Below are 72,089 nucleotides of genomic sequence, written 5' to 3' on the forward strand. Positions count from 1 at the left end.
GCCACGCGGGAGAATTCGTTTTTCTTTTACATAAGGAATTAGAAATAGTTTTCTAATTTAATTTGAGTTGATCTTTGGTAAATCATATAAAATCATGTAGGTGTCCAAAAATTGTCAAACAAATTTTGTTAGGTTCCTAAAATTATGGTCTATTTGTTAGTGTATTTAGCTCATATATGTACATGTTGATACCAGGAGCTATTAAATCATTTAAAATGATTAATATTATTAGGAGAATTATTGTAGGAATTTTTGTGGTAAATTGGCGATAGCTTTAGTCCTAAAATTTTTATAGTAGCTTCATTGTATTATTATGTGCTCACTGTAATTTTTGTAGCTTTAGAATAGACTAAATATTAGGGTAGTTAAATGGTCTTTGTTTTAATATACATTAAATCATTAGTACAAACAAAGATATATCCTTTATTTGTAAAGCTAGGTGTTTGCTAGTTGAACCCAACACTTTGCTTGGTAAAGATGATAGTTAGCTTAGTATCTTAGTCAGTAGAGCTAGCTTAGTAGCTTAGTATGCGTATTCTTATTTAAGAGTTGTTGTTGCATAAATGCTAAGTGTTGTGTCATCATCGCATGCTTGTAGCGAACGAGTTGGCAGAGATCGTGACCACCGGTGATCACGAGTTTGAGGAGATCGTTGAGGAGTACGAGGAGGAGATTTTCATGCAAGAGGAGGTCCTAGAGCCAGCACTGACTAACTCAGCTAACACCGCGCCTGCCCAAGGAAAGGCCCGGTGCATAACCCTTATTTTTTATAATCACTGAATATATATTTGTGTCGTGCATTTATGTTATAGAAATTTTATAAAAACCACATGCATAGATATAACTGTCATATGAGTCTTACTAGTACAGGTTCGAGTAGCTGCTATGCTTAGGTTTTTGGTAGCGTGAGTAACCTATCGTTACTCACAATCGGTGATTATTATAATTACTCTCATGATAAAAAGAGCGAAAGGAAAAATGAAGATAGGGCAGGGATATGGTATGGGTATTGGTGGGTGTAATAGGTTGTGTCCCATGGCTAATGGGGCTTAGCTTGGTTACAATGTTTTCCATGTTTGTGTCGATTAAGGACCGTCCATTGTTGTGGATGGTAGTTAGGTCACCGACTAATTATCCTGAGCACATACTTGCTTATGGGAGCGGGAAAGCTCGTTACACTCGTGTCGTGGGTTTTGGCTCTTTCTAGACCGACTGATTGGAGGTGGGGAAAGGTGGAGGTTTGCACCCATACTTTGCCAAGTATCCAAATTCCCTAAAGTCCATCGAACTTCTCACTTTCCTTTCGGGATCCAAACCTTCTTGGTGCTCTTCATGTTGGAAATGATCTCCTTTGGCACCCAAATGTGTTTGGCCCCATTGTTGGCTTGCTTGTTCACCTTGATGTCCACCACCTTGTTATTTTTCTTCTTCTTCAAGAGATAAGGTGTGGATGCCTTTTTGTCCACCTTGTTGGTGTAGGTGTTGGAGAGCTTGCTTGTTTCTTTTTTGTTTTTCTTTTTCTTCTTAGCTCCACCCCCATTCTTCACCCTACACTCATAGGACTTGTGGCCTTCCTTGTGGCTCACGTAGCAAACCATGGTTTGTCCTTCATCAAGCTTTTTCACCCCTTAATGGTGTTATCTTGATGAAGTTGGGCTTGCTCTATTTTGCCTTTTACTTGAGTCAAGTCCTCAGTAAGGCGAGCTACTTCTTGCTTGAGTTGCTCATTCTCTATTGCGACCTCTTGTGTGCATCTATCTACAATAACTTTCTCAACATAAACTTGGTTGCACAAGGGTGAGTCTAAACATAAATCATTGCAAGAAGTAGAAGCATCCTTTTTAGGCATGTCAAAGATAGAACTTTTCTTTTTAGGTGCCTTGGTGAGGGTTGTACTGACGGCTTCAAGATTAGCAACAGTTAGCTCATCACAATGTTTGCACGTGGTTTCTATTTTAGCAAGCAAACTTTTATAAGCATCTTGTGAGCTAGCAAACTTTTCTTTTAATTTTTTATTTTTCTTTACAAGTTGCCCATCATTGATTGCGCATGTATTTGTTGTTGCACTAGCCTCAAGTTGCTCAATTTTAGTAGACAGTTCAATATTGAGATTAGCAAATGTCTCATATTGTTCAAGCAAGGCTTTATATGCTTTTTGTGAACTATCTAGCTTTTTTGCAACATTTTTAGCTTTTTTTGTTGGCTAGAGCAAGCATTAGCATATTTAAGATTTTCTTGCACAAGTTCATTAAGAGAAGGCATTTCATCATCACTAACACTCTCACTAGAGGATGAGCTTTCGTTACCTCATGCTATATGGCACACACGAGAAGAGCTTGATGATGAGTGCTTGTGGTCTCGCCTCTTGTGATGGTCTTCTTCTTCACTTGAAGAATCATCCCATGACCTTATTGATGTGAGGGCTTTGTCCTTGCACGCCTTCTTTGTCTTGGGTGTGGACTTGTTTGGACAAACTTCCACAAAGTGCCCCAACTCGTTGTATCCATAGCATCCTTTCTTTCTTTGATCATCTCTTTGATTGGTGAAGATGAAATCTTGAATTTGGATGAGCACACACTTGACATTGAGCCTTTGGATCATTTTCTCCATCTTGTTGATAAGTTTGATTGATTCTTCATCAACGTCGGAGGTGGAGGAGGAAGATTGATCATCATCACTTGAATCTTCATCATCATCCTCATCTTCTTCTTCATCTTCACTTGAGGAGCTTGAGCTTGAGCTTATCTCAACTTGCTTGCCCTTTATCTTCTTTTTCTCACTACATGCGAGAGCTTTGCCTTTGCTTGATGACGAGGCTTCTTCTTAACCCATCTTCTATGACATTTCAAATGCCACTATCTTGCCAATGACTATGGCTGGGGTCATGGTGCTCAAGTCCTCCATGTTGTGAAGGATGGTGATGATGCTTGCATATTTCTTTTGTGGTAGCATAGAGATGATCTTCTTCATGATGTCCGCATCATCTAGCTTTGTTAATCCTATTGAATGGAGCTTATTGATAATTAGATTTAAACGAGAATACATATCACGAACAAGCTCATCATCATTTATTTTAAAGGAATCATAATTTTGTTTAGCTAGACAATGTTTTTGCTCATAGACATTAGTTGTGCCATCATGGAGCTCTTGGAGTTTTAACCAAATTTCATGTGCCGTATTTAAAGTGAACACTTGGTTAAACACATCCATGCTAAAAGATTCAATCAAGCAATTTTTAGCTCTAGCATTGAAATGAATTTCTTTTTCTTCACTCTTTGTGGGTTTATCAGGATTCTTAATGGGTTTCATCCCGTCACGAGTGACTCTCCAAACACCCAAATCTATCGCCTCAAGATGACAAGCCATTCTAGCTTTATAGTAGGGAAAGTTAGTGCCGTCAAAGTGTGGAGGCCTAGAGGTATCCATCCCAACCACTCTAAATAGCGTCGGCTCAATGGCGGTGAAGCCAAAGGTCCAAATTGAGCCAACCTGCTTTGATACCACTTGTAAAGGACCATGACGCCTAAGAGGGAGGGTGAATTAGGCAACTTAAAACTCTAACTCTAAACTATGGCCTCTTTTTCTATCCTTAGCAAAAAACTATGCAAAAGATAAACTATCTAAATTTGCAAATACGGTTTTGCTAGTGTGTCGCTATCTCTACCGCAAAAAGGAGTTATGCAACCTAGGTTCCAATCAACTAGCCTATCACTAAGCTAGGAAAGTAAAGCACAAATTAAGATTGAAATGTAAATACAGAAGCTGAAGAGTAAGGTAGAGATATGCAAACTCCCGCCGACGACTCAGGTATTTTTACTGAAGTATCAAGAAGTGCGCAAGCTTCCCCCTAGTCCTCGTTGGAGCCCCTCGCAAGGAATCCCTTGAAAGGGCTAAGCACCCGGTCGGGTAACTCTGTGGATAGCTACGGGCCTTCCCCATGCGCAAGTGGGTCTCCGGTGTACCTTTCGGCAAGCCTCTCCCGGACCGCTCCCCGTTGTCTTCACTATCAAGCTTTCGGCCAAAACGTCGTGGGCCTTATTCCCTCCGATACACGATGGCGGCCACACCATAAATGCGGTTGGTATGATCTCACAAGACTACAAGCTCCTTCGATGTACAACAATGGTGCACGCAAGCACCGAGTGATAAGATGTATGCAAACCTCAATAAACACTAGGCCTAAACCTAGAGCAAGCACTTAAGCAGTGGTTTAATCAACCTAAGCACTTCGCAAAAGCACCTATACTAATCACCTAATGAATCACTAAGCACTATTCAACTGGAGATCACTAAAATGATGTATCAACACCCTTGGTATATTTCCTCAACTCTCAACATCTCAAATGGCCAGTTGGAGGGTCTATTTATAAGCCCCATGGAGAAAGTAGCCGTTGGGGATGAAACCCAACTTTTGCTACTGACCAAACGCTGCTGTCGTCCTGACTGTTGAGCGCGCGCATAGTGATCAGACGCACTGTTGAGTCCAGTCACTATCGACCGGACATGTCCGGTCACAATTCTGCCGCTCTAGAACCTCTCTAGACAAGATCAAACGCTGCGCTTTATGCGTCCGGTCATCTAGCGCCGCTGCGTCCAATCATGCTAAAAACATTTCTGTGATGAAGAACAGTGTCATCGGTGTGTCTGGTCACTACTTTGCTCAGCGTCTGGTCATAGCTGTTGATACCTGTTGTTGTCGAGCAACTGATTGGACGTGTCCGGTCCTCAAAGGGTCACGTCCGGTCACATCTGCCGAGGTCATTTCTTTGTGGTCCTGCATCTGGCTTGGTTCCAATCTTTGTGCTTGGACTTTGCTTGATATCTTGAGTCTGCTCTTGTGCTTCTAGGGTCTTGCTTATGGTGTTGATCATGGGATCATCATGTCGTCTTTGTCCAAGTAACGTCTTGCACCCTATTGAACTACAAAATAATTACTTGCAAATTCATTAGTCCAATTTAGTTGTGTTGGTCATCAAACACCAAAATTCAAAGTAAATGGGCCTAGGGTCCATTTTCCTTACAGCCTTGGTTGGGGCGGGACGACGCTCGCCTCTGACCCAACCTTCACTGGCTGGACGACATCTTCTCAGCACACATCTGCAGCCATGATCGAACAACGAGCCTCCATCACCCACTGCGTGGTGACCTGCTCTGTCTCGCCTGACCCCTTGGGTTTGTGCTCCATCTCGCCCGACCCCTTGGATTTGTGGCCTGGCTGACGGGACGCGGCCTGCCCGATGAAACATCACCTGACTAACAGAATGTGGTCTAGGTAGGGCCCACCACTACCACAACCCAAGTATGGGAAACGAGGCGTAACCACATGCAAATGACCCTGCACCTTTCTAGGTAGGGTTTGGAGGGGCCCACTGACGGAATCTCCATCGAGGAGAGGCCAACTGGTCACCCGAGTCGATCGGACGGCTCGGGCGGCTGTCGAGAGACAAGTTAGGAGTAGTGGGATGCCCCATGCGTGTTATGCCAACTCTGTCACAAAACGATGAACCCAAATTCTACTCGGACATATCCGATAGGAGCTCCCTGAACCCGTCACTCAAGCCATCGATGTAACTTTACTAACCCCTGTTCTACTTTTCCAGTGTATGATCATTCATTCATCCATTCTAATGCATGCATTCATACATTCATCCATACATTCATCCCAAACATCTAAGTATTGCATATGCAATTGTTGCATCACAACACTTCATGTCGCGTCACGAAGTGGTAGTCGTCTCATTTGATATGAGCAGCGATCGATCGGGGTTCAAAGGCTAACCCACGAAGGGCTCTAGGCCACCTTGCATCAAACAGAGACAGGGGAGAAAACATAGATGAGCCCCAGCCGCCTTCACCCCGATCCGCTCAGAAGCGGACAAGGTCATCTCGACCTTCTCATTCGATCCTAATCTTGAGCCATGCTCACAGAATCTCCATCGAGGGAAGGCCAGTGGGCCACCTGAGTCGGTCTCTAGAACGGCTCGAGCATCTGCCAAGAGGCAGGTTGAGGAGCAGTGAAATACCACATGAGGGCTATGCTAACCCCGTTATGAACGATGGACCCGGATTCCACTCGAACATGCCCATTAGTGAGCTCACTGAGCGCGTCACTTGAGCCATCAAGGCAAGCGACGTTAGCTCAACCCCTCCGGATACGGAAACTACGGACAGGGTGACGCATGAAACTTGACCAACCCCTACCAAGCCCAACGGGGCTCGAGGGCTCAGGCCACCTGACCCTGACTCGGTAGTCCAGCCGACCGCACAGGTTGCGGTCGGAACAAACACGGGTGAACACCTTGACCAGAAGAGACACAAGAGTTCATAGCCCCAAAAAAGAGTACCAAGGTGCTCAGCCTTCGACTGACTCCCCAGTCAGCGGTAGGCTCAGGCGCGCACCCGGTGGAAAACGGATTACCATCGAGTCTCCTCCTCAGGGCCTAGGCGCCTATGTCTGCACGGCGTGCTTCCGTGGCCTTCGCCGATCCCTTCCTCAGGGGCTGGTGCCAATATCCCTCTAGCGCACCTTTACAGCCTTCGCTAGTCCTCCCCACGGAGGCTGGGCACCCATAGTCACTTTGCTAGTCCTCCACATGGAGGCTGGATGCCTAATCCTACTCAGTTACCCTACGCGGTACAACAAACCAAGGGGGAAAACACCGAAGTTCCAATAACAGACCCTTCACGACTTCATAGAAGTCCAAAGGTGCTCGGGGGCTCCTGTCGGGTTTATAAACCCAGGGTCCCCAATGGACCCACTTCCCTACAAAACTCGGCCCAGCAGGCAACGCAACGACAACACACGCCTAGGCTGGCCCCGATACACAATAACAGGCCAAGGCCATGATCTAGTCCTCGACCGACACCTTCGACCAGGGCCTCCCCAAATGGGCTATGACCTGTCATAGGTAAGAGGGATACGGAGCTAAAAACACTCATACGGCCCGTCTAGGCCTAGGAGTTTGAAGGTTGGCCCACAAACGAGTTCGACAACTGCCCCAGGCACCTTTCAAGTGAGGGGTGGAAAGGCCCGACCTCTAGGGTGGGCTCCGCACTCACTCGACCTCAGGGTTGGGGGCCCGCACTCGCCCGACCTCAGGGGGCGGGCTTCGCCTCACCCGACCTCTGAGGGCGGGCTTCGCCTCGCCTGGCCTCTGGGTGAGCCCCGATCGGAAGGCCTAGCTGTGGTGGAACCGCAGTCCGACTCTGGCCCATTTTCTCCGCTCGAGGATATGCCAGACCTCTGCTCGCTGCTCTTTCCCTACCGACACGGTCGGAGCGAACTGGGAGCAATCGACTAGGGACGCCCACTCGGTGTGGGCCCAGGGAGCTGGCGGAGCAGATAAGATAAGGTGCTCAAATCAATCGCAATACCGAGGACCGTACCATGCCATGCCTTGTGCACCTACGGGACGGTGCTGTCAGGGCATGATAGACGAACATGGTAGAGCTTGCCAGATGCGTCAGAGCATAAACAATGTCGTGGGCGCTGTCGTTTGCCGTACTAGGCGAACACGGTAGAGCCTGTCAGACGCGTTTGAGCATAAATAATATTGTGGGCGCTAGCAGCCATCCCGTACTCGATGGCATGAGCAACTAAACTAGGCAGCACACATATACACTTTTCTCTTTTCTCTCTGACTTGTAAGGCCATCCCTTTCAACTATAAAAGGGGGTGCGCTCTCTCCTAAAAAGGGGCGCTAGACGACTCGAGGACTCGATGACCTAAGGACTTGAACAGCTCAATAGCTCTAAAACTCGACAGCTACACAGAGCATACGCTCCAATAATTAGCGTACGTTAGAGCACTCGTCACTCTCTTCCATTCGGTTCAAAGTCCGACCGGGCATTTAACACCCCACTTCTTATTCCTTACTTGTTTGTAACCCCACAGCAAACTTCGAGCACCTGGGTTCAGGAATAAAGTCATCGACCGACTGAAACTGGACGTAGGGCACGTTGGCTGAACCAATATAAATCCTGTGTCATTGAGTGTTAGGCCACATCCGATCACAACGTACGACAAAACTACAAATATTTACTTATTGGTCACTTTTCGCACCGACAAGAGCAAATGTTGAAAAAAAAATGGTGCTATTATGAGCTATTTAGAACCCGACTTATAAATAAATATAAATAGGACACTGAACTAAAGAAATAGACTAACGTGTCCGACAGCACTAATCAATAATCATGTGAAAGCTTATATAAAAATAAATGGTGCATGAGTTGAAAGCAAAGATCACAAACGAGCAGCCCAACGAGCAGCGGCATCTCTAACGTCAATGCTATAACGGCCCACTGCAGCCCAATGAGCAGCGGCAGCAGCAAGCTAAGCGCCAGGCGCACTTCTGAATTTAGTCCCACCTCGCTCAGCTTGATAGAAGTGAGGGAGCCAATTTAGTCCCACGACGTGTTTGTTTGCCTGGACGAATGTCAGACTCAGCTCACAGGCGGCAGATCGTCTTGTGTGTTTGTCTGGACACGTTTTGGGCCTGGGTCACATGGTGCTTAAAGCACCTGTGGGCCTGCGGCTGGGAAACAAAAGGGGCGGTCCTTTCTATTCTGCCTGGCTGGCTTCGTCACCAGAGCGCTATTTCCCTTACCTCCCGTGCTTGCTCTCACCTGATAGACTATCTTCAACAACCATGCCTAAAATATAAGATCCATTCAATGTTTGAGTAACGCTATAGTTAAAGGGTTTAATATTCATTCGACATCCTCTTCAACAACAGAACCTAAAAGAGAATCTTTTCTACAAATGGGTTTTCAGAAGAGATAATACTCATATTTAGGTTGTGCCTCTCAGACAATCCAAAATGGGTCTTTCCGTATAAATACTCTGTTGAAGATTGATTTTGGATCTCCTGCTACCTATTTAGAATTTAGGTGGCCATATAGATCACCTGTTGGAGACAGTCTTATTGCCTTTCTTCTCCCCACCCTTCTTAACGGAGCAGAACTTGCCGTCTAGATCTCGCTATGCCTCCTCACCGGCCTCCTCATCTTCGCTGCCGTGCCCGAGCGCGGCCACAGCGCTGGAGCACAGGGCGAGGACGACAGACGAGGAGCGTGGCCGTAGCACTAGAGGACGGCGTGATGACGAGGCCTGCTGCAGCGCCAGCGCTGCAGCCTCCGCCACCTTCTCGCGTCTTCCGTATGGGCGAAGTGGTGGCGTCGTGCTGCTCGAACTCGTGGGGCACTGCTGCATCGGCCGGTGACAGCGGCCACGCTGGTCCGACCTCGCCGTGCTGCGCGTGCTCAACCACCACCTCCTCCTCATTGTCCAACATGAAATGGCTGGGGCGACCGCCGCGCGCGTGACGCTCCCCTGGTGGGGAACTTCTCGTGCGAACCAAGTGTTAGATGTAATGTCTCAGTGACAAGTTCTGGTGGAAAGTCTACCACATGTTCAAGGTGACTACATCTAACTATCCAGGCAAACAAACAGAATCCCTACCTAGCTTGGCTCTACTAGGAAATGAAACCAAACAAGCGGCTGTTACACCTACTGGGCCTGTCCTCCGGTACCCTGACCCTTCTGGTCTAACCGGGCTAGGAATGTCTAGGGAAACAAACACGCTCTACATAGCCCTCCTCGCGTTGCCTGCCTTGATTGGGTCGAGCTGTGTATAAATAGGGATTCTTACTACTGGGCCAACTGAATTTCGAATTCAGGATATTCCAAATTAATGAAAAAATAGAAATTAAAAGTAGAAAACAGTCAGAAAATATCTAAATCGTTTCCGTTTCAATTTTGAATTAGGTGTTTCGAATTTCAAACCGAATTTGAATTTGTTTAAAAATACGAATTCGATCGCATTAAATATAGAAAACGATACGGTTCGGTACCAGATATTTCCGTACCGTTTTCATCCTTACCTCCTAGGGTTTGGTTAAAAGACCTGTTTCTCTGTTTGGTGTTTGCGGCGTTTGTGAATGCCGTTTCCCTTCTTGGAGGTATCGCTGACGAGAACTCTCCCCGCCAATCCCTCAAGCTCTTTGCTTTTACGGCGTGCTTGTTGGTATCTGCCTGCAGGTGCTTTGGTAATTTAGCGGGTTGTTTTGTTGTGGTATTGTCAAGCTGTGGCTTATACTGTGAGTGTTTTTTTCCTTCTTGGGGGCGTACGTTGTTGTATGTTGCTCTTCCTCTATATTAATATATGCCCGGCGATTCTCTCGTCCATGACTTAAAAAAAAAATACTACTACCCCCTTATTATGGTTTCTCTTGCACTTACTTCAATCGGTCTAGTTTATACTGCAAGACCCACGCACATGTCAAGAGATTCAAACTTCACAGTCTTTAACGAATAATTTGGTCAATAATTGGGAAGATTGTGTCTTATTCGTATAAAGTGGGGATAGCTGGCTGAGTGCTCAGTGCAGGCTCAGTACCTTCTCCAGGGTGGTAAGAGTTCGAGGGACTCACTCTTTGTGGCTTCGGCTGCAGTGACTGGAGGAAAAAAAAAACTCCTTCGTCTGCCCTAAATCCAAAGCATATGTATGTGGCCAGTTTATCTCACGGAGCTGTGGTGGCGCTGCGTAAGGGTGGGGCAGGAGTTCAGAGATTTTCTCGATCTACATGAAAAGATCTTCTTGAGCCGGAATACCCGTGGCTCTCTAGCCATCACAGATCGAGTTTTTTTATTCTTATAAAGTGGACCAGAGAGTATGCGATTTATTTGTTCTCTTATTGTCTTCTACAGCTTTTTTTTTGGTTGGTCGATGATTCCACTAAAGTATCTCTATGTGTGTGATTGGCAGATTTCTACAGCTGGAACAGAGTGTTTGTTAGGTACTGCGATGGGGGATCATTTTCGGGGGATTCCCAGCATGAAGTTGAGGCTGAGCATGGAAACGGCACGGTCTTCTACAGAGGCCAGCGCATCTGGGAGGCGGTCCTCGACGAACTCATGCAAAAGGGCCTCGCCCACTCCAAACAGGCCAGTATATACTATACTTAAAATATTGCATGATCTCCAGCAGCTATATGCATACTTCATTTCGCTAATTTTCATTACAAGTGATTTCATTTACTTGCTTAAGATTATTTTTTGATGAACTCATCAATAATCTAAAGGCTCCATGCATCGCCATGGACCCATGGTTCCAGGCCTTGCTCACGGATTGTTCTGCTGGTGTCTAGCTACGCTGCTGCACTGCAACGATTTTCGCGCGCGGTTGCCTCCTGAGGTTTCGGTGAAATGCCTCCCTGATGCCGGATTCTTTCTTGACGCGTAAGTCCATCGATATCATACAAACAAATCCACTCTGTAAACTGTAATTGAGTTTACTCGTACCAAGTACGAACTCCACTCTCTTGCACAGCATGCTTGCAGAAAGGATTTGTCAGGGCAGCGCTCCATGCGGTCTCAATTCAATGGAGTTGTTCATCTTCAGGTGAGATTCTTCATGTTACTCAAGAAAGAAAGAATCCTATCAGTGTGGGGTGGTTTCAGACTTCAGCTAACTACAAATGTTCTTCCGGTTATTCTTTTCTTCTCTTCCACAAGAATGTTACTAAAGTTTTGCCCAAGGACTGCCTCCTCACAAACAAGGATCCCAGAGGTATTATATATCATACTATTAGACCTCGAATTCGTTAGAATGTATTCTTGTGTTTTTTTCATGCATGTGAAATTTATGTTTAATTCTTAAGATATACTACCATTCATTAATACTATAGGAGTGACAGTGTTGCTTAGTTGGTAAGATATACTACCTCCGTCCACAAAAGAATGTAATTGTGGGAACCGTGCTGGTCAAAGGAGCTTATGTTTTGTGACAGAACCGTCCGAAATAACACGTTTTCGGAGGTGTTCGTCTTCCATTAAACCCTAAGCACCTCGAAAGTGAGCTACATTGGACAATTCCGTCGAACACACCTAAAGGGAGAACTCGAAACCATCCACGTTTTACATTCAGATTCCAATAATGAGTACGAGCTTACAATACTTAGTCTATTTCATACAACAAGAGTTCTTGAAAATTATTTATTACAGTACCAGAATTCAGAGTGTGATAATTAAACAGCAGAATAAAAGTAAACATGTAGCAGAAACGATACAAGGATCCGTCTGTACCCACCAGAAGAATCCTCTACACAAGAGCTACTCCTCAAGCTACACCTGCAACAGGGGTAAAATAAACCCTGAGTGCACAATGTACTCGCAAGACTTATCCAACTAGTGGAAATAGTTTTCCGACTCTCAATGATATGATAGGCAATATGAGTTTGCTATTTTCTTTTTATTTGCAAAAAGTATTACTAGAAGTACGTCCTTAAGATCATGTTTAATTAGCAGTCATGATTACTTCATTAGCTAACCATTCTAGGTAAGCACCTGTTCTACTTCCAAGCAATCAGAACCATTTCACCATCCTCCATCTTTCAGTTCTAACTACGGTGTTAGACCATAGCCAAGTCGTACCGTCTCACAGAAACGACAATTCGTGAACCAATGTATCCCAGCTAGATACCCTAAAACACACGCCCCGTTTGTACCCCAGGCACAAATAAGACCAACCCAGTCCACTCCTGTCACAGGGTCCAGGTCCCCGTCCAAACTTGGACTCCAAGCCTCCACACTTGAGACCCGATCTCTGTATGGTGCTTAGACCTCCACATTTTCTCGTCTCAAATCAGTCGGTCCGGAAAAAGCTGAAACCCATGACAAGAGCGTAACGAGCCTTCCTTCTCCCATAAGGAAGTATGTGCTCAGGATAATAAGTTTATGACCTGACTACCATCCACAACAACTGACGGTCCTTAATCAACACGAACAGGGAAAATAGTGTAACCAAGCTAAGCCCTGTTGGCCGCGGGACACAACCTGTTACATCCATCAATACCCATACCATATCCCTACCCTGTCTCTATTTTTACTTTTATTATTTTATTATAAGAGTAATAATAATCACCTATTGTGAGTAACGACAATTACTTATGCTACCAAAAACCTAAGCATAGCAGCTACTCGAACCTACACTAGTAAGACTCATAGGACAGATATATCTATGCATGTGGTTTTCATAAAATTCTTGTGATGTAAATGCACATCGCACACACACACACACACACACACACACACACACATATATATATATATATATATATATATATATATATATATATATATATATATTCAGTGATTATAAAAAATAAGGGTTAGGCACCGGGGTTTGCATTGGGCAGGCGGGTGTCAGCTGAGTCAGTGAGTGACGGCTCTGAGACCTACTCCTGCACAAGAATCTCCTCCTCGTATTCCTCGATGATCTCCTCGAACTCGTGATTGTCGGTGGTCACGATCTTCACCAACTCGTTCTCTACATGCATGCGATGAAGATGCAACACTTAGCATTTATGCAACAACAACTCTTAAAATAAGAATACGTATACTAAGCTACTAAGCTAACTCTAATGACTAAGATACTAAGCTAACTATCATCTTGATCAAGCAAGGTGTTAGGTTCAACTAACAAACCCTTAGCTTAGCAAATTAATGATATATCTTTATTTCTACTAATGATTTAATGTATATTAAAACAAAGAGCATTTAACTATCCTAATGTTTAGTCTATTCTAAAACTATAAAAATTACAGTAAGCATATAATAATACTATGAAGCTACTATAAAATTTTCAAGACTAAATCTATCACCAATTTATCATAAAAATTCTTACAATAATTAACTTAATAATATTGAGCACTCTGAAATGATTTAATAGCTCCTGGTATCAATATGTACATATATGAACTAAATACACTAACAGATAGATCACAATTTTAGAAATGTAAAAAAATTTGTTTCATAATTTTTGGACACCTACATGATTTTATTTGATTTAACAAAGATCAGCTCAAAAATTAGATTAGAAAACTATTTCTAATTCCTTAGGAGAAGAAAAACGAAACCTCCCGCACGGCCCACACGCGCGGCCCACGTGACACAGCGCACGCGTGTGCAACGGCCCGCAGGCGCGGACCACGCGAGGCCGGCCCACGTGGAGACGGCCCGCACCGGGGAATCCCGCGCGCGTCGATGACTTTGCAAAAGAGATCTCAAACTCCTCCCAATTTATAATTAAGTACTTACACTATCTTTTCCTCTCTCAGAACTTCTCACTTAACTCCTTGGCCTTCCCCTAATTCACCCACGCGCATCCCTGGTGACCCAGCGCACCGCGGCGTGGCGGCTGGTGACACAACGCGGCTGCTTCGGCCACCAGGGACCTACGACAGACCACCTAACGGGCTGGTCACCATCTCCGACCCAAGCGTCTATGCTAAGCGGCTGTGTGGGGTGACATGACTTGCTGGGAAAGGTGCAGCGAAGCGTGGCCATCCGTGATGGCGGCACCACGGTTCCGATAAGTTAGGGTAGCTACAGGCCTAATTGGTCAGTGCGCGAGCATAAAGAGGCTACCGTAGACCTAGCGGGTGACGGTTGGGGTGGAGGATGACGGAGGAGGGCTGGCCACGTGCGGCCGAGCCGTGCGGCGATGTACCATGGCGGCATGGTCGTGTCAGCGATGACAGGGAGATGGTAGCGGATCGACTAAGGCGCGTAGGGTGAAGAGGGAGTCAAGGCTATACTTGTAGTGTAGGTGAATTGGTTTGGGATGAGCGATAGGAGAGCTGCCCACATTCATGGTCGGACGCGGCCTTATCGGTACGGCGACGGGAAAAATTCCAAATTAGAGCTTGGCTGTGCTCACTTTAAGGCTAGGTGGGGGTTGGGGGTCAGGTGGCTTAATGGAGAATCTAGGGACGTGATGAATGAAGCGATGGTGACTCAACCATGCCAAATTAAACGAGCGGGGTCGGCCTATCGTGGTGGCAGAGAGGGAGGGGCAGGTCTAGCTCGGCTCGTCCTCGCCTTGGCGGCAAACGGCCGGCCGGACCCGAGGCGGCGTCTGCGCACCCGCTACGCGACAACGTGGCCAAACCACGTGCACGTGTGCGGAGGCAGGTGGGGCGCGACATGCGCGGCCGCAGTGCCATTAAGGCGAGGTGACGACATGGGGCAGCCGGTACAGCCCACGTGCGTGCTATGACAAGGCGAGCGGCAACGCAGCACAGCCTCGCAGTGGCATCAGTAGCGGCAACGTGAGGCAAGGTAGCAGTGCGGACGCGATGGCGAGGTGATTGCACCGGCAGCGGCTCCATCGCGGCGCGGGACGGGGTAGGTGGCAGCAGCGGCGGCTTCGCGCGGCGGTCTAGTGGCGGCTGGGCCGCAGCCAGGCCAGAGCAGCTGTGGTCGGCCACGCGTGACAACACGCGTGCGCGTGGGACAGCCAACATGGCGACGCCGAACGCCCGAGCGTGGTGACTGCGCCCACGCGGCCAACAAGTCCGAAACCATGTTGTGCACGTATTTTAAAGCACCTATAAAATCTAAGCGGTTGCTTCTGGACCTTAACCATCTTCACCATACTCAAGATGGCTTATGGGACTATCAAATCGAGCTATAACACTACACCATCCCTTAACCCAATCTCTCAAAATAATTTACTAAACATAATAATGTCTAGCTGTTGACAAACTTATAAATTTTTTAAGTTTTTGAGCTGAACTTGATTTCAATTTGTAATTTCTAGGCTAATAGAAATATTAGTTAGTAATATCATTTTTAACAGCAAGTATTTCACTATCATTTATAAAGTTTGTACTTTAAACTTTATTTAAGTATCACACACATGTTCTATAGTATTTTTGCTTAATAAAAATTGATTTTCAACCCCACGCGATATACATGAGCTATTGAATCAACTTTCATTTAACATTTTTATTGATCATTTTAAGTTACAAAAAATTTATCTACACATTCTATTACATACATTAACACATAAACATGATGCTCATGACATGTTTTAGTAAATAATTTAGGATGTAACACCAAGAGTGTTACATGTTTAACCAAGTTTATCATAAATAGTGTAAACATTTATGTCTCGAAATAAATTTATTATGAAAATATATTCTATAAGTAATTCAATGGTACTTATTTTGTATCATGTATGTTAGTATTTTTTTATATAAATTTGAGTCAAAGTTTATAATGTTTGACTCATTAAAAAATGAGAATTACGTTCTTTTGTGGTGGAGGGAGGGAGTATCGTTTATTAATACTATAGGAGTGACAGTGTTGCTTCTTCTTCCATGCCATGCCGTGCAGTGCTTCTTTGCTGCGGAGCTTATTAAGAGCCTCAGCACGCCCACATTGATCGTAAACTCTGCTTACGACTCTTGGCAGGTACAGTAACTCTGTTTCTGTCACTCAAAGCTATAGAATTATTAGAAGAGCTCAGCGCTTGTTTAGTTTCTAAAAAGTTTTTCAAAAAGTGCTATAGTAGTTATCACATCGAATCTTGCGATACGTATATAGAGCATTAAATGTAGACGAAAAAAAACTAATTGCACAGTTTGGCTGGAATTTACGAGACGAACGTTTTGAGCCTAATTAGTCCATGATTGAACACTAATGACCAAATAAAAACAAAAATACCACAGTAGCCAAATTTCTAAAATTCGCGAACTAAACACGACCTCAAACACAGCCTCAAGTGAACAACCCTGACTGCTATATATCCATGCATGCTTTGCATTTGGTTCTATTTCATCCGCGTGGCGTGCAGTGCGGGTACGGTTCGTTGTTGCGCCGGATGGATCGTCCCCCGATGAGTCATGGCGCAGCTGCGGAGATGACGTTCGCAGATGCAATTCCTCACAGAGACAAGTCCTGCCTTGTGTCAATTGTCACATCCTGAACGAGGGTGTTTAGTTCGTGAAATGAAAATTTTTTGTATGTCACATTGGATGTTTCGGAGATGTCGGAACAGGTTTTTGATACTAATAAAAAAAAACTAATTATATAGCTCGCCTGAAAACTGTGAGACGAATTTATTAAGCCTAATTAGTCCATCGTTAGCACGTGTTAGTTACTGTAGCATTTATGGCTAATCATAGACTAATTAGTCTTAAAACATTCGTCTCGCGATTTCCAACCAAACTGTGCAATTAGTTTTTTTTCGTCTATATTTAATACTCCATGTATGTGCCGTAAGATTCGATGTGATAGTTTGGGGTGAAAATTTTTTGAAACTAAACTAGGCCTAGTAGTAAAAAAATAGGGTTTTCAAATGCGTACACCACTCTCGATCCTTGTCCGTTTGCTTGCGCGTTGCATGCGGCATTTAGGAAGGAAATGGTAGATGACCTCGAGGCTGCTGACGACAACACCAACAGCGGCTGGTTCATCGATTCATGCTTCACCCATTGTCAGACTTTCTTCGATGGCTCAGGATGGAACTTACCGGTCGCCCCGAGGATCGGAAACAGGGTGAGGTGGAATTAATGAAGTGAAAATATCAGTGTGCATCTCTTTAGTTATTATTGCCTTGTTGTTGGTGTATATTAGAGTATGTTTAGATCCATTAGTGTTATAGATAGCAGCTAAAATTAGTACTATTATTAGATCTAAATAGACCTGCTAATAATAAACCAACTAACTAGCTAGAGAGTTGCTACTAGGTTCTATTAGGTACCAACTATCTATTGGCAACATATTAGTAGGAGGATTGAAAAACTCTATATTAATAATTTGTTAGTGGATCCAAACATACTCTTATTACTTGGGTTGATACTGATACGATAATACGCCTTGATTTTCTTGGAGCAGACACTGATGGAGGTAATCGGGGATTGGTACTTTGGTAGGAGCCCAAGCCCGGTGGTAAGACAAGTTGGCTGCGAGTATCCATGCAACCACACATGCAACACTCAGTCAGCCACCAATTGCCCACTTGTACAACAGAGCTCTTCCGCGCGAACTAAAGAATAATAATCATCTACTAGTAGTATAACAATCCAACTGTTACAAGCATATTCCTGTATTGGGATCAATACATATATGTAAACGGACAATTCTAAAGATATAGATATATAGCACACACTACATGTAAATCTCAGCCCCTCCCACCTGTACATCTACAGCTGAAATTTCAGACGACAGCAATACGGGGCTTCGCTTGATCACGAGCGGTAGGGGGGGCTGGAGCCCCCCTAGCCCCACCGCTGGCTCCGTGCCGGACTACATGAGAACACTGAAAAATGACGGAAAGAAAATTGATGGGCTCTTGCGATGATAAATAAAAAGTGATGGACGATAACCAATGTGTTCCTTATCAAAACACAGCAGTGAGAGCGCCCGAACGTCTGTGTCTGGACGTTGTACCGGTGCCTGCACTTCACGTACTGTTCAACACCACGCGGCGTTTGCGCCCCACCAGACCTCGCGCGGCGTCTGTGCCAACGCCTGACCCCATGCGGCATCTGCACACCCGCCTGACCCCATGTGGCTTCTGCGCCCTACCCAACCCCACGCGGCATTTGCATCCTCCCCAACCCCACGCAGCATCTGCGCCCCGCCCGACCCCTCGCGCCCCTCCAGTAGCTACAGTAGGCGGGTCATATTACAACATGTGTAATACCTGATCTACTTTTGAAATATCCAGATGCAACACCTCCAACATATGTATGAAGACAAATGAAATATTTGAAATATGTGTTTTGAAACACTTGCAAAAACACCTGAAAACACTTGAAAACTATTCCAAACATACATAACATGTAGATATAACACTTGCAACATATATGTGAAACATATGCAACATCCAATAAACACACTTGCAACATATGTGTAAAACATATGCAACATACGTCTCAAAACAGATAAAACATTGGGAATATACGCTTGCAACATACGTGTACAACCATTGCAACATATATGCAACATCCCGATCTACTTTTGCAACGTTCATACAAAACACTTGCAACATACCTCTAAAATATCAGAAACACTTGAAACATACGTTTGCAACATACGCTTTGAAGCGCAACATCTACTTGTTGCTTGGACAAAATGGAGGCTCATCGACGTATAGCTCGACGCTAGCATAGAGCTCCATGCTACATAGCGGTGCGGGGATGCCAGCGGGTGGGCGACGGCCCCTTGCAGCGAGGCACCCCCGCGGTGGAGGCGGCAGCGCCAACGGCGAGCGACCGACGCTGGAGATGGTGAGCGGCGGGTAGGCGGCGTGATGCAGTTGGGCGTGGAGGTCCGATGGCATGGTGGATAAGGCCGCGACAGGTGAGGAGAAATGGGGAATCGATGTTTTTTAGATGGAGAAGCCGTCCGGACAGACGAGCGCCCTAAGGAAAGCATTGAAAAGTGATGGATCAACAATCAAACTTGCTAGTGCCCGGACGTCCGATCTAGGGCGCTAGCACTAGAACGATGCCTGCACAGCGAGTGAGCAAGCGCCTCAACAGCGGGCCTACGCTGCCTCGAACGTCGCCTGAGCCGCCAGCCGCTTCCCATGTGCATCCATGTGCAACACCCAATCTATTTTTGAAACCTTCAGATGCAACAGTTGTAACTTTTCAAACCTCCAGATGCAACAGTTGCAATATACAAAAGAAAACAGATGAAACAAGCATCTGAAACACTTGCAAAAACGTCTTAAAACACTTGAAAACCATTGCAATGCAATATTCATATAAAACGCTTGCAATATACGTATGAAACACTTGAAACATATGCTTATAACATTCATGTATATACAATATCTAGATCTACTTTTGTAACATCTAAGTAAAACACTTACAAAATACGTCTGTAACAGATAAAATATTTAGAACATACTCTTGAAACATACGTGTATAGTCATTACAACATGCGCATCATCCCAATCTACTTTTGCAACATCGATATACAACACTTGCAATATATCTCTGAAACGCTTGAAACCTACTCTTTGCTTTCAGCGTAGCATCTACTTGCTGCTTGGACGAATAGAGGCTCATCGATACGGAGCTCGATGCCGCGGAGTGGCGTGTGGGGGATGCCGGTGGGCGCTGGGCGGGCGGCTGTGTGGCCCTGACAAACAGCTGTGTGCGGCCACCGACAAGTTGCTGGCCCCGTTCGCTGGTCTGAAACTTGGCTAAAACTGGCTGAAAACACTGTTTCGGCTGAATTGTTGGGAGAAAAAAACACTGTTCTGGCTGAAAAAAGAAGTCGAACAAGCCGAATATGGGGTAAGCCGAACAAGGCCGCTGTGCGGCTCCCGATGACAAGGCGGGCAGGTGCGGTCCCGCGCGGTGGAGGCGACAGCGCCGGGCGATTGCGTTGCTCGCGGCGAGTGTCTCCGTGCTAGGAAGGTGAGTGGTGGGCGGGCAACATGTGGAGTCAGCCGTGAAAGACGCATGTGTGTGGTGAAAGAAGGCCACGACAGGGAGTAATTGGAAATCAGCATTTATTTTTTCTATAGAGAAGCCAGGCAGGCTCCGTATTAGACTACGCAGGCCCGGAAAAAACACGTTCGGAGCGTCGGTCGTGGGGAGACCATTTCCGATCAACAACCCACCCGCTGCCAGCCCTAACGCAGACGGTTGAAGGATGAAGGATCTCCCCACCGTGCCACCACCAGGATCCGGCTTTGCCTGGCTGCCGTCGGTTTCCACTGCCCGCTCGCCCACACAACGAAGTCCAAAAAAAAAAGAAAAAAAAACCCAACACCTTGGTCCCAGCCACCGTCACGGACTCACCGCTCCGCCCCCACGCCCAGTCGTTGCGCGCGGTCGAAGCTCGTATCGCTCGTTCCTCTTCGGCACAAGTTCGTGTTTCAGTCAGGCACTACTCAGGCACCGGCGGCGGTACCCTCCACTCCTCCGGCGGCCTCGGTCGGTCGGTGCCTTCTCTGCTACTCTCCCATCCGAAGCGTAGCTCTAGGAACAAGGCGCGTCAAGTTGTGTGCATCGGGAGAGGGATTGATGGCCAACAGCGAGTATGAGTACGTGAAGAGGGAGTTCGAGTTTGATCGCTGCCTCCCGCCCTCAAACTGGATCGTTGTCCGCGTCGATGGCTGCCACTTCCACAGGTACCGTGCACCTCTCAAATATCAATGCCTCCTTTTTCTGTATCAATAGTTTCGTTGGGGAACAAGCTTCTACTGTGTTGTTGGTTGGATGGTCTCTATTGCTTAACTGCTAATTTTAGTTTCTCTTTCGTAGGTTCTCGAAAATTCACGCCTTCGAGAAACCGAACGATGAGAACGCTCTAAGATTGATGAATGCTTGTGCTACTGCTGTTCTTGAGAAATTCCCTGACATATGCTTATGGTGTTAGTGATGAGTACAGGTATGCTATCTGACATCCTCCCATATAACTTCTATTGTGAAATCTAGTTTATATGCAGTAGCAGTACAGTATACCACTGTAAAAGAATCTCTTATATGAACTTCTTGGCGATCATCGTTTATTTTCTATAGATAAATGCATTGCATTATTGATTTATTTGGCCAAAGTGCTCAATACGTAATTCATTAAAGAGTTGTATTGGTACACTGCAAGTACTGAATGCATGTGTCACTACCGGAAACAGCAGATTTGTCGAGTGCAAAAATGTTTGCCGAGTGCATTCTATCGGGCATTCGGCAAACAAGCTCTTTGCAGAGTGCTGCAAAAAACACACTCGGCAAAATAATGGCACTCGGTAAACAAACTCTTTGCCGAGTGCTGAAAAAAAAACACTCGGCAAAACAGAGACAAAGAAATAAGTTTGTCGAGTGTCCGTTAATGGCACTCGACAAAGAAATAAGTTTATCGAGTATTTTTTCCAGTACTCGGCAAAGAAATAAGTTCACCGAGGGTTTTTTTGCACTCGGCAAATAAATAAGATTTTTCTCTTCTAACCTTGAAACTTTTTCTACTCTCTACATACAACATGTGCTACTCCATGTTAAGATTTGGTATATTTCTAGATCTGTTTGCTATATTTAATTAATTTATTGTATTTCAAGGATTTTTTTTCTGTATAAGTCAAATTTGAAGTGCAAGTGATTCAAATAATAGAATAAAATGAATAGAAAAATGACATTCATGTTATTGAGTCCAGTGTGAGGCCTTACCCGGGAAATGAAAAGAAATCTTGAACATCTTGTTCAGGAAACATGACCACAAACGTGTGGTCGAATGGTGTCGGTGTTTCGTACAAGCACCGGCAAGTAAATTTATAGTAATGCGCGTTAGGTCCGGATGGTACGCTAAAGGACATAAGGTTTATACTGATTCGGGCCGAATGTCCCTGCGTCCAATCTGTTGCTGCTCGTGTTATTAGCACCGAAAAATAGTTCGTAGTAGGGGGTACAAACGATCGAGAGAGGGACTGGTTCCAAGTCTCTGATGGAAGGGTCGAAAGGATGCCAAGAGCTTGGTAGCAGCTTGACTGTGTGTGTTGTGTGTTGTGCTGTCAAAAGTCGGTCCTTTTATTGGAGGAGGCACATCCCCTTTTATAGATGAAGGGGACGGCTTTACAAGTGAGAGGTCTGGGGTGTGTACGCTACCTAGCCTTGTTGTTCACGTCTACCAAGCCTTGTTGTCCATTATGGTGGGTGCGAGAGGATGATAAGCGCCTACAATACTGTCGATGCCACTGTAGAATGTCAGGATGGCTCAGAGTACTGCCCCACGCAGGGTATGGACTCTGGTATAGTGGTTTTGACTTATGAGCCTTGCCCAGTCTTGCTCCGCATGCCTTTTGGTGCCCATAAGTCCCTGTTGGAGGGACGCGGGTCGGGGTCCAAAGTATCGCTGTGGGCAACGTCTTCTGATCGGAGAGGGCGTCCGGAGGCTGAAGCGTGTGCTCTGATCTGGTGAACCTGAGGGGTCGGGAAGCGGGCGCCGCTCCCTTAGGACCATAACGTGGTGATGGCATATCCTTCATTTGTGGAGGTCGCGAATCCTTTTCTGGAGCGTAGTGGTTGTCGTATGTCTATGTTGGGTTCCGTGTCCGAGGGCCGAAGGCGGCGCCTACAACTCTATAGGGCGAAGAGCACGTGCCCGCAACACTATCCATACCCTACTATGCCTGGAAGGGTCTAAAGCACCCATCTCGTCGTTCCCTAGTAGTACTTTTCCTGCCAGAGCACAGGGTATGGTCCTTGAAGCCGCGGTTGACCCGAACGTCTTGTCCTACCCTGTACCTATCATCATGAGAGAACGGGAAGAGGTTGTCAGGCGAGACAAAACCAGCCCTTGGACATCGAGTGAGGTGAGGTTCATCCTCAGACATCGGGCGAGGCGTAGTCCAGTCCTTATCCCTCGGGCGAGACCGAGCCCATCCTTTGGGGGTCAGGCGAGGCAGAGCAAATTCCTAAGCTCTCAGGCGAGGCGGAGCTGGCCCTTATCCCTTGGGTGAGACCAAGCCTAGCCCTCGGGGATCAGGCGAGGCAGAGTCTATCCCTAAGCCCTCGAGTGAGGCGGAGATGGCCCAAAGGCGTTGGGCGAGGCGGAACCAAACTCCCGTCATTCGGGCAAGAAATGCTGCGGCGCCCTTGTCCGTCCAGAAGTTTTTAACGTTCGATGGTTATTGGTTCCAACTCCTGGGGTACTCTGGTGCTTGGCCCTCGACAAATGGTTTTTAAATTCTAAAAAAAGCAAACGAAGTGTGAAAATCATGAGATTTATCAAGATCTCATGATATCATACGTGTGGTCGAATGGTTTTTTGTACCTATGGTAAAAAATTGAGAAGGTTTTGCACAATCTGTCATGTACGATGTTTACAAACCGAAGTATCTCACAAGAAGAATCGTAGCGTTGAGAAGGATTTGGTAAGATTTAGAGTCAAAGTGACGATCGAATTGGGGTTTGACTTTAAAACTTTTTGTATAGGCAATAGAGAACATAGATTGATTCATGTGTAATTTTGATAATTTTTTGGATCTATTTGATAATTTTAATTTATTAAGTGCAATTATAGAATTTTAATTGATATAAATTAAATTTGAGCTGTAACTGCATGAAATAATAGAATAATATTCGTAGAAAAAACAAATATATATTGTTGAGTGAATTTGACAAGGTATTTTCAAAGTACATCAGAATAATTTTAGAAAAACACGTTATGGAAAAGGAGAAGAAAAATAAAAAAAATTGCCGAGTGCCCCTGACGTGGCACTCGGCAAAGTTGGTATTTGCCGAGTGTCAGACATGCGACACTCGGCAAACCCCTCATAACCACCCCGGCCGGCCTCACACACACGCGCACACACACAGACACACGCACACATAGCTAGCCGCACCCCGCCGCCGCCGCTTGCCCCCGCAGCCGCCGTTGGTCCCGCACGCGCCCCTCGCTGGCCCCCGGTGCCCTCCTCCTGCTGGCACCCTCCCTCGACAGCCAGTGCCCTCCCTCGGCTGCCACGCCCTTGCCCCGGCAACCCTCGCTGGTCCCGCACGCTCCCCTCGCCGGCCCCCAACTCCCTCCCCCGGTCGGCGCCCTCCCCCGGCGGCCCACGCCCTCCCCCGGCTGTCACGCCCTGGCCCTGGCGGCCGCTGCCGATCCCGCGTGCCCCCCTCGCCGACCCCCGGTGCCCTCCCCCGGCCGGCGCCCTACCCTGGCTGCCACACCCTCGCCCCAGCGGCCGCCGCCGGTCCCGCGTGTGCCCCTCGCCGGCCCACGACGCCCTCCCTCGGCCGGCGCCGGCGCCCTAGCGGCCACCCCCAGCGGCTAGCGCCCTCCCCTAGTCCCCACGCGCCGCCGCCGCCGTTTCGGCGCCCGTCGCCTCCCGTCGGCCGAAGGTACTATAAATACCAGACCGCCTCATCTGAACAAAAGGTAGAATAATTAGCTAGTGATCAACTTGGATGGCAATGAAATCTGAATAAAAAATGGAATAAGGGATGAATGCTTAGACGCTAATTGTATTAACTCCTCTTGAAAGACACTATGCCATTTGCTTAACAAAAAGAGAGTAGAAGACCACGACAGATGAAATTATTAGTGTGTATGTGGTTGTTGGCCATCGTGTCATTGGTTTGGTGTGTACGTGGTTGTCGGCCATCGTGCCATTGGTTTGTTGCAGGTTTTGGTTACCTCACCGTGTAGGGGGGGTGCTGCCAAAATTTACAATTGACACTATTATGTTCGTTTGGTGTAGGAGAGACTATTGCAAAGATCATTCTCCACCGTCCTCGACTCATCACTTTGCAGGATAGCAAGGTGAGGCATCATACACCCCTCTTTCCATGTGATGTTCGTATATCACGTAACCTAGCTAGGCATCTCCCATTCGAAAGAGACACGGTTGGAAATATGCAGATCTTTGCATATCTATAACCGTATCTATTTCAAATTATCCACATTTTTTGGATAGCCCGAGGATGTGTAGATGAGGTTAGTTTCCATACTCTACTCTGATCCGAGATGGAGTTTTGGCGGCATCTCCCTGTTGTTCTTCGGATACACAATCTCCCTGCCAGGACGTGTATTTGGAGAACAACGGGGAGGTGCTGGCAACAATATGTCTCGGATAGAAGTAGAGCATGGAAACTAACCCCATCTACACATTCTTGGGTGGGATTAGGACCTATCTTCACCTATTAGACCGCCATATAGGAACCTATAGATGCAATTGATTTTTATATTACTTGCTGATATGTTGAGGATGGATGACCGTAGGTGCCTCCATGGTGGTGCGCCTACGATCTACAGTGCTAGGCTCGGATGGTGGACAGATGGTGCGACCCGCATGGGAGGAGAATCACAACGCTTGCCGGGAGCGATGTTTGCTAATGCCTGGTGCACCACACCATCAAGACAACCTCAACCTCTCAGAATACACGGCTAGATGGGTACGTGAATTCATTTCTTTATTCTAACGCTCAATTCTGTATAATTTCTAATCATATTGCTTTTTTTGTAGTCGGCGTCACATGGTGGCGAGCCTTGCTCCTAGTTCATGGCATATGCTTTGGTCCACAAGGGCAAGATGACGGCCGATGTCGCCTACAACCCGGTGAAAAGGTCGAGATGGCAGACTAGAGGGGGGGGTGAATAGTCCTTTCTAAATTTAATCACGCTGGCTAACCGAAACAAATATGGAATTAAAACAATCGGTCTAACCAAGACTACACCCCTCTAACGAAGTTCACAAGCACCTTATAAAGATTCTAATTAGGCAACAAAGGTGCTGGGGTAACTAGAGCTCACCTATCCAATTCTAGGAGCAAGGTCACACAAACCTATGCCACTAGTATTTTGCACACCGGGGAGCTCCTACACAATTCTAGTAAGCAAAAGCACAAAGCTCCTAAGCTCACTAGCAATGCTCAATAACAAGGCAACCAATGCCAAATTGGAGAGCGCAAATACTTAGCTACATAAACTAAGCAATGTGACTAACAAGTTTACACAAACCAAATTAGTCACGCAAGGGAGCTACTTCTAAGCTCACAAGCAAGAAGGTAACTAGCGAGCTACACAAGCTAACTAATTATAAGAGCAACTACACAAGCACAATGTATATGAAAGTAATTACAAGCTTGTGTAAGGGGATTGTAAACCAACGGGAAGAACAAAGTTGACACGGTGATTTTTCTCCTCGAGGTTCACGTGCTTGCCAACATGCTATGTCCCCATTGAGACAAGTTCCAAGGTTGTCGCTAGTCCTCTTGCTAGTGGTGACCCACAAGTCACACTCTCCCACATGGAGTGCTTACCACAAGCTCTAGGACTTGACCTGGTCGGACCACTTGTCGCCCTTCGCGTCTCGCTCTACTAGAGTTGCTCTTCGTGGCTCCCATGGGGCGAGCACAATGCCCCTCACAAAGCTCTTCTCTGGAGCACCGCACAAGCTTCTTATAGGTTTTGACAGAGACCACCACCAAGCCATCTAGGAGGTGGCAACCTCCAAGAGTAACAAGCACCACCGGCTTGCAACTTGATCACCTAGTGCCACTCGATGCAACCTCACGATGCAATCGCACTAGAATCGCTCTCTCACACAATCGGATTATCACTATCAAGTATATGTGAGATGGAGGGCTCCTAAGCACTCTCAAGCATGTATACAAAGTCCCCCAAGGTGCTCTCACTCAGCCATGGCCAAGACCCCCTTCTATTTATAGCCCCATAGGCTAAAATAGCAGTTATCCTTTTACTAGGCAGATTTTGGGACGACCGGACGCGTAGATTGTGTGCACCAAACGGGTCCAGTGTGGCCACCGGACATGTCTAGTCACTGCGTCTGGTCACTGCTTGACCAACACGTGTCTCATTTAAACGAAGTAACCAATGCCACCCAACGGCCCTCTCTGACACGCTCTGACACGACACATTGGACGCACTATTACAAAACGACCAGACGTGGGAGACGCAGCGTCCGGTCGAGTCCAAAGAGCTCCCAGAGCCACTCTAGGCCGACCGGACGCGTCCGATCACACCAGACCAGACACTCCCAGTGTTCGATCAATTATTGTGCTAAAAACCTGAGACATGCTGGTTCACACCGGACGCGTCCGGTGCGTTCGGTCGCTCTCTGCAATCCTGTTTTGGGCCATATCACTTTGACCTAACGTTGAATAGTAACTCGTCAGCCTCCGGTCACTCCACTGAGCCAGAGTCCGGTCACCTCGGCAACTCTGCCCATGCCTTGCCAGAATACCAGACGTGTCCAATTTCGATATTGGACGCGTCCGATCACATCGGGAACGCCGCCTGAGTCAGATATCGGACATGTTCGGTACTCATATCGAACGCGTCCGATCACCCCGTGACCAACGTATTCAACTCCTTTTCTTTACCAACTTCTTCTCCTTTGCAAATGTGCCAACACCACCAAGTGTACAACACCTTATGCACGTGTGTTAGCTTTTCACAAACATTTTTCAAGGAGTTAACCACTCAACTTGCAGCGCCACTCGATCCTAGCAACGATACAATGTTAGATCACTCGAGTGGCACTAGATGACCGATATGCAAACAAGTTTGTCTCTCTTGATAGTACGGCCATCTATCCTAAATCTGGTCAAACACTTCTCTACACAACCTATGACCGATGAAATGAAATGCCCTAGGTTATACCTTTGCCTTGCGCATTCCATTCCAACTCCTCCATTGTTGATGCAACACATGCACCAACCAATCACCAAATGATATGATCCACTTCATATCATCACATGACCGTATTGGTTCGTCGATCTTGACTTCACTTACTTTTCACCGTTGCCTTTGTCCATCGGCGCCAAGTCTTGCTCAAGCTTCACCGACACGCGGTCCATCGCTCCACAGCCTCTGACTTGTCCTTCATGCTTGCAACTGGTCAAGCCAAGTCTTGTCTTGATCTTATCCACCTTAGTCACATGACTCAATGTCATGTCTCATATGCAATGAGCTCCTACATCATCACATGTGTGAGCTTTGCAATATCTTCGAGCCATTTCCACCTTCATGACATATGTTGCCCACACACATGTACCTATGGACTAATTACCTATGTATCTCACATAAACACAATTAGTCCACCTAGGTTGTCACTCAATTACCAAAACCACACAAGGACCTTTCAATCTTCTTCTTTTTGGTAATTGATGACAACTCTACAAAGATATGGAAATTAAGCTCTTTTGAATTCATGTTGCTTGCCCAAGCAATTTTACCATGTGTAAATGATTTTGGACAAGTACCACAAACCCCAAATAGTAGTATTAGCTCCCCCTACATATGTGCTAGAGAGTTTGGTTTGAAGCTCACACATATGCATAGATTGGAATTATGGGAGTATAATTACTACCTAATGATGCTAAGGTGTATAGAATAAACCTTTAAAGTGTGATACCAATCGGAGTTGCACTTTTAATACCATCCATAGCACCATAGTCAGCTAGATATCACTTAGAAATCAAAGCACTAGATACCTCATGAGATCAACATTAAATGCAAGGTGCTAGCATTACTTGAAAAGCATACCAAGTGTCTAGTTATCATCCTATGCATGCTAGTTTTCATTTCATCAATCAAATTCTACAACTAGCATACACCACACAAGCATGCATATTGAATTTAAAAACTTATGCAATGCAAGCAAGCACGTGACTATGCACATATCAAATGCAATCAATCAAAAGTTCATGAGCTTGCTCCCCCTACTTGTGTGTTTCTCTTGTCCAAGAATTTTGATCCATCTCTTTTCTTCAATGTTACTCCCTCTTTGTCCATGTCCATGTCCAACCTCTACTTCTTTGTCTCAATCTCTCCAAAAGCTTTCATATCTTTCATATCTTTGTACAACCTCTCCCCCTTTGTCATCAATTTTCATAAAAGGTGTGCGTCTTATTGATGCAAAGATTTGCATTTAGGGTAGATGGTTGAGGCTTGAATCTTGCATTTTTTATGGACATCACTTGATTGTTGGAATGACACCACTTGTAGCCCTTAGATACCACACAAAGGATCTTTGTCCTTGATACCAATTTGTGGGACACCTCCCCCTATGTCATATCATGGGTCATCCATTTGCTAAACTTGAACTCTTGGAAGTGAGGGATGCATTCTTCATTTTGATGATCACTTAAGGTTGAGGATCACTTGTGGAACCATCGTCTTGCATGATTGATACCACGTGTAAATGTGATACCACTTGAAAGAATTTTCTAGTATAGAACCACTTGTTGGATTTATCAATAAAAAACATTTCTTAAACTTTTGTTATCTTCATGAGTACAACTTATAGGATATCACTTGTTAGTTGATCTAGACATCACTTGTGAATTCTTAATGAAATACTTGAGTCTAGATACCGCTTGAAACAAACAAACTAGATATCTATTTGAATTGTTGTCTTGTGCTTGTACTCTTATCACTATCATGAGCTTCTATGGTTGACTTGAACTAAATTTATTTACCTAAGCTTCCAAGTCCGGTTTGAACCCTCTCTAAGCTTCTTCACACTCATTTAGAGGTTATCTTATCGAGGTTGTACTTATCACTTGTTAGCAATCCAAATTAAATCAAGTACTTGGGTTCACTAGCTCATGAACAAATTCATATACTAACCACTAGATCAACTAATCATTCAAGCAATAGTGGTAGGCTATGAATTTAAACACTTCATTTGTTATACATGATCCTATGAAGCATGTACTATATGCACTAATTGCATACTAGTAAGGGATGAGATGATCATGCACATTACAATGATACCTTTGCTATGTTGGAGTAGAGGATAGTCATATAGATTCTAATTCATTACTCCAATAGCAATATGAAGTCCAATTATAAGCTTGGTGAAGACCAATCATGAATAATGAAATCTATTCTTCACCCATATGATTTGAGAACCACTAATATGATCAAGTGCACTATCTTGTTGTGGTTAGCTTGCTTTATCTTTTGATCAATGCTTGCATGAGAGAACTATTTTGAATACCACTTGAATTGACATAACTAGCTCTCTTTTGGGTGTTGCTTTCTTTTCTTGATCAACCCTTTTGATTGCTTCAACTAAGCATCTCAAATGTTCCTTGGATCACCACTTCCATGTTAGCCTTCCAAGCACCACACTTGGTTTACCTACACATGGATGGCAAGCCCTTTACTATGGAGAAGTGACATCTCTCCAAGAACCATTCTTGACACTCACTTGAAATAACTTCATTGATTGATCCAAGTGATGGACTTAACTTGATGAGTAACCTTGATTCCTTCTTTAAGTCCTTTTCTTTCTACTTATTTAAGTCTTTTTCTTTCTACCAAATGATCTCCAATCATCACTTAAACTTAAACTTCATCTTCATCTTAAGTTTGATCTTGATCTTCCAATTTGAGTACCGAATGTGTGCAAAGTACACTCCACAGTCAAATGCCCATGTACTCTTTTCTTATCATGCTTCTAGATAATATCAAAAACAAACTTAGGTACCTCAACCACTTATAAATATGCTTCCAACTTGAGGACCTTTCAATCAAAGTGACTCCAAATAAATTCAATAATTGTCACTTTTCTGGTAGATTCTGTACTCTTAAAAGAAAAATGCATATCTCCCAAAGTACAAATCCAAATACCACGAAATTTGGTGGAGATGTGATTCACTAAGTTATCTAGTAGCTGTAAAAATTGGAACTTCATTTGACTTCTAGATTGCTACCAGATTTTAATTCTTCCACCACTGCTATATGCTAAAAACTGCTGCATTATAGCTGACAAGATCCACTAAAAAACCAAAGAATCTCTTATCCAACTTTTATGAAATTTCTACAGCATCTTATACCATAAGTCTAGAGCATGTACACCAATTTTTTATGCCAATCCAATAAGTTTTGATCACTCAAACATGGCTAAGATCACAGCTCACCCAGATTTTTAATATAGGACATATTTCAATCACTTGAGCTATACTTCATCAAATGTGAATCAAACTTGGAATCAACTTGTTTGAATACTTTCGCAAGACATAAATCTATTCAATTCACTTACTAAATGTCATCTTATGAACTTATCCAACACAAATCAATCCAAACTTGATTACTAAGCTATTTATCCATTCAAACATCTCATAGCAAGCAACATTGCATATTTATCCAATTCAATCAACTTATATGTACCCAAATAAAATGATCAACAAATGATATAATTTGGTTAACTTAATGATCATCCAACTAGCAAGCTTCAACTCAAATAATTTTGCAAGCCATCAAATAATCCAATAAATCACCACAACTTGAATATGACACTTGTATGTTGATAGTACTTGGACTTCACTCAATTTTCACTTGGCATTGGGTTTGGATGTGCACTCGGCTTCATATCTTGACTCAATATATAATGATCAATATGAAATCAATTGAATCAAGTTTCTAATGACGATGGTACCTACAATCAATCATCCACTTTTTGATGGTACCCAAACAAGTTTGGGTCCTCTCAAGTTAGGAGCAACATACTTAGGCAAAGCCTTAGTATGAGTAGTGGGATGTTTTGCAATAGAAACCATAGAGGTACCATTACCATCCTTCCTAAGTATAGAATCATCATTAATTGAAATAGTCTTGGAATTGTTACCTAGGGAACATGAATGTGCCATATGTCCCCTTTCCCGGCATGAGTAGCACTTTCTTTTTGATTGAGCCTTCTCTTCCTTGCTCATGTGGTGCTTCCCATTGCCTTGCCTCTCATGGATTGCTTGAACCTTCTTCTCAAGCTTGGTAGGACACTTAGAGACAAAGTGTCCCGTATTTCCACACTTGAAGCACTTGATGTGAGCATAATATTTCTTCTCATCTTCATTCTTGCTCATCATCTTGGCATCTTGAGTTTGTATTGGATGCCTTGCCTTTCCACCCCTTCTTGTTTTCTTCTTCGTCGTCATCAAGTCACCACCATCTTCATGGTAGATCTTGACTTGCTCTTAGGGTGTCTTCTCTTGCTCAATTTGTTGCTTTGGTTGAGGCTTCACTTGTTGCTCCACCAATTGCTTGGTCGGGCACATTGAGGTAAGATGACCCCAAGTGCAGCACTTGAAGCACTTCACATGCTTGAGCCTCTCTTCTTCTTTTATCTTCTTGAGCTTCTCAATGTTAGGGCAACTATTTGCAAGATGTCCCGCTTCATGACACCGGTAACACATGGTATGAGAGAGCTTTCTTTGTTGTAGCTTCTTCATCTTTCTTTCTCTCTTTTTTCGCCCTTTGTCATCTTCTTCTTGAAGCCAAGGCCACACTTGTCACCATAGTTTCTTTGAGTCTTCAACATGTACTCAAAGGTGACTTTTGAGTTATAGCACCTCTCTAACTTGTTCTTCAATTTCTTCACTTTATTTTTGAGCTCGTTGTTCTCCTTCAAAAGGTTAGTTTCACAAGACATAGAAGTAGAACAAGCATCTATATGTGAAGAGCATGGCATATCTAATAAATCATTACAAGAGGTGGATACATGCTTTTTCCCTACATCACAAGAGTTAGTCACATGTTGCAATTGATCACTTGACTCATGTGATGAGCTCTCATTATTTTTAAGTTTCTTTGAAAACACTTTAATGTGAGAAGCATGTTGTTCTAATAATTCTTCATAAGATGCAAGTAGTGTCTCATTAGTCAACTTTAGCTCACCATATGAAGATTTAAGAACATCAAGTAATTTCTTATGTTCTTCACATGAGTTCTTTAGAAATGAGTTTTTATTTTCCAATTTCAATGTTTTAGCTCTCTCATTTTCTAAAGACATGGTTATGCTAGCAAGTCTACTAACAAGCTCATCATATGAATCAACATGATCAACCACATTAGCATTTGATACCTTGGTGTCATCTTGTGACATGAAACAATGTGGTGTAGTGGAAGGGCTTGTAGTTGCATTGCAATCATGGCTCGAGCATGAACCATCATCACCATCAAGTGTGCATGGGGTAGGATCATCATGTACATCACTTGAGGCATCACCATCAATCTTGTCAAGTGATCTTGTGGAAGAAAGATCGTCATCATCACTTGACCATGAGGTGGAGCAATCTTCCACAATCACCAAATTGTGGTCATGCTCAACACGCTCATGTGCCTCCTCCTTGGGATCATCCTCCTTCTTGAATTTGCCATCATCCCACGTGGAGGAATCACCGAAGGTGTGCTTGATTGATTCCCATATCTCACGAGCGGTTCCCACATAATTTATCATTTTCATTAAATCAAAGCTCAAAGCATCCATTAGATAACAACAAGCATGTGCATCAAGTTCATAGAGAACTCTTTGAGCTTTGGTGAGATTTCTATGGTCCAAGACATGAGTGAGACCACTAGTGACAATCCACTAAAACTTAGGTCCCTTTGCACGAAAATAATCAAGCATGTGATTTTTCTAAAATGCAAAGTTTGTGCCATAAAAAATGTGTGTCTCACAAACATCTAGCCCACTAGACGCCATCCTCTCAGGTCGGTGAAGACCACAAATGAGAGACCTCACTCTGATACCAATTGAAAGGTCGAGATGGCGGACTAGAGGAGGGTGAATAGTCCTTTCTAAATTTAATCGCTCTGACTAACTGAAACAAATGCAGAATTAAAACAATCGGTCTAGCCGAGACTACACCCCTCTAACGAAGTTCCACACCTTATAAAGATCCTAATTAGGCAACAAAGCTGCTGGGGTAGCTAGAGCTCACCTATCCAATTCTAGGAGCAAGGTCACACAAACCTATGCCAATAGTATTTTGCACACCGGGGAGCTCCTACACAATTCTAGTAAGCAAAAGCACAGAGCTCCTAAGCTCACTAGCAATGCTCAATAACAAGGCAACCAATGCCAAATTAGAGAGCGCAAATACTTAGCTACACAAACTAATCAATGTGACTAACAAGGTTACACAAACCAAATTAGCCACGCAAGAGAGCTACTTTTATGCTACACAAGCAAGAAGGTAACTAGCGAGCTACACAAGCTAACTAATTACAAGAGCAACTACACAAGCACAATGTATATGAAAGTGATTACAAGCTTGTGTAAGGGGATTGCAAACCAACGGCAAGAGTAAAGTTAACACGGTGATTTTCTCCCGAGGTTCATGTGCTTGCCAACATGCTACGTCCCCGTTGAGACAAGCTCCAAGGTTGCCACTGGTCCTCTTGCTAGTGGTGACCCACAAGTCACACTCTTCCACATGGAGTGCTTACCACAAGATCTAGCACTTGTCGCCCTTCGCGTCTCGCTCTACTAGAGTTGCTCTTCGTGGCTCCCGCGGGACGAGCACAATGCCCCTCATAAAGCTCTTCTCCAGAGCACCGCACAAGCTTCTTGCGGGCTTCGACGGAGACCACCACCAAGCTATCTAGGAGGTAGCAACCTCCAAGAGTAACAAGCACCACTGGCTTGCAACTTGATCTAGTGCCGCTCGATACAACCTCACGATGCAATCGCACTAGAATCGCTCTCTCACACAATTGGATGATCACTATCACACATATATGAGATGGAGTGCTCCTAAGCACTCTCAAGCATAGACACAAAGTCCCCTAAGGTGCTCTCACTCAGCCATGGCTGAGACCCTCTTCTATTTATAGCCCCACAGGCTAAAATAGCCATTACCCCTTTACTGGGCAGATTTTGGGACGACCAGACGCGCAGGTCACTGTGTCTGGTCACTGCTTGATCGCCACGTGCCCCATTCAAATGAAGTAACCGTTGCCGCCCAACAGCCCTCTCTGACACGCTCCGACACAACGCATTGGACGCATTGTTAGAAAATGATCGGACGAGGGAGACACAGCGTTCGGTCAAGTCCAGAGAGCTCCCAAAGCCACTCTGGGCCGACCAGACGCGTCCGATCACACCGAATCGGACGCTCCCAGCGTCCAATCAATTATTGCGCTGAAAACCCGAGATTGCTGGTTCACACGGGATGTGTCTGGTGTTGCGACCAGACGCATCCAGTCACTCTCTGCAATCCTGCTTCGGGCTATATCACTTTGACCTGACGTTGAACAGTAACTCATCAGCGTCCGGTCACTCCACTGAGCTAGAGTCCGGTCACCTCGGCAACTCTACCCATGCCTGGCTAGAATACCAGACGCGTCCAATATCAATATCGGACGCGTCCGGTCATGTCGGGAACGTCGCCTGAGTTAGATACCGGACGCATCCGGTACTCATATCGGACATGTCCGGTCACCCCGTGACCTGCGCGTTCAACTCCTTTTCTTCACCAACTTCTCCTTTGTAAATGTGCCAACACCACCAATTGTACAACACCTTGTGCACATGTGTTAGCTTTTCACAAACATTTTTCAAGGAGTTAACCACTCAACTTGCCGCGCCACTCGATCCTAGCAACGATGCAAAGTTAGGTCACTCGAGTGGCACTAGATGACCGATATGCAAACAAGTTTGCCCCCCTTGATAGTACAGTCATCTATCCTAAACCCGATCAAGCACTTCTCTACACAACCTATGACCGGTGAAATGAAATATCCTAGGTTATACCTTTGCCTTGCGCATTCCATTCCAACTCCTCCATTGTTGATGCAACACATGCACCAACTAATCACCAAATGATATGATCCACTTCATATCATCATGTGACCTTATTGGTTCATCGATCTTGACTTCACTTGCTTTTCACCGTTGCCTTCGTCCATCGGCGCCAAGTCTTGCTCAAGCTTCACCATCACACGGTCCATCGCTCCAAAGCCTCTGACTTGTCCTTCACGCTTGCAACTGGTCAAGCCAAGTCTTGTCTTGATCTTATCCACCTTAGTCACATGACTCAATGTCATGTCTCATATGCAATGAGCTCCTACATCATCACATGTGTGAGCTTTGCAACATCTTCGAGCCATTTCCACCTTCATGGCATATGTTGCTCACACACATGTACCTATGGACTAATTACATATGTATCGCACATAAACAGAATTAGTCCACCTAGGTTGTCACTCAATTACCAAAACTACACAAGGACCTTTCACCCGGAGGACCTGCCCTCAGCGTACAGCAATGAGTCCATCCACAACCACCTCGATGGATACACATCAATGGCAAGGACGGTCCATGGCCTAGAGTACGATCCGAGCGCCCATGACCTTGATGGAGAAGTGGTCATGAGGGTAGGAGGAGGCAAGAAGCATGGCCGGTTCTGGATTGGCGATGGCACAATCGACACGGTCAGTACTCCCACTCTCTCCTAGATTCAAGCACGGAGCACGAGTTCCAGCCCGGCGATACGCCCACGGCCGGACTCTACACGATTCCAGATGAACGCACTCTAGGTTATTTCTGTTTTATTCATCGTTCATTGATTTTTACATACTTTTGCATTGCATTGTAATATTATGATGAAATATTGTAGGCTCAGCTGGAACAAGAAACGAGGCGCTGGGAGGAGCTAGAGACGAAGATGGAGGCAGAGCGGCAGAGGATGGAGGCAGAGCAGCTGTAGATGTTTGAATATATGAGATGTGTTTATGCTACAATCGGTCAACCTCCACCACCGATGCCAGTCCCTCCTCCTCAACCTGCTCCAAATACTGTTTCGGGCACTGTGAGTCACTTCACAACCTTATAATCATAGTTTCTAGTTTATGCATAATCAATCTTTTCTCCTTTGTGAAGTGTGTATGTTTATAGTTTCTAATTTCTAGTTTATTTCTAGTTTGTAGTTAACCTTGTAATCACTGTTTCGTTCTCAATCACTGTAACTTAGCTACTTTTAGTTTCCGCAGAATTAATCACTTTTTCTAGTTGCTAGTTTATTTCTAATACTTGTATGTTTCGTTCTCAATCACTGTTAATGATTTATCTCCTCTCCTTTGTGCAGAATCAATCTGTGGCATCGAATGAGCCTTATGACCGACAGTGGTCACATTGGTCACCGTGGTCATAGTTTATTTGCATTCCTGATGAGCCTGGAGAGCGACTAAGAACTATGTACTTGTGATTCTGAAGTTTATTTGCATCTGTGATGTGGTCGATATATCTATATGAACTGCCTGTGATGCCTATTGTGAACTATCTGTGATGGATGTGATGTTTATTTGAATATGGTACGTGGCTATGACCGAACCAAATAAACTGATTATATGTGGCAGCTTTACCGAGTGTTACACTCGGCAAAAGGGCTATTTGCCGAGTGCCATGCAAAATACACTCGGCAAAGCGGACACGTGGCAAAAATCTGTGCATTCTGGGGCTAAAATGGCTTCTTTGCTGAGTGTCTTGTGACACTCGGCAAAGAAGGCATGTTTGCCGAGTCAGCGCCTGGACACTCGGCGAAGAGACCAAAAGCTAGGTCTAGAATGGCCAATCTTTGCCGAGTGACCGGGATGTGACACTCGGTAAACATGGATTATTTGCCAAGTGTCTGGGCTGGGACACTCGGCAAACATGGATTTTTGCCGAGTGTCATGGCTGGGGCACTCGGCAAACAATATTATGTTTGCCGAGTGCTAAGGCTGTTAGACACTCGGCAAACACGCCGTGACCATCTCCGTGCCGTCACATTACTTTTTTTTGCCGAGCATTGGTTTCAGCACTCGGCAACGTCTTTGCCGAGTGTCCGATAAAAAACACTCGGCAAATAAACTTTTGCCATCACCGTATACGCCGTGTACTATTTGCCGAGTGTAACACTCGGTAAAATCTTTGCCGAGTGATTTTTGGGCTTCGCCGTGTGCCTTGGACACACGGCAAAGATCCGGTTTAGTGTGTGTGTGGGGGGGGGGGTGTTAGGAAACAGATGCATAGATAAAATAAAAAATGAACTTTCTAACAAATAATGCATTGATGTCTGCTCTATTATTATAAATTTCTTATATTCTTGTTTACCCTGCAGTTTCATTTTCAGAGAGGAAACAGAGTTCTATCACCGACGAGAAAGGTAACTCATTCAGTTTCACTTTTTCACTGATATTGGGAATGCTCATCTATGTGCCTTTTGTTTCTGAACTATGAGCAAATGTTCATGGCATCATGATATTGACATCTCTACCAATAACTTCAGCAAAATTCTCTCTTTATGTGTTTCCTACTTCACTTCTGTGTGCGTAATGAAGTGGAAAGACTTCTTTCCTAATAAAGAGCTGAAGGAGCCACCATATTTTGATGCTCGGGCTGTATGTTACCCAAATTTGAAGACTATTCGTGATTATTTGGCTTGGAGACAAGTGGACTGTAAGCTACTGCAACTGCAGCGTGTTTGCCCTGAAGTCCTACAAGAAAACAGCACCATTCCACCAAAGTTGTACAAGCCATGAAGCTTCGTTAACGTAAAAAGAAAAGAGTGATCTATGTATGCATAATAATTGAACAATAATTTGATTAGTTGACTGAATGCATATTCTTTGCTGGTGCCTTTAGGCCATATAAATAATCAGTACAATACCTGCTTCTGGATGTTGGTGAAGTCTGGAAAAAGTGAACAAGAGGATCAGCTAGCTTGAAGGTAGTATTACTTTTCTTGAGTTGATGACCTTTTTGTCGCAATTGTATAAGTGTTTTAATTCAAGTTGTATTCTTCTAGGGAACATTTGCAAAGGACAAGAATGACCTGCTTGCTCAACAATTCCAAATAAACTATGATGATGAACCGGCTATGTTCCGCAAAGGATCTAGTGTTTACCGAGAGAAGGTGATGCTACAAATGTACTGTGCAAAATAACGTTTTTCTTATAATGTACTGTGCATAACTGTAGGTAGAAACAACAGTGAAGATTGGTGACTGGGGATCCCATAAAAAGACCAAGATTGAAAGTTACAGTGGCACATATTGATATCATAGGGCCTGAGTTTTGGGAAAATCATCGAGACATTCTTCGAGAAGGTCGGTTTGAATTGTTCATCTATCCTTTCAACTACAGATCAAGCTACGACTACGAGGGTATATATATCATTAACTTAATTGTTGTGTTTGGGGACAGGAAAATTTACCCATGAGTTTGTAAAGAAGTTTGGCATCAACCGCATGCTTCCACCTTGTAATTGGATCGTTGTTCGCATCCATGCTTGCCAATTTGATCAGTAATGATCCCTCTTCTTTTTATATATCAAAAGCATGCTGGTTCTCTTTAGCATTAACTTGATTGCCTCATTAACTGGGTTGCTTCATCCCCCACCCCACCCCCTTCTCAGATTCTCAACAATTCATTCATTTGACAAGCCAAATGATGAGACTGCACTAAGGCTGATGAATAAATCTGCATCTTTGATGATGGAGCAATACGCTGACATTGTCTTTGGATATGGTTTTAGCAATGAGTATAGGTATATTATACTTCTTCAAATAACTGTCCATGGAGCTCATGGAGTTAAAGAACTGATAAAAACTACTGTAAGAAATCAAAATATACGTTTTGAATGGTAAAGTTTCATCTCATGAACAGAAGTGATCTGAATAAATATAGCCTTGGCATGAGAAGATTAATGAAAAGTGTAAGTAAAGCATACAATATCTGGAAATATTAACATATATTTAAACAAACATTCCTTGCGGATGATCATTATTTATTGCCATCCATTGCAGATAACCATTCTTTGTTGTTACTGTTGCAGTTTTGTGTTCCACGAGAAGACTGAACTATATCAGAGACAGGAAAGGTAGTTATCATCGTTATGCATCTGTGCTGTATTTGTACTACAAGGGCTAACTGCTTTGGTTTGAAATGATGCCAACTTCTTTTGCAGCCTAATCTTTTAATCATGTTCTTCCTATTTCACTTCTCTTTACATGACGAAATGGAAAGAGTTCTTCCCCTACACAAAATTAATGCAGACACTGTTGGCCCACAGGATCACCGGCTCAGGTGAGGGAACCACTCACCAGTCTTGCCGAGCACCCGCTAATGTTGCCGACACCCACTAGCCGTGCTGACCACGAACAAGCGTTGTCCCCACACACTATGGCTACAGCTTAAAGAAGAAGAGAAAACAGAGCATACACACACAGTACAAGACACCAGCGTTGGCCGAAGTCCTGTCTGGGAGATAGCAAATCTGAACTCTCTTTACTGAGTTGCCATGGTAGTCTATTTATACAACTCTATCCATCTAGTCCCAGTACAGCTGCCCTGCTGCAACAGTGACTAGATAACATATAGGGCTGACTCTGCGCCGGCCTCTGCATGTGGCTATAGTGCTGCAGGTGAGCCGTGCGGCGCCTGCACCTGCAGCGGCTACAGTATCACAACAGGGGGACTTTTTGACGCCGCCTTCCCTTGCTGTGTTCACACAAGGAAAGCAGTAGATTATTCTAACAATTCTTCCCCTAATCCTACTGCTATCCCTTGTACCCCCTCCATGTCGATCATCTCCTTCAGCTCCGGGAGTCGAAGACGTCCGAGCGGCTTGGTGAGGACGTCCACGAGTTGCCGACCAGTTTCGATGAACTCGATGATGATCTGCCCACCATCGACACAGTCCCTGAGGAAGTGGAACTTCACGTCAATGTATTTGCTCCGGTCGTGCAGAACCGGATTCTTCGCGAGGGCGATAGCGGGCTGGTTGTCCACTATCAGTGCTGGTGGGTGAGCTTCCACGTCGGTCAGCTCGCCTAGCAGCCGGCGCAGCCACACAACTTGGCACACCGCTGTGGCCGCCACTACATACTCTGCCTCGCACGTAGATAGCACCACCACCTTCTGTTTCAGCGACAGCCATGAAATTGGAGCCGACCCGAGGAAGACAAGCACACCAGAGGTGCTCCGTCATCCGTCGATGTCCCCCGCCATGTCTGCATCGCTGAACACGGTGAGCTGCAGCCTACTCCCGCCGGTCTTTAGAAAGATGATCCCATGATCTATCATCCCCTTGACGTAGCATAGTAGCCGCTTCACCGTAGCCCAGTGATCCTCTCTGGGATCCTCCATGAAGCGACTGACGTAGCCCACGGTGAACGCAATGTCCGGTCTCGTGTGGGCTAGGTAGCGTAGACCGCCGATGATGCTCCGGTAGAGTGTTGCATCCACATTCGCCGCGGTGCTGGCCTTCGTCAGCTTCAGCCGCTCCTCCATCGGAGTCACGCATGGCTTGCACAGCCATGCCGCTCCTCTCCAACAGCTTGGAGGTATACGCACTCTGACTGAGCGTGAGTTCCTCCTTCCCCTGTCTCACCTCGATGTCGAGGTAGTAGGAGAGTGCGTCGAGATTGCTCATTCGAAAATGAGCTGACATCTCACGCTTGAAGCCGTTGATGTCCTCCGTGCATGCGCTAGTGACAATTAAGTCATCCACATACACGCCGACGACGAGCTCCTCCTTCCCCCGTCGTCGCGTGTAGAGCGCACGCTCGGTTGCGCACCGTTGAAACCCAAGCTCGCCCAGCGTGGCGTCAAGCTTGGCGTTCCATGCTCGTGGGGTCTGCCACAGTCCGTAGAGCACCTTACATAGTCGAAGCACCTTGTGCTCCTCTCCCTTGATGGCAAAACTTGGAGGTTGCCTGACGAAGACCATCTTCGCCAGCTCGCCATTGAGAAAGGCCGATTTAACGTCCAAGTGATGGACGCGCCAGTCCTTTGTTGCTGCCAATGCTAGTAGCAAACGGATAGACTCCACGCACACTACTGGCGCAAAGACCTCCTCAAAGTATATGCCCTCACGCTGAACAAAGCCTAGGCGACGAGGCGTGCCTTGCGCTTGATAATGGCGCCAAGCTCATCCCGCTTGACCTTGTACACCCACTTCAGGCTGACCGGACGGCATCCTAGAGGTGGATCGACGAGCTACCATGTCTTATTTTCCTCGATCGCCTTCATCTCCTCTAGCATCGCCCATCGCTAGTTTTCGTCCCACTCGGCTAGCGCGAACATGGATGGTTCCTCTACACTGACGAGCAGCAGCTCTACGTCATTGAGCAGCCGACTAGCTAGTCCTGAGGGTCCTGTGCCACCGACGATGTCGTCCAGTGTGTGGAACCACACCTCCTCACCTTCGTGGAAGGCATCCACGAACTCAGTGATGTCACTTGGAGGTGAGGCGAACTCCATTAGCATCGATGGAGTTCCCTGTTCTGCCGGAGTGCTCGGCATAGCACCTTGAGTGCTCGGTACCCTGGTTGCAGTGCTCGGCACTACTTCTAGACAGCTCGTCATAACTCCTACAGTGTTTGGCCATACTATAGGAGTGCCCAGCCTCAGTCTTGGAGTGGTCGGCACCACTACAAGACCTCTTGGCTCCGCCACAGGAGTGCTCGACACCCGTCCTAGAGTGGCCGCCACCACTGCAAAACCTCCCGGCACCACTCCTGGCATGCTCAGCATCCCTCCAGGAGTGCTCGGCACTCCTCCCTGAGTGCTCGGCATCCCTCTCGAAGTGCTCGGCACAGCCCCAAGAGTGCTTAGCTCTACCGTTGGAGTGCTTGGCACTCCTCCTGAAGTGCTCGCCACCTCTTTCGCAGCGTCTCCACCACTGTGGATGACCAGGTGCTCGATGATGAAGGTGCTGATGAAGCCGCCAGCTTCCCCCATGCTCGGACTGCTCTAGTCCCAAGCTACCTTCTCGTTGAACACGACGTCGCGTGAGACAAGCACCTTGTCTCCACGTGGGTCATAGAGCCAGTATGCCTTGGTACCCTTTGCGTAGCCCAGAAACACCATCGGTGTGCTCCTATCCTCCAACTTGGTGAGGTTCGACTTCGTCTTCCTAACATGCCTGATGCAGCCGAATGTCCAGAGGAAGGACATGCACGGCTTGCGCCCATACCAAGCTTCGAATGGTGTCTTGCCCATCAGGGCCTTGGTCGAAGCGCGGTTGAGGATGAACACCGCCGTAGTCACCGCCTCACCCCAGAACCTTGTTGGCATGCCTTTGGCCCCTTCATCATGGATCGGGCTATGCCGACCACCATCTATTTCTGCCTCTCCACCACGCCATTCTATTGTGACGAGTACAGCATGGTGTGGTATCGCATCACACCCTGATCCGCGCAGTACACAGTGAACTCCATCGAAGTAAATTCGCCGCCATGATCAGTCCTCAGCACGCGAAGCTTCTTGCTACTCTCAGCCTCCACGCGCATCTTGAACTTCTTGATCGCCACCGCCGCTTCATCCTTGCTCATCAGGAGTTGCAGCCACATGTAGCGACTGCAATCATCCACGAGCAGGTGGAAGTACCACCAACCACCGTTTGTAGCAGGCGTGATCGGCCCGCAGAGGTCGCCGTGGATGAGCTCGAGAGCATCCTTCGCGCGATACTTGGCCACCTTTGAGAATGGTAGCCTCCTCTGCTTCTCGGCCAGGCAGCTATCACACAGCTCGCCTCCGTGCTTGATGTGGGGTAGCCCTTGGACCATCTTCTCTAGCCAACCAAGCACGTCGAAGCTAAGATGTCCAAACTGGGCATGCCACATCCATGGTTCCTCGGAGTGCCTTGCCGCTAGGCACACTAGCTGCTCTACCTTTAGGTTGAGTAGGTACAACCGGTTCAGGGACCTCTTCACCTTAGCAAGAAGTCGCTGCTCCTAGTCCCTAATCCTAAGGACTTTGTCCTTGATCAGTACCTCGCTACCACACTTATCCAACTGACCAATGATGATGATGCTAGAATGTAGCTGCGGGATGTAATATACATCCATTAGCGTGCGGTGCTCTCCGTTCTAGCACCTAAAGATGATGGTGTTGCGTCCTTGGATTGCCACCCGTGAGCCTTCACCAAACTTCACCGTACCAATAACATCGTCTAGAGCTCGAAGAAGGATGCCTTGGAGCCCATCATGTGGTTGTTGGCACTAGAGTCCAGATACCACCGCTGCTCTTGGTCGGCGCCCACACGTCTGAGGTGGACTTGGGCACGTGGTTCATTGAGGTTGACGGTCTTTAGGGCCTTCCTAGGTCCATCATCGGCTTGCGCTAAGATGAGTCTGAGCCCTCTTTTCCTGCTTGCGGTTTGGGCACTTCCGTGCCCAATGGCCCATCTTCCCACAGCGCCGATAGGCGTTGGGGTCAACCTACTTCTTCTCTGAAGAAGCCCTGCCATGGCGGTTGTCATCGCCACTGCGGCTGGAGGAGGCTGCCTTCCTAGAGTTCCTCCGAGCAGCCCACTCCTCTTCCGTCAACAGTAGTTTGTCATTGTCCTTTGTTGCTGTTGCCTACTCCAGGCGCTCGTCCACCGCCCGCAGATGGCCTGTCACATCCTCAATGGTGAGGGTGGATAAGTCCAGCATCGTATCTATGAAGAGAGCGATCTGGATGTACTTTGCTGGCACAGAGTTGAGGTACTTAGAGACCGCCTCCTCTTCATCGATGGTGATGACATGGCTCTTTAGCTTGCTGATGAGCATTTGCAGGTGGAGGGAGAAGTTCTCCACTATTTCACCATCCTTGAACTTGAGGTTAGCGTACTCCTACTTCAGAAGCTAGGTTGTTGCCTTCTTTGTGCAGTCGGAACCGATGTGCATCGCCGCAATAGCCTCCCACGCCTCCTTAGCAGAGCTCTTCGCCTCCAACGACTCCCTATACTACACCGGTACAGTAGCGAGGATAGCCTCCAATGCTGACATGTCATTTTCCTCATTTTTGGTGCCCTTGTCAATAGCATTCTAGAGCCATCGGGCTCTATGCTTGACCTTCATGGTCACCAACCACTCTCCATAGTTGGTGCGAGTCAGTGTCGGCCAACTGGTGTCGCTGACCTCCCGCACCGTACGAACAACAACGTCTGGTCATGGCTGGGTAGCCACAGTAGTGCCACTGCTGTCGCCCATCTCCAAACCATCCATCATCGCCAGTAGTTAGTTTGGCGACAACGCTTGTATGGCTCTTATACCACTTGTTGGCCCATAGGATCACTGTCTCAGGTGAGTGAACCACTCACCAGTCTTGCCGAGCACCCACTAGCCGTGTCGACCATGAACAAGCATTGTCCGTCCCCACACACTATGGCTAGAGCTTGAAGAAGAAGGGAGAATAGAGCATACACACACAGTACAAGACACTAGCGTTGGCCGAAGCCCTATCTGGGAGATGGCAAATCTGAACTCTCTTTACTGAGTTGCCATGGTAGTCTATTGATACAACTCTATCCATCTAGTCCTAGTACAGCTACCCTGCTGCAACAGTGACTAGATAACATATAGGGTTGACTCTACGCCGGCCTCTATATGTGGCTACAGTGCTGTAGGTGAGCCGTGCGGTGCCTGCACCTGCAGCGGCTACAGTATGACAGCAGGGGGCCTTTTCGGCACCGCCTTCCCTTGCTGTGTTCACACAAGGAAAGCAGTAGATTATTCTAACAGACACCACGCTTTGAGGCAGAAGCTCTATGTTATCCAAAATTAAAGATCGTATGTGAATACTTGTCATCGAGGCAAACAGAGTGTAAGTTATATACACCTGAATTTATTTGTTCTTTTAATTTAGTCTGAATGAACTAGGTTTCAGTGCTTGTATAGCTATATGCTGTTTATGTCTATGTCCATTAATTTTTTTAAGATATCCTACTGCAAGAGCTTTGCTACTCCATCAGTTCAAGAAACCACAAGAACAAAATAGCTTGGTTCATTTATATCCATTAATTTTCAGGTCATGCTGGTAACCAATACAATACATGCTTTTGGGTGCTAGTGAAATCTGGAAAAAGTGAAAAGGAAGCCCATGAGATAGTGAAGGTCTTCTTTCAAAATTAATACTTTTATTTAAACTATTTTTCCCTTGATCTTCCATGCTTCCATACTTGTCTCATTGCCTTCATTTTCTAATTGCTTTAGTTTTGTCTATAGGGAACAATAGCTAAAGATAAAAACGCCCATTGCTAATGTCTACAGGCAGAAGAACTTCCGGGGCTGAGGGCAGCCACAATGACACACCAAGAGAGCGGTGGGATGTGAAAGTGGACCACGTTGACCTGGGACCTGGGTTGTGGGTTCTGGCAGAAGCACCCTTGGATAATGATCGATTGCACTCGGTAGTTCCTGTTGGGCCCAGGATCTCCTGCATGGGTGAGCCGACCGCTCACCGACGTTCTCACACACACTATGGCTGGAGGTAGAAGAGAGAGGGAGAAGAGAGCGCGCACACACATACAGCACACACCGATGTTCTCTCACACCACTATGGCTAGAGGTAGAAGAGGAAGGGAGAATAGAGCGCACACACACATTCAGCACAAGCCACCAGTGTTGGCCGGAGCTCTGCAGAGGAAATGGCAAAACTGAACTCTCTCTCTCTTCACTGAGTTGTAGTGGAAAGTTATATATACAACTCTACCCATCTAATCCTAGTACATAGCCATACTGCTACAGTGACTAGATGCGACGGCATAACTGACTTTGACGCCTGTCTCTACTATGGCTACATTGCAACAGGGGAGCCTTTCGGTGCCTGCCCCTGTTGTGGCTACAATGTAGCAGCAGAGGAGCCCTTCGATGCCTATCCCTACCGTGCGTATAGAGGGAGAGCAGCAGAATACTTTATAATTCTTTCCCTAATCCTGCTGCTAACCCTAGGACCTCCACCATGCCGATCATCTTCTTCAACTCTGTGAAACGAAGACGACCGAGCGGCTTGGTGAGGACGTCCGTGAGTTGCCGACCAGTTTTGATGAACTCGATGATAATCTGCCCTCCATCAACATAGTCCCTGAGGTGGAAATTGACATCGATGTGCTTGCTCCGGTCGTGGAGAACCAAATTTTTCGCGGAGAGCGATGGTAGGCTGGTTGTCCACCATCAGTGCTGGTGGGTGAGCTTCCAGACCGATTAGCTCGCCCAGCAGCTGGCATAGCCACACAGCTTGGCATGCCGCTGTGGCCACTGCCACGTACTCTGCCTCATATGTGGACAACGCCACCGCCTTCTCTTTCAGCGACAGCCATGAGATTGGAGCCGACCTGAGGAAGACAAGCACACAGAGGTGCTCCACCGTCCATCGATGTCCCCCACCATGTCTGCATCGCTAAACATAGTGAGCTGCAGCCCACTTCCACCGGCCTTTGGGAAGACGATCACCTAATCCACTATCCCATTGACGTAGTGCAGCAGCCACTTCACCGCAGCCCAGTGATCCTCTCGTGGATCCTCCATGAAGCGGCTAACATAGCCCATGACGAACGCAATGTCCAGCCTCATGTGGACTAGGTAGCGTAGACCACCGACGATGCATCGGTAGAGCATTGCATCTACCTTCACCGCGGTACTGGCCTTCGTCAGCTTCAGCCGCTTCTCCATCGGAGTCATGCACGGCTTGCACTCAGCCATGCCGCTCCACTCCAATAGCTTGAGGTGTATGCGCTCTGACCAAGCATGAGCGCCTCCTTTCCCTGTCTCACCTCAATGCCAAGGTTGTAGGAGAACATGCCGAGATCACTCATTCAAAAATGAGCTGCCATCTCGCACTTGAAGCTGTTGATGTCCTTCACATGCGTGCTGGTGACGATTAAGTCGTCCACATACACGCCGACAATGAGCTCCTCCTTCCCCCATCACCGCATGTAGAGTGTGTGCTTGGTTGTGCACCCTCGTGAACCCAAGCTCACCCAGCATAGCGTCAAGCTTGGCATTCCACGCTCGCGAGGCCTGTCGTAGCCCATAGAGCGCCTTGCGCAGTCGGAGCACCCTGTGCATCGCTCCCTTGATGGTGAAATCTAAAGGTTGCCTGAGAAAGACTGTCTCCACTAGCTTGTCATTAAGGACGGCCAATTTTATGTCCAGGTGATGGACGCGCTAGTCCTTCACTGCTACCAAAGCTAGTAGCAGTTGGATAGACTCCATGTGCACTATGGCTCAAATACTTCCTCGAAGTCGATGCCCTCATGCTGGACAAAACCTTGGGCGACGAGGTGCGCCTTGTGCTTGACAATGGTGCTGTGCTCATGCCGCTTGACCTTGTACACCCACTTCAGGCCAATCGGACAACATCCTGGAGGTGGATCGATGAGCTCCTAAGTCTTATTTTCCTCGTTCGACTTTATCTCCTCCAGCATCGCCTGTTGCCAATTTGCTTCGCGCTCGGATAGCGTGAACATGGGTACACTGACGAGAAGCAGCTCTAGGTCATTGAGCAGTCGATCTGCCAGGCCTAAGGACCCTATGCAACCGACGATGTCATCTAGCCTATGGAACCGCACCTCCTCACCGTCGTGGAAGGCTTCCATGAACTCAGTGATGTTGCTTGGAGATGAGGCGAACTCGATCGACATCGATGGAGTCCCCTGTTCTACTAGAGTGGTCAGCACAATGCCTAGAGTGCTTGGCACTACTCTTGGACCGCTCGTCACCACTTCTAGAGTGGTTGGCACCACTACAGGAGTGCTCGACACCAGTTTTGGACTGGTCGGTGTGGGGGGTACGACCTCGGATACCCACAATAGACCACATGGGTTGTGCCTATAGGGGTGTCCTAGCCCATAAGAAGAAGCCTTGCGAGGCATGACTCTGCTCGGCGCCTTCCGTAAGACATCAGGAAGATATCCTAAAGATACTACGAGATCTGTTAGGATATGTATGATCCCAAGATTCCTGTAATCAGTTATTACTTTCTGGTTATCTCTTAGATCTAACCGACTTATAACCCTACCTCTCGGACTATATAAGGCGGACAGGGACCCCCCCTCTAAATTCATGGCATATCATATGATAGCTAATACAAACCAATAGACCATAGGAGTAAGGTATTACGTCATACTAACGGCCTGAACCTGTCTAACTCGTGTGTCTCTGTTGCCTACTTGTTCTTGATCTCGTGCTCCTCTACCGATCAATCTACCTTCGTGGGATGCCCTCGGAGGACTATCGACGATATTCTATCGATAGTTGGCGCGCTAGGTAGGGGGCTAGCATGTTGTTTCCTCATCGAACAAGATGGCTTTTTCTGCAGGCTCTTTATCCCTCCCATAGCCTAGCCAAATCTTTATGGTCGGATCCATCTCATGGGTCATCAACGCCGATGGAGTCGAAGAGCTCCTCAAGCCGGTGTAGATCCACTCTGTGCCGACCACCCTCGCACCTACAACTACTGATCCGATCTTGGATCCACTTCTAAGGTCACCTCATCAATGACTCGCCGTTCGCTTCCAAGTTACTAGAGGAGGCACATCAACATAATGATCTGATCGAATCCATCGATCGGGTCAGCCTAAAGTCGTCGATTGCCTCTCCATTGCGAATCAGCTCTAGACACTTTCGTTCGGTCACTGACCACTCTCTGATCTAGATCTATCAGAAGCTGCTCGGCAAACTCTGGGGGTTACGGCCCTACCCTTTCGAACTCACCAACACCCGCCACCATGTACCAAGATGCCCTGAGGGACCAAATTCACCGACCAGGTGGGGATATCCATCCTCTCGCCGACCAGATTGCCGACCAGCTCCATCGACGGTCAACATGCTACACGCCAGTCGATGCCCCAGAGCATCCCTCCAAACCATCTGGAGGAAAGTCTGGACCTCTGAATCTCAGGGCTCCATAGAGACACCTACCGAAACCTTCATCGAGCAACCTCCTCTCCCATCTTTTTGGGGTGGTGCGATCTTCAATGTCAGCATCGACAGCCCTCCTCGGAACGGCGAAATCGAGGAGGAGCGCGCTGCTTGGGAGAACCGAAACGTCAACCACGCGCAGCAGCGAGAAAACGAGGCAGCCATCGCAAGGGCCGAGGCTGCTCGGAATAATTGGCTTGACTCTCAAGGAAGACCGCTCCCGCTCTACCGCGACCTCGATGAAGAATTTCTCCACGTCGACGGCCATGACGTCTTCAAGACTTGAAGCACCAATTTGGCAGTAGCCACCAATGAGCTCGCTCGTTTCCCTCAAACACCCGAGCTCGCCAAGATCGCCGCCATGCTTAAAGCGGCTCACTGTCAGGTCAATGAGATCCACGAGGATCAGAGACCTTCATGCTCTACAAGCACAATTCATCGATCAGCTGTTAGACTTCTTTTTTACACCTTTGGTAAAAAAAGGTTTAGGGTTTAAGGTAGGTGTCTTATGAAACCAAAAGTAAACTTTCAGTATATGTAAGTGCTATATTGGTTCCAGAAGGAGGCCAAGTTCCTTTACATGTTAAAAACTTCTCTGTGCAGGGAATCTTTGATGTTTTAAGTACCTCTATTCTATTGCCTATGATGGTCTATATAAGTGCTATATTGGGTGGGGGTGGGGGTCCTGCTAGTTATAGTCCAGATTTGGAGAGGCCTGCGACTGCGAGATGCGGCTGGTGGGCTTAAAGCTGGGTGCGGGGGTCCTGCTAGTTGGAGTCCAGATTTGGAGAGGCCTGCGACTGCGAGATGCGGCTGGTGGGCTTAAAGCTGGGCGCCGTGTCCTGTGGGGCTGGCTGGGCTAGCTAAGAAGAGCTGCTCCCATAAAACTCGGGTGCGCCCCGGGCTGCAGCACCTCCCCAGCCCGGGCGGTGAATCCGCCCTGGCTGGCCAGCTCCAGCTCGACTCTCCGACACTGTGGCAGGGACTCGGCGGCAAGTGCCAAATATGACCTAAAACTACACTACCATGGTTTCGAACTAAACATCTTATGTGGGTGTCTGGATCCTTACTCTTACGTTCGGATGTTAAATATGAGCTAATTATAAAATTAATCTATTAAGTCTAATTAATCTATCATTAGTATATATTTACTATAGCATCACATTATCAAATCATGGACTAATTAGGCTTAATAGATTCGTCTCGCAAATTAGCCTCTATCTGTATAATTAGTTTTATAATTGGTCTATATTTAATATTTCTAATTAGCATCAAACATCCATGTGATGAGACTAAAGTTTAGTCCCCTAGTATCCAAACACCCCCGGCGCATGGTCGCGATTGAAAAAAAAGACCCCTAGTATCCAAACACCTCCGGCACATGGTCGCGGTTGATAAAAAATGACGACCGGAGGAGGAGGTTGAATTGGAGCCTAATCCATTTTTTTTTCAATTTAGACCACTATCCCAATCCCAACCATAAACCACTCACAAGGATCACAAACACTTTGGCGAGTACACACGCTAACGGTGGCTAGATGTACTCAGAGGAAAAGACGGGAGGTCATACGGAGCACCAAAACGGGTGAAAGTCACAACCGAGGGCCTCCCGAGCACCGCCAAACCGGCTTAGCTGATTTTGAAGCCGGCTTATTCAAAACTGGCTTAGCCGGTTCTAAAGTTTCAACACGCATCTCTCTAAAGAAAAATGTCAAAATTCAACCAAACAACCTGCAAACACAGTCAAAATTTAAGGGAAGGTACGAAAAATCTCAACCAAAAATCACCTCAATTGGAGCAAGTTCCCCAATAGCTATCCCTGTCTTTCGTTGTCACCAAAAATCATCCTCTCCCCTAAAATAAAGGGGAAGATGCAAGTCCCCCAATACTTTTATTTTGGCGTGAACAGCGAATAGCCTCATCTTCTCTCCCGCCATCGCAACCCGTCGAACCCACATCGCGGTCGCCGTCACCGTGGCCGCCCCTGGGTGCACCACTGCGCGCCGCCGTAGGCTACGCCACAAAGGTCACATGGAGGCCATGCCCGGTACCACAACCTCCCCGTTGACTGTGCGTGCTTCGTCCGGTGGCGCAGCTATGCCTACCCTTGCATGGCAACGACGTCAAGTGCTCGGCCGTCCGCCTATCCGCACCACCGTGCCGCGTCTAGTCGTCGTCGGCTGTCCAGGAGAAGCTACGAAAGGGGACGTGGAGATTAGCCATGGCCATGATCTGGCTGCACGGAAGGGACCAAAGGCACCCCAAGCCGAAGGGGACAGCGACCACGGCGTGTCGATGTTTCGAGTTACCACCGATGAGTAAATTTCTAATATTGCGCGTCTGGCTCGGATGGTGTGCTTAGAGGACACGAGATTTATACTAGTTCGGGCAGAATGTCCCTATGTCTAGTTCATTGCTGCTGCTTATGTTACTAGCACTAAAAGTTTGCAGTAGGGGTTACAAACGGGTGAGAGAGGGAAAGGATTCCAAGTCTCTGATGGAAAGAGTGAACGGGTGTTGAGAGCTCGATCACTGCTCAGCCGTGTGTTCGTGTCGTGTTCCTATGTGTTTATCTGACTTGAATCGAATCGGGGTGATTCAATCAGATCTAGCCTGAATTGATCCCCTTCATGGGGCGCCCTGCTTTCCCTTTTATAGGCCAAGGGATAGCACGGGTTACAGCGGAGGGAAAGAGAAGAACGAGAGGGGAGAAGAAGTCCTTCAGGATCGTCGGGTCCTTCTCCTTTAGGTGGGTCCCGCCAGCCCTGTAGATGTCAACAGGGATGGCACCACATCGTGACCCTGTCCATCACTGGTGCCATGCATAGGCATCGTCTACCGGTCATGGCACTCCACTCTATCCTGGCGAACGTCGTGGTGAACTGACGCGCCTGTCAGTATTTGTACGAGAGGTAGGCAGAACAACACCGGTACGTCCGATGCTGTTCTTGATGTGAACCCTTAGGTATGACCTATCGTGACTGCGGGTTACATCGAGGTGTGCCAGTCTTCTCCCTAGTGTCAGAGTTTTAACCCAGGCCCATACGCCTAGACCTAGAGTGGTTGGCGGCGGTATGGGACCCCATCGGGCGAGGCAAAGCCCGTGCCCTCGGTGAGGTGGAGCCCATGGCCTTGGGGTCAGGGGAGGCGGAGCCCGCCCCTAGAGGTCAGGCGAGACGTGGCCCATGGCCTCAGGGTCAGGCGAGGTGGAGCCCACCCCTAGAGGTCGAACGAGGCGGAGCCCATGGCTTGGGATCAGGTGAGGCAAAGCCCACGGCCTTGGGGTCGGGCGAGGTGGAGCCCGACCCTAGAGGTCGGGCGAGGCGGAGCCCGCGACCTCGATGTCAGGTGAGGCAAAGCCCATGGCCTCAGGGTCAGGTGAGGCAGAGCCCGTGGCCTCAAGGTCGGGCGAGGCGGAGCCCTCGCCCAGAGGTTAGGTGAGGTGGAGTGCACGACCTTGGGGTTGGGCGAGGCGGAGCCCTCCCTCAGAGGTTGGGCGAAGTGGAGTTCGCGCACCTAGGGGTCGGTTGGAGTTGTAGTCGCACCCTGAACTGTCGGATGAATCAACGCTGATGACCATTAGCTTCTTTTCGGGTACCCTAGTATTGGTCCCCAACAGTAGCCCCAAGCCTACGGAGGAGTAGAATACTCCTTCTGATGTTTTTTTGAGCGGGAGGACTCTGAGGGCCTTGGCCTTCTTTTGTCGCCCACGGCATGACCTGGGGACAATGATTCCCTTTCGTCGAGATCGGGCCCTTTGGGGGTATAGCCGTGAGATTTGGTGGGTTGGAAAAGGTCTTTTCCTAATTTCGATCCCTACGGAGGTCTGTCGTTCTGCGACCATGCGTTCAGTCTTCGTGCGAGCCCAACTTTCCTCGAGCCCCCCGCCCGTAGCAGGGGTCAGGTCGAGGATCAGCTTGTCTTTGTGATTGTCTTCCCTCAAGCGTTTTTCTGATAAAAATGGAGGGGCCAAGCTGTGCCATGATTTTACTCTGGATGAATCATGGTGCTCAGTGAGCGGTTAATGGGCTAGTCCGAGCGGGGCCCTGGCATCCCATTCGTGGGGATCCAGCTTGGGTCAGCTGGTGACTGACTCTAGATTCTTTAGCTGTCAATCCATATAGTTCTCGGGTCTGTTCGACCGGTCCCGAGGGCTCTGTGCCTTTCTTCGAAGCAAAACCATGGATCGTATCCGACCGAGACTCAAACATAGGCCGGGATACCCACAACGCTCATGCGCTCGGGTACTGGCCGCTAGCGGGCCTATCCCTTTCCACCCCTCACTCTAAAGGTGCCAGGAGCGGTTGTCGAACCCATCGGTGGGCCAACCTTTGAACTCCTAGGCCTAGACGGGTCGTAGTAGCATTTTTAGCTCCGTATCCCTTTTACCTGTGACGGGTCATGGCCTATCCGGAGAGGCAAAATGTCCGGTGAGTTTTCTGAGGGAATGGACATAGGTTGTGTGTGCATGCCCACGGCAAGATGTGGTGGCAGATTGTGGTAGGCGCGGAGATCTAGGCAGGCGGTTAGTTTCCTCGCACCAGTCACCCCTATAAATCCAAAGGATTGGCTCCCTAGGTTTCATACGCATGGCAGCATCCTTGCCTCCACAGCCACGACCGCCGTCGACAATCGCTTAGGTCTCCTGCCTCTGCATCTCCGCCATCGTTGAGCTCACATCCATCCGCCCCCATCTCCAATGGATCCGTGGTGCCGTTTCGACATCACCTTCCAGCGTATGGAGGGCCTCGTCTGTCGTGGTCTTCTCCGTACGTGGACGTTGGCTGAGGGGTGGCTGCTGCCCGATGAGGAGGATTTGCCGTCGCCGCCCGATGGCTATGTGGTGTCGATCGCCCACTTCCACGAGCATGGGTTCATGACACCCACCCACAAATTTCTTTGGGGGCTGCTACACTACTATAAGATTGAGCTGCAGTATCTCAATCCCAACGGGGATCCAGCATATGGTAGCGTTCATCACCCTGTGTGAGGGATTCCTAGGGATTAGCCCCCACTTCAACTCATGGAGGTACTTCTTCGCTGTCACCCTCCAGAAGAAGAGGGAGAAAAGTGGCAAGCAGGAGCTGCATATGCCGATGGGGTGCGCCGACATCCAACTTCGAAACAATCAGGTCGGTGAGTACCCATCCATGCATCTCTCGATGTCCAACAAGGGGTGGCACTCATAGTGATTCTACCTCAAGAACGACGCTGCTGCCCCTCTTTCAAAGTTCACCGAGCGCCTAATCGAAGAGGCCCTAGAGCCATGGAGGAAGTGGGGCATCCCAAAGAAGGATAAGAAGATCTGAGACCACATCGCCACCATCCACATCCTAAAGGAGAACGGCATGAGGGGGTTGGGTGTCATTAGGGCCTACCACGCAAGGAGGGTGGCGCCGTTGATGACGCGCGTGCTCCTACTGTATGCGATGGCACCTGAGGCGTCATTCGACGGAACAACGCTTGCCGAGGGGATGCTCCCCAACTCTGAGATCGCGCAACGCATTAAGGAGGCAATGGAGCCTTTGTGGGACGACATGGGTGCCACCCTCGACTTTGTTTACCCGGTGCTGAGGCATCCTCTGATGTGGCCGGAGCCAGGCCACGTCGTCTTCGTAAGTTTCCCTTTCTCTTGCCTTCTCTTCAATTGATTTCTTGACCCCTTGATACTAACTTTGAGAGGGGCGGGACTAGCCGAGGGACCTCATCCTCATAGATCACCCGGCGCCGTTGCCGAGGGATTCGACCGTGAGGACGGTGAATCGCACTGAGGGTGAGCGGTTAAAGAAGGCGAAGGAGGACAAGAAGAGGAAGAAGCAGCAGAAGCTACATGCATGGGAATGAGGGGAGGACACTGATAGTGATGATGATGATGATGATGATGATGGTGACGATGATGAGGTAGCCGAGGACATTGAGTGGGACAACCTAGAGAACGAGGATACGCTAATAGGTATCGATTCATCCTTGTAGGTGTTGGGACCCTTCCCGTTCCATGGAGGGGAGGGTATGTTTGGGGAGCCAGCGGAGATGGGATGTAGCGTCTGCCTACCCTAGGAGCCAACAAAGGTGGGTGGCTCTACCATCACGCCTGAGCTGCCAGCGGAGGTGAGCGACTCTACCATCAAGCCCCAAGAGCCAAGGGGAGCGAGCCCCTCTACCCAGGAGCGGGGGGCGGGCTTGAAATGGCCTCATTCTGATGAGGCAGAGCGAGGGTTGGGGTGTTTGCCCCCCAAACGCATCTGTCGCCCGACGGCGCTGAGGTGAGTTATCACTTACTCTGTTTTTTCTTCTTTAGTCGGATTTTATTGTGACTTATGTTTTTTGTACCTTACAGCATCAACAGGCAGCGAAATCCTTTGGTGCTAGCGCCAAAGAAGAGCATTGCCCTCCAATCGAGGCAGCAGCCGTTGGCTCACATCGTGCCCATTTCAGGCGAGAGCGACGCTAGTGTGACCGCATCGTCGATCGATCGGACTCTACCCATGGTGGCACCCATGCCCTTGGTGGGATGGGCAGACCTGGGGGCTCAATAGGCGCCTTCAGAGGTCATAGAGTAGCCAATGATGGCCGTGATACTGCTGCTAATGGTGGGGTGGACGGGGCTGCTGACCGCGCTCATGATGCCGATCGTGGCGGGTGTGACATAGCCGGTCATGACCCCACCGATGTAGGTGGAGGTGGCAGCGACCGTGATGGACGGGTCATAGTTGGGCGCAACCGCAGCGGCGCTTGAGGCACCGGCGCGACCCGTGCCATCGGCGGCCCAAGCGATGGCGCCCGGCGTGGGCCGGATGGAGGGGGACATGGCTAAGGGGTCCTCGGGAGTCATGGTGCTAGGCGAGAGGTTGGTGTCCGTACTGCTAACCCCTTGCATCACCAGACGGGGAGCCTCGATGGGGATGTCATGGTGAGAGGGGTCGGTGGCGCTTGGAGCTGGCAGGGAGTCATCCCTAGCCCTGACATCGGTGGGCAATGGCTCGCCCATGTGGGGCGAGCCCCTGCTCCAGTGGGTGGATCCACGGGATCTGGCATCGGCGCTTTTCACCCTTGACGATGCCGTAGAGAGTATGAAGTGGGAGAGCCTCGACGTGGGGATCGCGTCCGTGCTTGAAGCCCTAAACAATGCTACGGGCGCATTGCACGATGTCGTTGTTCTATCCAGCTGGGTATTGCTTGATCCTGCTTCTTGCCCTTATCTTCCTTTTTCTATTTTTTATATCATGACCATCACCTTCCTACAGTCCCTCATAGATCACAACCAGGGGAAATCTCAGTTCCTTCATCAACAAAAGGAGGCCTAGGACTGCCTCATTGAGGAGGCGTGGCTACACAGGGAGGTAATAGCTCAGCTTGTTGCCACCCCGAAGAGGGTGGCCAAGCTAACTCCTCTTGCTGAGGAGGTGAACAACCTTCGATCATGGGTGGCTGAGGCCCATCGAGACGCTGACGAGGCTGAGAAAGCGTTCAAGGCCCTATTGGTGAGGTCGTGGAAGGACGATAAGGAAGTTGCTAGGGTCAGGAAGGAGTGGGATGAGCTTCTGTAGAAGGACGCCAAGACCCGCTAGTGGGTCCTTGACCTTTTAGGCGAGGTTGAGAAGGAAAGGGAACTAAAGCTGGGGGCCGAGGAAAAGTTGGTAGCCCTGGAGAAGAGGGCGAGCCTAGATGCCGCGGCGGTCGCTCAGCTGTGTAAGGAGCAGGATGAACTAATCCAAACCATGGAGAGGCTCCACTCAGAACATGGCGTAGCTCTTGAGGAGCGCCACCAAGCTCTCCGAGAGCATGACTAGGCCTGCCAAGAGCGCAACAATGCACAACAGAAGGTCGGCTCACTCCGAGCCGAGCTCGAAAGCACAACAACCCAGAAGCTGGAGGCCGAGAGCATTTCTACCAGGCTGGCTGTGGACCTCATCGAGGTGAGAAGACTTTAGGTGGAGAGTGATGAGCATGGTATCCTGAGCGCTGCCCTCAGAGTGGTCTGCGATGACCTTCAGGTGGTGTGATCGAAGGGGACTAGCTCGCTTGCGGCTCATGCCATTGTGATCATGGCCCGGGTGTGCCAGCTTGAGAGGAGTGCCCTTCACGCCGGGGTCAATCAATCCTTCACGATTGCTCATTCTCATAATGTGGACATCATTGATCTAGAGGCGATGAGCCATGGCTACGCACCTGGCTATGAAGTCCATGAGCTGGAGGAGATGGAGACAGCGGTGGCTCCCCTTTCGAAGGACCTAGCAGACATGATTGAAGACAAAGTTCTCCACCGAAGGGGTTAGTTATTTAAATAGGTCGGGTGGTCATTCTTGTAATAAGCAGACAAGTTCCGACCATTCTATTTCGTTTAAACAAACTTGTCATTTCATTTGACCAAATCTGTTCTTTTTGTTTCGGTGTGAACGAATTTGTTTTTCCTCCATTTTTATGCGTGAAAAGGGGTTAATGTGTTCTGACCCTTCCGTTTGTTAAGATCATAGAGTTCAAGGTGTAGGAGAGAAACTCTGATCATGCTAGTAAGCAAGAATACCATAGTCGCTAGGGCAAAGGTTTCTTGCAATCCGACCAGCCTTACTCAGTCGTTCGTTTCTGCCAACCTTGCCACTAGGTTTTTAACGTGAGGAAGAGGTCGAGCACAGTGACTGTTATAGAATGGGTATATATATACCCTTATCAGCCCCCGAGTGACACCCGACCCCCTGCCGTTGCTGGGGTCGGGTGTCACTGAAGATCGAGGAGAGGATAGCAAAACTAGTAGGAGGAAGCATCTCTTATTTTAGAAACGTTATTCTTAGTTTTTGCACGTGCCCCCTCCCTAGGATCTGAGCCATCGTTGTGCGACCGCTGGCCTCCCTCGAGCGTATACCAAAAGAATCACTTAAACCCCATAAAAAACAAAGCCAAAGGGTAAGCCATTTGTTAAACCCTGGCCTCATCCGAGCCCATAGTCTCTCCGCCTCGCTCCTGGCCTCGCGCGGGAGGTCTCGGTGGCCTGCCAAACCTCCGCCTTGCTTGAGGCCTTGCACAGGGGGCCTCGACAGGGAACTGATTTTCCATCTCGCCCGAGGCCCCACGCGTAAAGCCTCGGACGAGATGTCGATTCTCTGTCTCGCTCGAAGCTGGCTCGGCAATAATCCATCGCTTCTGCCTTGACCGGGCTCTCCGACTGCGTCATGCCCCATTAATGCATCAATCACTCCCGCAATCTCAGCCAGACGATGGCTCAACACCACAGAGTGGCCGACGGGACAAGGAGTCGCGTCAATGCCATACCGACTAGGATAGGGCACGGCTAGGGTTACCGACCACTGCGTTCTGGTGCTGTGTCCACGATCAGCGCCTGCACTACACTGTACCACGTAACCCCCGCCCCAGAGACAACGTGGCATGGGGAGTCTAGTCCAGGTCACCATAGCCTCGGAATCTGCATACGAGACCAACTGTTCCCTCCTAGCCTTGGCAATCTACATTAGGGTCTCAGCAACCTTAGGATTCACGTCTGTCGAGACCCCCACGACGGTTCGGCCTCGGCACCAATTGAGCCTTGGCTTCTCACACAGTCAACACACAGTGACCCGCACGCCGACCGCCATGCCCGCTTTGAGGTAACCCTGGAGCTCCCACGACGCACAAGATCAGATGTGACTGGCACGTCGCACCAGTACTTCAAGGACGGGACCATTCCATCGCCCACGCCGCCACAGTAACAGGCTATAGGGCTCGGACATGCCGCCTCCGTCCACACGACGCTGTGTAGCTAGCGAATGTATCACCCTGGTCCCCCCTTCAACTATAAAAGGGAGGGACCTAGGCTATTTCTAAGGAGAGTAAAAGGACTAGGCCTACGCCCACACAACGAACTCACGCATGAACACACAAATGAACGCTCGAGCTTCCCCGCTGTCTGAGAACAATATCTCAAGCAATCCACACCACTCCATGTAGAGACCTAGGACTAGCTCCCTCTCTCGCCCTGCTTGTAACCCCCTACTACGAGCACTTCGGTGCAAGGAATACAAGATCGATCTCTTGAACTGGACGTAGGGTGCTCATTACCCGAACCAGTATAAACCTTGTGTCTCTTTGCATCACCATCCGGGATTGGGAACACGCAGTACAAATTTACTAGTTGGTTGAGGGCCCACCGGTCCAAAACACCGACAGTTAGCGCGCCAGGTAGGGGCCTCTGCATGTCAGTTTCGTCGTCCCAACAGGTTCTGGATGGCAAACCCCATACGACCACTACGTCTCGGCACAGTGATCTGGTTCAGGAGCCTAGAGTTCATGTCTCTAGGATGTGAGTACGATATGGTACTTCTCACACCCCGAGCCCCACCGACCGATGATGACATCACGCACCCACAGCCCAGGCGCAGGCAGCGCCCGAGCGGCCGCTCTTGCCGCGCTCGCTAGGCATGACACGAGCAGGGCCACGCCGACACCATGTGAACTCAGGGCCACACGCCACGCCCCGCCGGTATCCCATGCCCAGCTGTAGGCACAAGGTCCCTGGTTGGGGACCTGTCTAGCCTGAGCCTAGACAAGGGAAAGATGCCGGTGGCATGCAGCATCACCCCGTCATCAAGCTCTACCCTGCCACCTCCTGAGGAGCTAGCTCCGACGAAGTAGAACCTGGCGATGGCACCATCTCCGTACCCCTTTGGGTTGAGAAACGTCGCCACCTCCTATGCTCACGCCTACGCTTCCGCACATGCAGAGCCCTCGGGACGCCACCAATGTTTCGCCCTTGACCTCGACACCACGACTTCAACTCACTCCCATGCTGACCCCACATAAGAGAACGAGGCGTGGGCCGGAGCGGATTTCTCTAGACTTCATGACCCTGAAGCCATGCGCCGCTTCTTGGCCGCGAGCGACTACTGCTTCAGCTACTCCGACTCCGATGATGAAGGCACTTATGATCCCGCTCGTGAGTGCTTCCACATCGGACTCGGGATGCCAAGCATCAGCGATGAGGATGAGGGGGTAGGCAACCGTACCCTGCTTCGCTAGGGAACGGGCGATGCCACGCCCTCACGCATTGTCCCGCCAGCAGCGTAGAATGAGAACCTTGCCCTCGGACAGCTTTGACGCCCAGACCTAGAGCAGCTCCGAGAGCTTCAGGCCAAGGTCAAGCAAGATTGACTCCTTCTGCAATAGCTCTGAGACACTCTCGAGCAGGAGCAGCAGGGTCACGGTGATGGTGGAGGGGCCAGGCAGTGGGCCTGCAACGTCCACCATCGCATCAACGATGATGAAGGGGGCGATCATCCCCCAATCTTCAATCATGCTAGCCAGAACGTTGCGGCTGCGGTGATGCTAGTGCATGCGATGCCTGAGCCCTCTACCACGGAGGGGCGATGGGTTAGCAGTGAGCTCCGGGATCTCCTTGAGACCGCCACGGTGCAGCAGGCTGAGAGTTCCGCCTCCCAGTGGCATGGAGCCGCCTCGGACCTCCCCTCGGTGCTGGGTCGATAGGATAGGGAGGCCTCAGTTTGTCCTGAGCCCGCTCGAGCACCAACAATCAACGGGGTCCCCTTGCTGCACGATCGCCTCGACAACAGACGCGAGGCATGGGACGACCACGAGGTGGTCAGCAGGCGACGACACCACAACAATGAGGGGCCTACCCGTGGCTACCATCCACACCAAGGCAGCCGCTATGACAGTGGGAAGGACCGTAGCCCCTCTCCTGAACCACCTAGCCCCCGAGTTTTTAGCAGGGCCATCCACGGCGCTTAGTTTCTAGCCCGGTTTCGCCAACCGGCCAACCTCATGAAATACAGCGGTGAAACCAACCCTGAGCTTTGGCTAGCCGATTACCGCCTGGCTTGTCAGCTAGGCAGCGTGGATGATGACCTGCTCATCATCCACAACCTCCCCTTGCTATTGTCAGACTCGGCATGAGCCTAGCTTGAACACCTTCCTCCCTCACAAATCCATGACTGGCGCGACTTGGTTAGGATCTTCATTGGGAATTTCCAAGGCAACTATGTGCGCCCTGGAAACTCTTGGGACCTTAAGATCTATCGCCAGAAACCGGATGAGTCTCTCTGAGACTTCATCCGGTGCTTCTCCAAACAATGCACCGAGTTGCCCAACGTCGATGACTCAAAAATCATCCAGGCTTTCCTCTCTGGCACCACCTGCCGAGACTTGGTCCGAGAGTTGGGCCAAAACGTGCCACGCTCGGCCGCCGCGCTCCTCGACATCACCACCAACTTTGCCTCGAGCGAAGAGGAAGTTGGAGCCATCTTCCCCGACAACGACGCCAAGGGGAAGCGGAGGGATGAGGCCACTGAGGCCTTAGCTCCCTGCCTCCCTAGGAAAAAGAAAAAGGGTTGCCAGGGGAAGCAGGAGATCCTCAAGGCTGATCTAGTCACAACCGTGGAGCGCAAGAATCCCCGAGGCCCTAGGGGCCCTGGGCTCTTTGACGACATGCTAAAGAAGCCCTGCCCTTATCACCAGGGCCTAGTTAGACACGCCCTCGAGGATTACACCATGCTCCGGCATTATTACGCCAAGCTCGGGCTCCCCGATGATGACGCCAAGAAACGGGGCACCGGCGACTGGGACGACGACTAGGACAAAGGGTTCCCCGAGGTGCACAATGCCTTTATGATCTTCGGCGGACCCTCGGCGTGCCTTACAGCACGTCAACGAAAGAGGGAACGCTGAGAGGTCTTCTTGGTTAAGGTGGCCACTCCTCGATACCTCGACTGGTCTCGAGAGGTGATCACCTTTGATTAGGATGACCACCCTGACCATGTCCTGAATCCTGGGTAGTACCCACTCATTGTCGACCTAATCATCGGCAACACCCGACTCACCAAGGTGTTGATGGACGGAGGCAGCGGCCTCAACATCCTCTACGCCAACACCCTAGAGCTCCTGGAGATTGACCGGTCGTGGCTCTGGGGTGATGCCGCACCTTTCCACGGCATCGTGCCAGGGAAACGCACATGACCCCTCGGGCTCATCGACCTTCCCGTCTGCTTCGGCACCCCCTCCAACTACCGCAAGGAGGTCCTTACCTTCGAGGTGGTTGGATTCAAGGGAACCTACCATGCCATCCTGGGGCGGCCGTGTTACTCCAAGTTCATGGCGGTCCCCAACTACACCTACCTCAAGCTCAAAATGCCAGGTCCCAATGGTGTCATCACGGTTGAGTCCACGTACGAGCTTGCATATGACTGCAACTTCAAGTGCATCGAGTACGCTGAGGCTCTTGTGGAGGCTGAGACCCTCATCGTCGACCTTGACCGACTCGGCAGTCAGCTGCCTGAGCCCAAGCGTCGAGCTAGGACTTTCGAGCCCGTGGAGGCTGTCAAATTCATCCCAGTCGACCCCGCCTGCCCCAATGACTGGGCGCTAAGGATCAGCGCCACTCTCAACATCAAATAGGAAGCCGTGCTTGTCGACTTTCTCCATGTGAATGCCGATATATTCGCATGGAGTCCCTCAGACATGTCGGGCATACCGAGGGAGGTCACCGAGCACGCCTTGGACATCCAGGCCGGCTCTAGACCGGTGAAGCAGTGCCTATGCTGATTCGACGAGGAAAAATGTAGGACCATTGGCGAGGAGGTGCAGAAGCTCTTGGCGGCCGGATTCATCAAGGAAGTATCCCATCCAGAGTGGTTGGCTAACCCCATGTTAGTCAAGAAGAAAAATGGGAAATGGAGGATGTGTGTAGACTACACCGGTTTGAATAAAGCATGTCCGAAAGTCCGCTTCCCATTACCTTGAATCGATCAAATCGTTGACTCCACTGCGGGATGCGAGACCCTGTCTTTCCTTGATGCATACTCCGGTTACCATCAAATCAAGATGAAAGAGTCTGACCAGCTCGCGACTTCTTTTATCACACCATTCGGCATGTACTGCTATATGACTATGCCTTTTGGCCTCAGAAACACAGGGGCCACATATCAGTGGTGCATGACCTAGGTCTTTGGCAAGCACATCGGGCGAACTGTCGAGGCCTATGTGGATGACATTGTGGTCAAGTCCAGAAAGGCCAGGGATCTCATCAACGACCTGGAGATAGCCTTCAAATGCCTCAGAGAGAAGGGCATCAAGCTCAACCCTGAGAAGTGTGTGTTCGGGGTCCCTCGAGGCATGCTCTTGGGATTCATAGTCTCGGAACGCAGCATCGAGGCCAACCCGGAGAAGGACTCAGCCATAACCAGCATGGGACCAATCCGAGACCTCAAGGGAGTGTAGAGGGTCATGGGATGCCTTGCAGCCCTAAGCCGCTTCATCTCATGCCTTGGCGAAAAAGGCTTGCCTCTGTACCACCTCTTGAGAAAATCCGAACGCTTTTCTTGGACCCCCGAGGCCAAAGAAGCCCTCGCCAAGCTCAAGGCACTGCTCACCAATCCTCCCGTCCTGGTACCACTAGCCAGGGATGAGGCCCTCTTACTCTATGTCACCGCAACGACCCAAGTGGTCAGCGTGGCCGTGGTAGTGGAGAGGCAGGAAGAAGGGCACGCTCTACCCATCCAACGACCTATTTACTTCATCAGTGAAGCGCTCTCCGAGACCAAAACACGCTACCCCCACATCCAGAAGCTGGTCTACGCCGTAGTCCTAGCCCAGCGCAAGCTGCATCACTACTTCAAGTCCCACCTAGTAACCATGGTGTCGTCTTTCCCCTTAGGAGAGATAATCCATAACCGGGAGGCCTCGGGTAGGATAGCCAAGTGGGCCATCGAGCTCATGGGGGAAGCCTTGACTTTTGCGCCTCAGAGAGCAATTAAGTCTCAGGTCTTGGCTAACTTTGTGGCTGAGTGGACCAACACCCAACTGCCACCTGCTCAAATTCAGACGGAGTGTTGGACCATGTACTTCGACGGATCCCTGATGAAGACCGAGGTAGGCGTGGATCTGGTCTTCATCTCGCCCCTCAGAGTACATATGCACTACATGGTTTGGCTCCACTTCGCCACCTCCAACAACACAGCTGAGTACGAAGCCCTCGTCAACGGCTTGCAAATCGCCATCGAACTTGGGGTACGGCATCTTGACATTCGGGGCGACTCACAGCTCATCATCGATCAAGTCATGAAGGAGTCAAACTGCCTCGACCCCAAAATGGAGGCGTACTGCAAGTCGGTATGTCACCTAGAAGACAAGTTCGACGGTCTTGAACTCAACCACATCGCGCGGAAATACAACGAGGCCATGTATGAACTAGCAAAGATGGCGTCGGCATGGGCTCTGGTCCCCCCAAACATCTTTGTCAGAGACCTCCACAAGCCTTCCATCGACTATGCCTCGGCAGCAGAAGAGGGTCCACCGGCCGAACCCACCATAGGGCTCGATGCCCCCTCCACCGCCGAGACTCCTTCAACCGAGCCCGAGGTCATGGAAGTCGACAGGGAGCCTCCCCAGACCGACCAGGACATGTACTGGCGAGTCCCATTCCTTGATTGGCTCGCTCGAGAAGAGCTTCCTACTGACAGGACCAAAGCCCGGTGGCTTGCGTGACAAGCCAAAACTTACGTCCTCTGCAATGGTGAGTTATACCGATGAAGTCCATCTGGTGTCCACCAACGATGCATCACTACCGAGGCTGCCTAGGCCCTACTTTGGGACTTGCACGTGGGGGCTTGCGGGCACCATGCGGCGCCTCGGACGCTCGTTAGAAACGCCTTCCGCCAAGGGTTCTACTGGTCGACAGCGATTGCTAATGCCACCAAGTTAGTACGCTCCTGCGAAGGATGCCAGTACTACACGCGGCAGACGCACCTCCCAGCCCAGGCCCTCCAAACCATCCCCATTACATGGCTGTTTGCCGTGTGGGGGCTCGACATGGTTGGGCTTCTGTAGAAGGCCCCCGGGGGCTACACCCATCTATTGGTAGCAATCGATAAGTTCTCCAAGTGGATCGAGGCTCGCCCAATCAATCAAATTAAATCCGAGCAAGCGGTGCTATTCTTCACGGACATCATCCTTAGGTTTGAGGTTTCGAACATGATCATCACCGACAATGGGACACAGTTCACCGGCCAAAAATTCTTGACATTCTACGACAACCACCACATTCATGTAGCCTGGTCGGCCGTAGGACACCCAAGGACAAACAGCCAAGTAGAACGTGCTAACGGCATGATCCTACAAGGCCTCAAGCTAAGAATTTACAACCAGTTGAAGAAATTTGGCAAGAAATGGCTCGTCGAACTCCCGTTGGTCATCTAGAGCCTAAGGAACACCCCAAGCCAAGCCATGGGGTTCACACCCTTCTTCCTAGTCTATGGAGCTGATGCTGTCCTCCCCATTGACTTGGAATATGGTTCCCCAAGGCTACAGGCCTACAACGAGCAAAGCAAACGCACCACCAGAAGACGCCCTCGACCAACTAGAGGAAGTCCAAGACGTGGCACTACTACATTCGACCAAGTACCAGTAGGCCCTATGGCGCTATTAGGCCTGGCGCATTCGAAGCCGAGACTTGAAGATAAGCGACCTAGTGTTGAGGCTAAGATAGAGCAACAAGGGCCGCCACAAGCTGACCCCACCATGGGGAGGATCATACATCGTCGCCCAAGTGCTAAAGCCCAGGACCTACAAGGTAGCCAACGAGGAGGGTGAAATTCTCAAAAATGCTTGGAACATAGAACAGCTACATCGCTTTTACCCTTAAAATTCCAAGCATTGTATACATTGTTTCTCGAAATACAATTAAGAAGCGTTCTTCAGTTGTTCTAATTCTTCGAGAAACCTCATGAGCCCATTAAAGGCCTCGGCATTACGATAATGTCACAAGGGAGACACGGCTCTACTTCTACAGAACCGAGCCTCCCTTGGGGGCTAGATGGGGGATTCCCCCCTAAGTCCCACGCGCCATTTTTTAGTTGTTTTTTCGAAAAAATTCCTATGCCAAAACTCTCTAGCACGCTCTAACGAATCGGGTGTGAAAAACCCATGGATCGAAAGTCTATCTCAGGGCCAGAAGGCCGGTAGAGTTGTGAGATGGCCTACATCTCCGGGCTACGGCACTCCCTCACCACCTTTCGCCCAAGAGGCAGCTTAGGTTCTAGGGGCTGTTATTTGCAAAAGACATCTGATCAGAGACAATAAGATGGCAGAGGATCGGAAATACAAGAAAAATGATTAAGAAGCACGAGTATTTTAAAAAAAGGCCTTGATGGCCACAAGCGTTACGATACAAAGTTAATCCCTATTCTATTTACATGGCCTCTTGGGCCTAGGTCAAGGCTCAGGGCCTCCAGCATCGGTGGACGGCGGAGGAAGGACCACCTCCGCTTCGAACAACTTAGCCAGCGCCGTGCCAGGGTCCTCTGCCGCCTCTATCAGCTTCATGACCACCTCATTGGCTTCCTCATCATTGTCGGGTAGGACATAGCCATCGCTGATGGCCTGGAGGTCAACGCCGATGTAGTGCGAGGCGATGATGGCCAGTGCGCGCTTGACACCCATGTGCAGCGCCCCTCGGAGCGCTCGCGCACTTGGCCGCTCAATGCAACCAGACGGCTCCCAAGGGAGCTACCTGATTGAACCCCCTCGACCTCCAGGGCCTCGCAGGCGATACGGGCAGCACCTTTCAGCGCGTCGTGCTCCCCGATCTCGGTCTCGAGCACCGCCTGCACTGCAACGGAAGCCTCAGCGGCCCGGGTGACCTCCGCCTCCAACTATGCACCCCAGGAAATGGGATGGGGTTGAGTGCAAAGGAAAACAAGCCAAATAGGGATGGAAGCCTATGGGACTCACCCTTGGCCTTCTACTCCCAGCGTTGCGCCTCGACCCAAGAGGCCTCGGCTCTCTCCCTAAAGCATTGGGCCTCGATCTGGGAAGCCTTGGCCTTCTCCTTCAGGCGCTGGGCCTCGACCCGAGCAACCTCGACTGCCCTGGAAGCCTCGCTCCCCAGCTCTACATCACACCAGGGAGTTAGGGGCCGAGCACAAGAAAAACAAACTAAATAAAGGGAACAAGACTCACCCTCGGCCTTTCCCCTCTAGACCGCTGCCTCGGTCCGGGAGGCCTCAGCCACCTTAAGGGCCTCATCCAAGGCGCCTTTCGTTAGCTAGTGCGCACTCTGCTCTACCCCTAGCTGCCCAGCAAGGACCTTGACCGAGGCCGTGGCTTCTTTAAGCCCGGGACCTAAAGGCATCCCGATCACCGGCCATGCGGGTCAGCTCCTCCTCCAACTCCTTGACCCGCGCAGCTAGAGGGGTGACATGCTCCTAGGGCCGTGGCCTGCCTTGACCTTTGCATCGGCACAATGAAGGTGGAGGTCCTCCACCTCTGCGCTCCTGCGCTGACAGGAGCTCATTGGCACCGGCAAGCAGGCCCTTATGCCGCTGAAGCTGGTCCTAGACTTCCCTCTCCCATCAGAGAAAGACCGACTTCTCAAGGGATCGGGTCTCGAGCTCCTAGGGAGAGCAGAATAGGGGTCATTTACTATAAGAAAAAACTAGGAAAAAGACGACACCACAAGAGAAAAGAAAGCGCGAACCTGGGTGACTCCGGGCAGATCGTCAGCCACCACGGACAGCGCCGTCTGTAGAGACCGCTCCGCCAACTGGCGGTATTGCTCGAAGGTGTCCCAGCGCCCGCCCTCGGCTGTGTCCTCGAGGGTGAACAGAGGCTCCACCTCTAGGTCATCTCGGCTCTGCCATAGGACACGCGGGTGATCCCACCCGCGGGACTCGGGGCGTACCCACGCGAGGGCCAAACTTCCCTCGCCCAAGGTTGGAACCGGCTATTCCACGGCACCGGCCACCTTGGCGTCGACCACCTCTTGCACCCAGGAATTATCATCGGAGGAGATCGGATGGACCTCCACCTCCCGAGCACTCTCCCGCAACGACGGCGGGCCTTGAACCAAGGGTTCCACCGAGGCCTCCACCACCTTCATCTCCACTTCCTGAGCCAATGGCCTCGCCACGATCACATCGGCCTCGGTGGTCCCAGGGGCTCCAGCCTCTGCCATTGTGACCTCAGTGGTCGCGGGGGCTCCGGCGCCCGCTGCTACTGGCCTCAGCGGTCCTAGGCACCCCAGCCTCCGCTGCCTCGGCCTCGGAGACCCTAGGGGCCTCGACCTCGGTGGCCTCGGCAACTGAGGGCACCTCGGCCCCATTCGACTCATGGGCCTTGCCCTCGCGGGGTGGAGGCACTTCCTCCCCTCGTCTGTGTCAGGGCTGCCTCGGCAACCCCTCCTTGGGTGGCCGGCTCCTTCGGGTCGGCCCTCGCCGACGCCGCGCCACGTTGTAGGGCGACCTATGCCTCCACCACCTAGTGGGTGGTGGAGCTAGGGTTCACCTTGAGCGCCTTAAGGGGCGCCAAGGTAGGCACCTCCATGGGTCGCTTCCGGCTAAGGACAAAACACTTATAGGGTTAGCACGAGACAAAAGAATGAACGAGAAACGCTAGTGGCTCCACAAAAAATACGCTTACCTCGAGCAGGGCTGCAACCGCTTTGGCACGACAACCCTTGTCTGCAAAGGCGGTGGCGGTAGCAGAGGCATGGCCTCTGTATCCGTCGGCGTTGGCCGGTCCTCGACGAACCCCGGCGCCCCCTCGGTCCTCTACGGGGGCAGTTGCGTCGCTCCCGCCGCCACCTGCTCCACCACTACCATCGAGCCCACTGAGCTAACGGCACGCTTTCCCAGCGTCCGTGCCTTGGGCGTGTCAGCCTCGGCCCCGAGGCAGGCGATTGTCGACCCCGAGGCAGCTCCTCCTCCCCCTGGGAGCACCGGGCTACTTGCTGATGCCCCGGGCACCGTCTCCCCGACGTCAGGGAGATGGTCCAGGGGACCCCGCCCCATCTCGCCCTCGTCATCCCCGTCTGAGGCATCCATCGATAGCGACAGCGATGGGGACTCCTCCAACGGGAGACTATCCTTCCTTTGCTACCGGTGGTGCTTATCCAGTTCCTCGTGCGTGAGGATCTTCTTTGTGCGCTTCGCCACCTTGGCATCCTTCCGCTTTTTCTACACCTCGGCATGTGCTCGGTTGACCGCCCTGCCGCCTCGTGTCCTCGAGAACGGGCGGTGGGGAGGCTCGCACGTCCCTCATCCCCTGCAGGAACAGCGAACATGGGTAAGGGAACAAGAAATAATGAAAAATGGGGAGGCCTCGGGGGCTGCAGCGGCATGTGACTTACCAGTGAGAGGAACCCCTGCGATGGGTGCATCAGCGAAGGGGGTTAGGCCACCGCCCCTCAGCTTCGCCTCCACTGTCTCCCTTACCCGGCGAAGAATTTCCTCGTCGGAAAGGGTGGAGGCAGACATCCGGATGCCCTCGATCGGCTCATCCAGCCTCATCTCGAACAGGTGCCACCACCGAGCCATCAGTGGCAGGACCCTCTGGCGGTGGAAGGCGGCCACGACCATAGCCGTAGTAAGGCCACGGTCTCACAGCCTCTCTAGCCCCTCTAGGAGCGGCTGGAGCTTGGGCTGGTCTTCCCTCGGTATGCCATACTTCCACCTCTCCGGGCAGCTCCCCACGATCCGCCCGATGTAGGGGGGAAGTCCACCGTCGTCATTGCGAAGATAGAACCAGCTCGTGTACCATCGGTGATTGGTTGATGTGAGCTGGGCTGGCATGTAGAGGTGCTAATGGTCCTAGCGCACTTGGAGAGTGTAACACCCTAGGTGTTAGGCTTGCATAATTTGACTTGCATTGCATGAGCATGAGCATGAGGCATTCATATATAAGCTTTTATATAGGAAACATATGATTGAAACATATGAAACATGCTTTGTTATTTAATGTTTTCTTTGTGTATACTTATGATCATGTATGAATGAGTGCAAGTGGGTCATGTTAGTCACTAAAACACCTTAGCTAGGCTTAGGATGGCTAATGGAACATTGTTCATGTAGATCACTTTGCATAATTAAGCTCCTAAGTGATTGATATGCATGTTGACCTAGAAAGTAAAATATGTACCCAATGTATAAAGTGCTTGTGTGACCTTAGGAATACATTAAACATGTTTAGAGTTTTATTATGAACAACTTTGGTATACATGGCTAGGGCTAATTTGGTCGCTAAGTCATAGTTTAAGTGTAAGTCATCATTTAAATGTGGTATGTTTGACCTAGTTTGAACTATGTCATAGAGACTTTGCATGGATGTGTTCACTAAAGAAAAGTTGTAGTAGTTGATGAGAGGAACAACTTTTATTTTTGGGTCAGAGGCTAGTTCAGCTCCTAACATGCTTCAATTTAGCTCACAAAGATCAACTTTTCACTGTTTTCAGCACTTAGCAAATTCTTCCAAGTGTTTAGCATTGACAGTGTGACGAGCTCGACTTTGGGCTGTTATATCTTCTTATACATTGAGAATTGGTCTTTGATTTCTAAAACAACTTTGTAGCTGGTAGGTAGATGTCCAACTTTGATTAAGGAATTAAACGCTGAATCACCACAGTTTAGGAGATTGAATGACTTCAAATCACGTCGTCAGGTCGGTTTTTCAGTCACTGAAGAACGCCACGCGTGCTGGGTCATGGCCGACCACGGCAGAAACATGCTGTCGCGTGGCCATCGCATGGCCGCAACTGGCCGACGCCAGGCCCTCAACGCCGCGCGCTGGCATGCGTTAACAGGGACGCCGTGCTGCCCAGTTCAGTCGCTCACACTCACTCACTCCCTCTCCAGCTCTCGCTCTCGCGTCCGCCGTGGAACCAGCTCCGCCGCCCTCCTCTTAGCCTCGCGTGCCCCACCCCGGCCTTCCTTCGCCGTCGTAGCGCGTGGCCACCGGTGCCGTGGCCACCGCGAATGCCTGTGCGCGCGGCCAGGCCAACCTGGCCCGCCTCCGGCCTAGATGAGCAGCCCCACGTGCCTGCGCTGGCCCTTGGATGCTCCCCCGCAGCTTCTCTGACGCCGATGACGACCACCGCCACCAGAACTAGGAGCTCCGGCGAGGTGTCCTGCTTCCGGCCGGAGGAGGAAGACGACGGACCTCGCGCAGCAATAAGGGAAAAGGCAGGGGGTTTTGTGAAGAACTAGTGACTCCAGTGAACAGTGCTGAAAAGGATCAATTTGTTCGTATTTAATTTGTGTTTTCCGCAGGGGCCCCGATGCAAGATTTCGATCCCTTTTTCTCTGGTTTTTACAGATTTGAGTGCTCCACTTTGAAAATCCGTATTAATTAGTAGAAAAATCCGAAAATAACAAATGTGGACTTTTTGGAATCCCTGTGAAATTCTCTATGTACTAGATCAATAATATTACATGTTTTAGTTTAAAGGTTTAGCTGTAAAAATAGATTTAGGCAGTTAGGTTCTTAATGCTAGTCATGTCTTGTTCTTTTTATAACTGCATTTATTTTACTGAAATAAATGTGAAATTTTTGTGGAGTGTTACTGATGTGATTAGTGATGTCTGGTAAAA

General features: G+C 49.0%; 1 protein-coding gene and 1 pseudogene across 1 annotated transcript; both read left to right on the forward strand.

Annotated features, from left to right (window-relative positions):
* Nucleotides 1-20,672: 20,672 nt before the first annotated feature.
* On the forward strand, nt 20,673-46,221 carry LOC136457884 (tRNA(His) guanylyltransferase 1-like; annotated as a pseudogene).
* A 16,602-nt stretch (nt 46,222-62,823) lies between these two features.
* Nucleotides 62,824-63,126, forward strand: LOC136460366 (uncharacterized). Its single transcript, XM_066460095.1, has one exon. The coding sequence runs from the start codon at nt 62,824-62,826 to the stop codon at nt 63,124-63,126; it is 303 nt and encodes a 100-aa protein (XP_066316192.1).
* The last annotated feature ends 8,963 nt before the right edge of the window (nt 63,127-72,089 follow it).

This window comes from Miscanthus floridulus, chromosome 6 (genome assembly GCF_019320115.1).
Source record: "Miscanthus floridulus cultivar M001 chromosome 6, ASM1932011v1, whole genome shotgun sequence".
In the NCBI taxonomy this organism is placed as follows: domain Eukaryota; kingdom Viridiplantae; phylum Streptophyta; class Magnoliopsida; order Poales; family Poaceae; genus Miscanthus; species Miscanthus floridulus.

Coding starts and splice junctions, on each gene's coding strand:
- LOC136460366 (XM_066460095.1), top strand. CDS start 62,824: ATGGCGGTCCCCAACTACACCTACCTCAAGCTCAAAATGCCAGGTCCC.